Source organism: Tiliqua scincoides, chromosome 6, assembly GCF_035046505.1.
Source record: "Tiliqua scincoides isolate rTilSci1 chromosome 6, rTilSci1.hap2, whole genome shotgun sequence".
NCBI lineage: Eukaryota > Metazoa > Chordata > Lepidosauria > Squamata > Scincidae > Tiliqua > Tiliqua scincoides.
In genome coordinates, this window is record NC_089826.1 from 87,673,338 (window position 1) to 87,744,390 (window position 71,053).

General features: G+C 45.1%; 3 protein-coding genes and 1 long non-coding RNA gene across 5 annotated transcripts in view; 2 read left to right on the top strand and 2 right to left on the bottom strand.

Moving 5' to 3' along the window:
* The window catches only part of LOC136655753 (potassium voltage-gated channel subfamily KQT member 1-like), a 288,896-nt gene extending 281,098 nt beyond the window's left edge, over nt 1-7,798 (bottom strand). For both annotated transcript variants that reach the window (XM_066632372.1, XM_066632373.1), the window contains exons 1-2: nt 7,751-7,798; nt 5,520-6,085 (exon numbers count right to left, since the gene is read on the bottom strand). In XM_066632372.1, coding sequence (XP_066488469.1) covers nt 5,520-5,926 — 407 coding nt within the window. In that variant the 5' untranslated portion in view covers nt 5,927-6,085; nt 7,751-7,798. The remainder of the gene's footprint in view (nt 1-5,519; nt 6,086-7,750) is intronic.
* The window catches only part of LOC136655754 (uncharacterized), a 23,734-nt gene extending 7,503 nt beyond the window's left edge, over nt 1-16,231 (top strand). Inside the window, exons 2-4 of the long non-coding RNA XR_010794667.1 lie at nt 8,126-8,382; nt 13,019-13,175; nt 14,253-16,231. This is a non-coding gene — a long non-coding RNA (uncharacterized lncRNA). The remainder of the gene's footprint in view (nt 1-8,125; nt 8,383-13,018; nt 13,176-14,252) is intronic.
* Nucleotides 16,232-22,566: 6,335 nt separating this feature from the next.
* Nucleotides 22,567-45,554, top strand: MRPS35 (mitochondrial ribosomal protein S35). Its single transcript, XM_066632421.1, has 8 exons — nt 22,567-22,747; nt 24,750-24,802; nt 25,496-25,663; nt 31,796-31,856; nt 33,674-33,813; nt 36,083-36,192; nt 37,488-37,557; nt 45,137-45,554. The coding sequence occupies exons 1-8, from the start codon at nt 22,615-22,617 to the stop codon at nt 45,410-45,412; spliced, it is 1,011 nt and encodes a 336-aa protein (XP_066488518.1). The 5' UTR covers nt 22,567-22,614; the 3' UTR covers nt 45,413-45,554.
* A 1,849-nt stretch (nt 45,555-47,403) lies between these two features.
* MANSC4 (MANSC domain containing 4) lies at nt 47,404-60,660 on the bottom strand. Its single transcript, XM_066632951.1, has 3 exons — nt 60,450-60,660; nt 50,336-50,458; nt 47,404-48,098 (listed from the first exon to the last, which is right to left on the bottom strand). Exons 1-3 carry the CDS (start codon nt 60,658-60,660, stop codon nt 47,404-47,406), a joined length of 1,029 nt encoding a protein of 342 aa, XP_066489048.1.
* Nucleotides 60,661-71,053: the final 10,393 nt, after the last annotated feature.

Here is a 71,053-nt window from a genome sequence, read left to right on the forward strand (position 1 = left end):
AAAGGAAGCTGGACTAGATGGGCCTATGGCCTGATCCAGTGGGGCTGTTCTTATGTTCAGGTGCCTGAGGGGAAACATGATTGAAACATACAAAATTATGCAGGAGATGGATAGAGTTGATAGATTTTTTCCCCTCTCACACAACACCAGAACCAGGGGACATCCGTTAAAATCGAATGTTGGGAGAGTTAAGACAGACAAAAGAAGATATTTCTTTACCCAGTGTGTAGTCTGTGGAACTCCTTGCCACAGGATGTAGTGTTGGCACCTGACCTAGTCACTTTTAAAAGGGGATTGGACAGATTTCTAAAAGAAAAGTCTGTCATAGATTACAAGCAGTGATGGGTATGTGCCACCTCCAGGTGTTAGAAGTAGGCTGTCTCTGAGTGCCAGATGCACGTGAGTGGCAACAACGCCCTTGAGCATTTGTGGTGGGTACAACATCAGGCCAGGGAGACCTAGCCCAGGCCATGTGCTTCTCATCTGAATTGTGAGCTCCCTGTCAGAGGTATATGTATCAGTGGGGGTGCTGTGACTGGCTGCAGAACAAGCCTGAATCCTGTGTACTTTATCCTGGAGGAGACGAGGAGGGCAGTGTAATTTGGTCCTCCATTGAGTTCAATGGGAGAGTTCTAACGCCACTTCTGTTGCTCGTATAATGGGAACAACAAAGGAAAGGAACATTACATGCAAAAAAGGGAGTACTTTGCACAAACAGGTTGGTCTCACCACACACATAAAAAGAGCACAAACAGGGAGCACAAAACAGGGAGTACAGTCGCCACACACAAGAGCTCCAGTACAGCTCCCCACAGTTGAGAAGGTCAGCAGCTTAAGCATAAGAACAGCCCCACTGGATCAGGCCATAGGCCCATCTAGTCCAGCTTCCTGTATCTCACAGCGGCCCACCAAATGCCCCAGGGAGCACACCAGATAACAAGAGACCTCATCCTGGTGCCCTCCCTTGCATCTGGCATTCTGACATAGCCCATTTCTAGAATCAGGAGGTTGCGCATACACATCATGGCTTGTACCCCATAATGGATTTTTCCTCCAGAAACTTGTCCAATCCCCTTTTAAAGGCGTCTAGGCTAGACGCCAGCACCACATCCTGTGGCAAGGAGTTCCACAGATCGACCACACGCTGAGTAAAGAAATATTTTCTTTTGTCTGTCCTAACCCGCCCAACACTCAATTTTAGTGGATGTCCCCTGGTTCTGGTGTTATGTGAGAACGTAAAGAGCATCTCCCTATCCACTCTGTCCATCCCCTGCATAATTTTGTATGTCTCAATCATGTCCCCCCTCAGGCGTCTCTTTTCTAGGCTGAAGAGGCCCAAACGCCGTAGCCTTTCCTCATAAGGAAGGTGCCCCAGCCCCGTAATAATCTTGGTCGCTCTCTTTTGCACCTTTTCCATTTCCACTATGTCTTCTCAGTCGCCTCAGTCAATTCACCAACAGGGGCACTGGAGGAGCACTAAGACGGCAACTTAATCTCGCCCTCAGTCACTTCCCCACAGAGACCTGCTGAGCAGTGGTGTAGCTACAGGGCAGTGCAATAAGTACAGTAGGTGCCATAATGCGCCATGTAAGCAGCCGTTCCTATGCACTGTCAGAGCCATTCCAGACTGTTTGGTTCAAAAAGCACCTGCACATTGCCATTGCTGCCTAGAATGGCTCTGATGGTGGGTGGGAGGGGCTGCTTATAAGGTGCACTGGGGCGCCTGCAGTACTAACCGCACTGCCCACCTGTAGCTACCCCAGTGGCATAGCTAATGATCACGTAGTCCGGTGCCAACCTCAAAATGTTGCCCCGGAAGTGATGTCACAACCAGAAGTGACATCACACGCAGACTTTTTAAAGGTGGAAATTGGGAGGAACCCACCTCCGCCCCCCAGCAGCTCACCACCCACTTGCTCTGCTGCCTCCCCCCAGTCAGTGGAATAGCTAAGGCATCTATCTGCAACCTGGGGTCAAAGAACATTTTGTAGCCCACCTGCATGACAAAATCAAATTCAATCAAGTAAATAAATAAATAAAAAAGTTATTAGTTCCATGCTGTATCATAGTAACATCTCACTGGCACTCAGAACAAACAGTGTCATAGGCCAGTTCGGAGATAAGCAAATCTACTTTTTGTTCCACAAGTCAGTTTGTTTTCATTTTCTGGTTAATTGGCCATAACTTTTGAGAGATATTCCAGTGCCGTTTCTTTCATTGCACTCTGCATTAAACTACCTTTCCAATTATATATAACATGATGGTATTATTCATTCATATCAAGATTTTCACAATTTTCATAACAGGCAGTTAGGTGACACATGAAGGTACACACAGCGTGAGGATAAAGCCACAGTGAACCCCACACCTGATGCTCTGCTGTCTGTCATACAAAAGTCCAAGTCACAGGAGGTCACATGTGGTGAAAAGGCTGGCAATCTCCCTTTCAGAATCCCCTTGGTCACCATCGCTTTCCACCAGCCACGGAATCCCCAAGTGCCTCAGTACAAAAAGGGAGAGAGGGTTTCAGTCATCGTAGCCCTTTCCAGCAACCTTGGTTCTCTCCTCCTCAGGGGCATCCCACCACTGGCCATTTCACATCCAGGGCACCTTTCCCTCACTGTCCATCAGAGGCGTTACTAGAGTAGAGCCTGAAGGGCACCTGCCCAGGCACCACACCAAGGGCGAACAATTATTTTTCTCTACCAGCACCTTCTACTCTGTGACTTCCAGGTTCTACAGAGAAGGAGGCGGCACTGGCAGCGGCCACTTCACAATCTAGCTGCTGTCCCCATTCCTTCTCCTCTGGAGGCTCCCAGTTGAATGGGGCACGCCTTCAAGGAGGACGCCTATATGAGAGGGAACGGGGTGGGCTGCAGCCAGACCACTAAGTGGGCGCATCCAGTGCCACCTTCTTCTCCAGGCAAACCAGGAAGTGACATCATGATGTCACAAGACAACGTGACATCATTGCCGCAAGTGCTGGGGCCATTAGTTATTCCTCTGTTTGTCCATGAAGAGCCTGGCATCCTGTGCACAATCCTGAGTGCAAGCCTCAGGCCACCCTCTCCATTCTAGTGTACGTAGCTGGGCTTGTGGGCCGACAGCTAGAGAAAGGTCACCTTGCTACACCTCCTGCCTCCAGGAACCTTTCTGAGGCTCAGGGGAGCCCTAATATGCAATGTAGTGAAACGAAGAAAACACTTGTTCATATTTACCTACATTTAACATCAGCATCCAGTCAAGGCACTTGTGTTAATAAGAAAATGTAGGCAACACCCAGTATCTGTGAGGATCCGTTCCTGCTAGTACTACAGATACCTGAAACTGTGGATAGCAAACCCTACTCAAATCCCCCCATTGCACTCATGACTCACCTCTCTTCATATGTAAACACTTTGCAAAAGCGAGATTTTTCTTCCTTTCCCTTTGGAACAGAAGCAGACAGTGAGCACTTACCTGCTAGAGGACTTCCTGTTAGCATTCTCCTGTAGCGTTTCTCTAGCAGCAACAGTCTAGGTTCTCACTGCTTGCTTCCAAAGAGAAAGGAATTAAAGTATCAATTTGGGGGGAAATTGAGAACTGCGGATAAGTGAAACCGCAGGCGTGGGATCCGTGGATACCAGGGCATGCCTGTATTTACTTATTAACACAGCTACCTTGCCTAGATGTTGATGCAGAAATGTACAGTAAATATTTAAAAAAAGGTACATTCTCAGTTTCACTACATTGCACACTAGGGTGGAACCATTAACTAAAAAAACATAGAGCTGCCTTGCATGGAACCAAACCATTAGCCCAAGACTGTATACTCCAATTGTCAGCAAGCCTCCAAGTTCTGCAGTGCAGAGGTCTTTCCAAATCCTGTTAACTGAAGATGGGTCTGAACCACTTTAGTGATCCTCAATTCCTACTATTACCCTGCGCAGCAGATCATCTTGGAAGCTAAGCAGGGTCAGGTCTGGTTAGTACTTGGATGGGAGACCGCCTGGGAATCCTGGGTGCTGTAGGCTTATACCATAGTCTTTCGAGACTGAAGGTTGCCAACCAATTCCTACTAATATGTTTAAGTGGAAAGGTAACTGTTCCAGTGCATGGGTATGTAATGCCAAAACAGGGAGAACTGCAACTCCTACAAAATTATGTATTAAGAATATTTATATACTGCTTTTCAACAGGGGTAGTTCACAAAGCAGCTTACATAGTGAAATAGGTCAATAAATCTTTCCCTGTCCCCCAAGGACTCACACAGAAGAGACACCAGAAACAGCCACTGGAAAAGGTGTCATGCTGGGGTGAAGAGGGACAGTTGCTCTTCCCCGCTAAATAGAAGAGGAGCACCATTTAAAAAGGTGCCTCTTTGCCCAGTTAGTAGGAGTTGCTTTTGAAGAGTTAAAAGCAAACAAAGCCTTTAGCACAATACAAAACATCCCATCTTTGATATAGCAAGATGCTAGCAAGTATAAAGAAAAGGGGTTATTGCAATGCAGGTACTCAGGTGGACCTGTAACAATACTTAGCATTTAGCAGTAACTCTACTACTTCTGGAGTAGAAAAACTTTATGCACATTCTCTGACTATTCCTTAAAATAGTCCTATTCAGTCAGTATTATCACTGAAATAGAGATGGGGGTGTGGTGGGTGGCACGTTTGAGACTGAAAGAATGATGGCCTTCCTAACTTAATACATTCGTATCTGATTTGGCCTAGAGTCATTCTAGGTCACAGTCATGCTGGTAGCCACTACATTTTACTAGCTCTCACCAGATTAAAGAAATCTCTAGCAATACCTCGCACTTTTGTCTGGGTAGAGACAAGAGCATGAATGAAAGTCAAAAATGGATGAATGTCAAAGCAGAGCCTTACTTAGCTTGCACATTTATTTCAGCCAATGAAAAGCATAAATTAACTAAAAAAAACTCGTGCAAATGCATATGAAACCCAAACAAACAGAAATTTAAAAAAATAACATAAGAATGTCAGTGAATGTCATGGAAGGTTGAATGAAATAAGATAAAAGAGAAAAGCATAGGGACATAATTCAAAATGCAGTTATCATTGAAAGCGGTTGAAAGCGCAAAGCAATGAAAGTCAAGTGGATGAAAGTCAATTTATGCCTGTACTGAGTTCTAGAGCAGTTACCAACATTATGCCTAAAGCCAAATTTAAAGGGATTTTGAGGAATCATCCTCAGAGTAAACATTTTAGGGAACTCCAAAGTTTAGACTAGATTTTCAAACATGTAGGGCAATGGGGTCATACATCCATGGTGTGTTCTAGTGTAGTCGTCTTAATCAAGTCATGTTCATAAGCAAACAATTTGCAAGTCAAGGTCAGTCACTAACCAACCTGGCAACAGCTCAATCCTATGCAGGACTACTTAGAAGTAAGCCCCACTGTGCTCAACAGGGCCTATGTCCAGGGAAGTGTGCACAGGATTGTAGCCTCAGTAAAGATTTAAAATAAGGCTAAAGATAATCATCAAATGCCAAAAATCTTATGAAAAGGTGGGTACTTACACTGTAAAATGGTAAATGAAACACTTCCATCCACTAGGCCGTTCCAGAAAATTGTACACATCTCCTTGCATACTAGTTTTGGTTAAGTATGGCCCGTAAAAGCATTTAGGAGCATAGGCGCGCCGTACCTCGTTCCCTGCCAAAGAGTCGCTGATTATCTGGAAAGTGGAATCCAGTGCATTTTCCTCTTCAGAATTTGGGGAAATCCTTGATCCATTAGTCACCAAAGAATCAGGATCCAGTGCTACCGAAGAGTACTGCATACTGCTCAAGTTTGTCCGCACTTCCAACAAGGTCTCTGACTTCCTGTGTCCATTTGAGTTCCCCACCTGGGGTTCGGAACACTGACCTCTGCTGCAGAGGTTATACATAGGATGGCCACCCGTTTCGCCATTACTGTAAGACATCCTGCCACAAAGCAGGGGTATTGCTCACCTTGATCAATATTTTAAATCATAAAAGGTATTGTGTATCCTTCCTGCCTGTTGAGCTCTCCAGCCACAAGGTAGAAAATGGAGCATTATCATGGAACTCCTCTACAACACCTGTCACCTGCCACCTGGATCCTGAAATTAAATCACATGAACATATTTAGGTAATGGAAATCTCTAGTAATCGACAACAGGAGGGAAAAGGAGACAAAGGCTTTGAAGGGGGCGAACAATTAAAGTTGAATAACTACTAACTGTGCAATAAAGCAAAGCCAAGGACATGAATTGAATACATTAGCCCATAAAGAGGACCTCTCATACCTCACACTTAAGGTTTTAAAACATATACCCAGTGAGCTATTATCTCTGACAACCACATTATTTCTTTAACATTTCTATCTGTGCTTCACACATTACATTACTTAGGTGTGCATCTAAACATTGTACATCTATAAATATATTGGAATGGGGTAAACGCATATCAGAGAACTGATATCAGCTACTGCTCGTTGATGACAGTACAATGTGTGGTTGACCTGGGTTTGCTGCCAAGTAATGTGTGAAATGGCTCTGAGGTTAAAGAGCACGTCAAACCAGGTGGCTTTTAACTTCATGTTATGAGCTCGATAGCCCTCCAGCAGCCATTCAGATTCACCATTTATAGTCGCAAAAACAAGCTGGCAAGTCCGAGAGAAGGCAGAAAAGAAACAAAATGCTTTGAGTCTGATTGCCATCCCTTAATTATCACAAGGTTATACTCTGAAGTGGAAATAATTGTATACAGTAGTTTTGGCATTTTGTAATTTTTCCTTTCTAGAAATTATGTGAGTTGGTGATTTTCCTTTACTCAATTATACATGTTTTTAAAACCTCAGTGGTTAAGCTTCTAATGCATTGCAATCTCTAATTATGACATTTAATCGGTAAAATTTTACTATCAGCCCCAGTGAAATTAGGAAGGCTCCACATATCTAATACAAACAGGGACTTTTAATCTTGAACAATTCAATGAAAGATTAGGTACATGTTAAATATTAATACATTCACTGCCTCTGCATTCGGTCTGTATTATTTTTTTTAAAACTTTGAGAAATAACTTTTATTGCTTAACCCATTTCTGCCGAGCCCACAGGTGTACACATTTGGTCCCTGTTGCGTAAATGCAACGCTGGGTAGAAATGACTTAAGAAAATTACAGATTCAGGTCAAGTTATGCTTTAGATTTATTACCAAAAGACTCAAACATTTCACATCAAAACAGAAGGAAACATTTATCAGTGCTGAAATTGCCATCCAATTAGTTTTATCACAGTTGGTTTTGAGAGCCCTCCAAATATATACCATATGATTTCTTTTAGCATGACAGGATAATTTTAAGACTGGATTTCATACTTAAATCTCTTGTCAATACATGCCTATCCCCAAAATCTTTATCAATGAGAATAAATTGCTACTTTGAGCAGCTCTACACTATAATATCCTATTACTACTAACTTCTAGTATATTACCCAAGTCCCAGCTGTATTGCGTATGCATCAACTGCTTACTGATAAACCATGGCATTTAACTGTTATGCCCACAAGTTTAAGAATTCATCTTGAATTCATTCTCATTATAAGGCAGCAAACGGCAGCAAAGACTTGCTCAAATGCTTAAGAATATCCAAACTGGCCAGAACACCCAGGGAACTATCTGACAAAAAGCACTGGATCTTTGCACAGAAAAGCAACGGCTAATACACCCTGATTTAATGCACACACAGAAGACAAAGCCTCAAACCATCTGGAAAGCAGCACATACCCTCTCCTGTTGCATGTTGCTTTTTGCCTGGTCTTCGCTGTTTCCTCTGCTCCATATGGCAGTATCAAAGGATAGGTGTAGCAAGAGAGTTGTCAGGCCCTGCCTCCTGGCCCACCAAGTCCCACCCATAACCATCCAGAAGACTTCCCCTGCATCTCTCCAGTTAGTTTTCTTTTGGCAGAAAAGCTGCAGGGCATCATTTTGATGTTGCTGGTCATTTTGTTGTCTGGCAAACCTGGCTTTCACCTTTCTCTGCTGCTTTTAATAATTGCTTCTGCTAGGTGCATTTTCCCACCTCTTCCTCCTTCCCCTCTCCTTGGACCTCAAATTCAGAACAAATGGATTAAACACGACTCTTTTTTCTTCTACATTCAGACTTTGCACAGGGAAAAGCCAGTTTACCTCATCTAAATAAATCTTGACCAGGACAACATTCAAAAACCCATGAAGATTTACTGAGACACAGGGCGGACAGTTTCAACAAGCTTTGTGCCTTAAGTGCATCAACTGGACATCAAAACAGCTGCTACCCTGGAGGTTTCTTTTTGAGGGAAAAGCATCCAGAATATTCAAGGGTATGATAATTCCTCAGCACCATTTGTGCTACCAGCTGTCATTGCCTGCTAGCAAGGGTAAGTAAAAAATCCTTTTTTTAAAATTTCTCAATTAAAGAAAACAAATTTATAGGACAACCAAGTACTCTTCTCTCGAGCTTCCTCAATTTCCTTGCTGCCCCCAAAATATGAACAGTCCTGTGTTTTTAGAAAATACGCTCTTCTTTCCTGTAGGAGAGGTTTTACCCAGGGCTTACCCAGCAATGGTGCCACAGGTTGCCAAGCCTTGCCAACATACAAATTTATACTGATTTAGGCATCAAGTGATGCCTGTTGTATTATTTATTTATTTCTATAACCCTTCAGTATCAGGATAAACTCAGGATGGCAACAAGGATAAAAGAAATCAAAAGCAGCAAAGATCACAGAAATTATTTAAAAGTACTGTAGCAGTCCCATAGAACCAAGAGTAAATAGTAAAACACATCCAGTATAATTAAATTATTATCAAAGCTCAAGTAAAAGTGGGTACCAAAGGGGTTAGGTTTATCTCTCTTGGGAGGCCATTCCACAATCTGTGTGCCACCACCAATAAGGCCCTGTTCCTCTTACTTACCTGCCACACATTTAGCAGTGGGTGTGAACAAACAAGTATATCAGATATACAGCAAATTTCCCAGAAGGGTTGTATGAGAAAGAGCAATTCCCACGATACTCTGGTTCCACTGGTTGCCAGTTTGTTTCCAGATTTGGTTCAAGGCTCTGGCTTTAAAGGTCAAAGCCACTACGGGCGCAGTCCTCACCCCTTATGTCAGTGCTTTCCAGCACTGCCATAAGGGTAATGCAGCTCGGAGAGAAGGGAACAAACATTCCCTTCCTTTGAGGAGGCCTCTGTGAGTGACACCCAACTGTGGGATGCATCACACGTCCCATTGGCCCCGCTATGCCAGTGCTGGAAAGCACTGACATCAGGGGTTAGGATTGCGCCCTACCTTGAACTGAGTCTGGAACCAAATGGGCAACCAGTGAAAAGGACAAAAGACTGGAATAATATGACTTTCCTACCCACAAAAGTTTTTTTCAAATTTAAAATTTTGCTGTTGTTCAGCTACAAAGTGTTCTCGCTTTAATTAGATAATGAGTATTTCAATATTTGCTCCACTGCAATGCTGTCACTAAGTGCAGAAGATCTATAAAAGGCATGAATGGTAGACACTCACTTATATGACAGAAAATAAAGGAGTGCACCTGTCATTTCTGGCCCTATTGTCCAGCTTTTGCCTCTCCCCCAATAATGCTCTCTGGAAAACATGGATGTCCTGGAAAATCTTTAGCTGACTTATATCAACTGGGATCTGATTTAACACATTCGTTTTAACTTCTTTTTAGATCAAGGGTCTCCAAATCTCAGCCCGGGGGCCAGATGTGGCCCATGACAAGCCTCTATCTGGCCCGCAGCAAGCCTCTGGTCCTCAATTGAATGTGACCAAAGCTGTGTTCCAGTTGCGTCTGGAGGGTGTTCCGAGGGCCAGGGTCGCCATGCACCTCACCTCAGAATGCCTTCTAAAGGTCTAAAAACAACGCTTCCTGGTTTTCCTGAAAAACTAGAAGTGATGTTTTTGGGCTGTCTGAAGGCCTTAGGCTTTCTGATGTATTTATTTAAATTTTATATTTAAAATTTATTTTTCTGGCCCTCGACACCATGCCAGATATTTGATGTGGCCATCTGGCCTAAAAGTTTAGAGACCCCTGTTTTAGATTGAAAAAAAGTATGCCACATTAATTTGATAAGCTGTATAGATGTTCTTCAAGGTCTTCCCAATAGCCAGAGGTAATTAAAAATTTGATTGCTTTTTTAAAAATTAGCACATGTGACTTAAATAGAATAATAAAGCCAAGCTTTATTTGGAAGGTTTTTATGAGAAAACTTTTATTTTAATATTTTAAGAGAGGGCAACTCAATCGCCTATTTTGTGGTTGAAAAGCAGTATAATAATAATAATAATAATAATAATAATAATAATAATAATAATAATAATGGCATACACTTCCTCATACTGAGCAAATTTTAAGGAAAAAATGAAAGGGGAAAGGGAAATCAATGCACTGATATTTTTATTGGTTCTTCTTTTATTGGTTTTTTATTTTTTATTTATTTATTGGTTTATTATTTTTATTGGTTCTTAAGTTTTTCTTCTATTCATAGTTTTTCTTCTATTCATAGACTGCCAGGAGATGTGCTAACGACTACTGGCTCCAGCTCTGTTCCGAGATACAGATAGCAGCTGACACGGGCAACATCAAGGGGATGTATGATGGTATCAAGCAGGCCCTAGGTCCAACACAGAAGAAAATTGCCCCTCTGAAGTCTGCCACAGGCGAGGTCATCCAGGATCGGGCGCAGCAGATGGAACGCTGGGTGCAGCACTACTCTGAGCTATATTCCAGAGAAAATGTAGTCACCGAAGAAGCACTGAACAACATTGAGTGCCTGCCTGTGCTGGAAGAGCTTGACAGTGAACCAACCCTAGAAGAACTTCACGTGGCCCTGGACTCCCTTGCCTTTGGCAAGGCACCTGGAAAAGACAGCATCCCTGCTGAAGTCCTAAAATGCTGCAAAGAGATCATCGTCACTGAGCTGCATGAAACCCTCTGTCTGTGCTGGAGAGAAGGTGGAGTACCTCAAGACATGAGGGATGCAAACATCATCACGCTGTACAAGAACAAAGGTGACAGGGGTGACTGCAACAACTACCGCGGCATCTCTCTCCTTAGCGTTGTAGGAAAGCTGTTTGCCCGAGTTGTACTAAAGAGGCTCCAGGTACTTGCAGAGAGCGTCTATCCAGAATCGCAGTGTGGATTCTGAGCCAACAGGTCCACCACTGATATGGTATTCTCCCTTAGACAACTGCAGGAGAAATGCAGGGAACAACGACAGCCACTCTTTATAGCCTTCATAGATCTCACAAAGGCTTTCGACCTGGTCAGCAGAGACGGCCTCTTCAAGATTCTCCCCAAGATTGGATGTCCACCCAGGCTCCTCAGCATCATCAGATCTTTCCACAAGGACATGAAGGGCACTGTTGTCTTCGATGGCTCCACATCAGACCCTTTTGACATCCGAAGCGGAGTGAAGCAGGGCTGTGTTCTTGCACCAACCTTGTTTGGGATTTTCTTCGCTGTCCTGCTGAAGCAGGCCTTTGGAACTGCAACAGAAGGCATCTATCTCCGGACCAGATCAGACGGAAAGCTCTTCAACCTCTCCAGACTGAGAGCAAAATCCAAAGTCCAGCTGAAATGTCTGCGTGACTTCCTCTTTGCCGACGATGCAGCTGTCACTACCCACTCTGCCAAAGATCTCCAGCAGCTCATGGATCGTTTTAGCAAGGCCTGCCAAGATTTTGGACTGACAATCAGCCTGCAGAAAACACAGGTCATGGTTCAGGATGTGGACTCACCTCCCTGCATTACAATCTCTGAGCATGAACTGGAGGTTGTCCATGACTTTGTGTACCTTGGCTCAACGATCTCCGACACTCATTCTCTCGATACCGAGCTAAACAAGCGCATCGGTAAAGCAGCTACCACGTTTTCCAGACTCACAAAGAGAGTCTGGTCCAACAAGAAGCTGACGGAACATACCAAGATCCAGGTCTACAGAGCTTGCGTCCTGAGTACACTTCTGTACTGCAGCGAGTCATGGACTCTTCGCTCACAACAGGAGAGGAAACTGAACGCTTTCCACATGCGCTGCCTCCGACGCATCCTCGGCATCACCTGGCAGGACAAAGTTCCAAACAACACAGTCCTGGAACGTGCTGGAATCCCTAGCATGTATGCACTGCTGAAACAGAGACGCCTGCGTTGGCTTGGTCATGTCGTGAGAATGGATGATGGCCGGATCCCAAAGGATCTCCTCTATGGAGAACTCGTGCAAGGAAAGCGCCCTACAGGCAGACCACAGCTGCGATACAAGGACATCTGCAAGAGGGATCTGAAGGCCTTAGGGATGGACCTCAACAAGTGGGAAACCCTGGCCTCTGAGCGGCCCGCTTGGAGGCAGGCTGTGCAGCATGGCCTTTCCCAGTTTGAAGAGACACTTTGCCAACAGTCTGAGGCTAAGAGGCAAAGAAGGAAGGCCCATAGTCAGGGAGACAGACCAGGGACAGACTGCACTTGCTCCCGGTGTGGAAGGGATTGTCACTCCCGGATTGGCCTTTTCAGCCACACTAGACGCTGTGCCAGAACCACCATTCAGAGCGCGATACCATAGTCTTTCGAGAGTGAAGGTTGCCAATACAGATTTCAATATTTTCACCTTCATGGGTTCATTTACCATGGATACTTTAGTTGCATATTTATTTATTTTATTTAAACAGGTATTTATATACCACCTTTCTTTGGTCGTCAGAATTCTCCTCAGACTTTAATCCAAGGCGGTTTACATAGGCAGGCAGTTCTAAACCCCCGTAGGGATTTTTACAATTGAATAGTTCTAGTCTTTCATAGAACTCCTCCTTCCAGCTAGATTCCTTCCCGGTCTGGCCTCTCTCTGGCCCTTGCCTTGCTCACACCATTACAAAGGTAACTCATAAATGGAAAAAGGTAAAAGAGATCTTTAAAAAATGCAGAACTGTTCCTCCTAAGATCCTGGGCAGTTCCATAAAGGTGTGCCTTTATGTTGCTTGTTCAGTGCACCTCTTTCCTTTGGCAGAACAAAATGGTGACATCAAGTCCTCTCTGTCCACCTGCCTGAGACTTCAACAGCTGTGATTGTTTCTATATCTGCCCCCACCCCATTCCAGCCAGTACAAATCCATCTCAAGTGACTGCTGTTCCATGGACCCCTGTCTCCAGGCAGAGTGTTTGGGGTAAGAAGCCCTTCTATCCATCTCCTGGAACTGTCCTTGGCATTTAGTACTGAACAGCGTTGGAGCTTCTTGTAAACTTCTATGATTTCAATATGCCATGAGACATTGTGATGAAATTGAAAAATGACCAAATTGCTCTTGAAAATCCAAGATTATCCATCATATATACTGTGCAATACTCTATCAGTATTTCTCAATCTGTGAGTCAGGACCCACTAGGTGGATCGCAAACCAATTTCAGGTGGGTCCCCATTTGTTTCAATATTTTATTTTTAGTATATTAGACGATGCTACCCCGGTAGGTGACTGCATATGGGGAAGTGTTACAGACCTGTACTTTTAACAAGCTACTATGTATATCCTTTTAACAATGATAGTCAATGGGACTTACTCCTGGATAAGTGTGGGTAGGATTGCAGCCTAGGATTGGCAAAAATTTTCCTGCTTGATGATGTAACTTCCAGTGATGTCATCACTTCTGGTGGGTCCTGACAGATTCTCATTCTAAAAAGTGGGTCCCAGTGCTAAATGTGTGAGAACCACTGCTCTATTTCATTATTAATATATATTATCCAGATGCATATATTAATGTTATAGCTACCCAATCACTTCTGAGTGAGATGATCACTTTTGCAAGAGAAGGCAATTCATATCTTTATTTAAAACTTCTATTTTGGGCACCTACTATCTTATTAATATATTTGACTTGATTGGAATGGAGGCAACAAATCTTTCCAAGTAGGACATAACACTCTGCCTATTAGAGAACAACAAATGAATTTTTTTCCTGGGGAAAACAAACAATGGATAGTGCAACACATGGTGGATAATATCCTCCACTTCCTCTTGGCCGTAAATATGCAAGTATAAATTTATAGGTGTTTAATAGTACAATCCATTGCCGAAATTGTGCCATTGCTGCTGCATCAGTGTAAGGTCTGTTGCAGCTATTTTCAACTGGTGTGCTGGTGGCACACTGGTGTGCTTGGAAGAGGTTTCCAGGTATGCTGCAGGAGTTTGGAGCACAGCAGTCAAAAATTGCTGAAAAACTCTCCTGTTCTGCAATTCTGTTTCTAGGGCAACTGTCTGTCAGCAAGCCGGCAGAGGAGAGGGAGACATTGCAGCAAGTGCCCTCTTCTCCGGAGAGAACCTGGAAGTGACATCACGTGCCATCATGATGGGTGCTGGGGAAGTGTGTTATGCCTCTGCAGTGAAAGTGCTGCAGACCTTTAACCTTGGTGGTACAGAGGCCCCGCTTCCCTTCCCTGCAGAATTCTACCACATGCACAAGATACAACATGCCAGATGCAAGGACCTCACAGCACCTTCAACTGTGTTAACCATTGTGGTGCAGTGGCCCTGCAGGGTTCCATCTTGCCCGCCCCCAAGTTTTTTAATACAGGGAGGGGCCCAATATTTGTGGATCCCGTATCCACGGATTCACTTATCCGCAGATCAGCTCTGGGGACCCCAACAGCGCGTGCACCCCGCATACCCCTTCTAGAGGAAAGGGGAGCTCCACTCCCTGGAAGACTTCCCTGGGTCTCCCAATGCCTTATTAGGCATTAAAAACACTTCTATGTGAAACCTGAAGTCATGTTTTTTAACCTTCAGAGCTCAGTCTGAGCTTGACAGAGGCTGGGGGCACACGGCCTCTGCTGAGCTCAGAAGCCCCTTGGGAGGCGAGGGGACCAGAGCTCCCCTTGCCTCCGGAGAGGGGTGACCCTTCAGGACTGCGGGGATGGGTGTTTGACCATATTTGCGGTTTCAGCTATCTGTGGGGGCAGGTTTCCAGATCAAAACCCCCCAGTTAAGAGGACATGCCTGTATTTGCAGACATCTCTCCTTTAATTTTTAAAATGATTTCTAGCCTAACAAAAACCTCATCTCAAATTTCTACTTCTCTAATGAATTCTTAATATTAATAAATTTAAATATATAAATATAAATAGATTTCTCTTAATGGGATATATGATATATGCCCATCAACTGTGATAAAAGGGTATTTCCTCCCCTCCCCCAATGGAGCACATGGTGTATCAAGACTATATAGAGCTATGTGTATTCTGCAGTAAAGAAAAAATTACATGTTTGCTCCAAATTTGAACTCTATAAATTACGTAAATTGAAAAATCTGTACCGTCCTTTAATTTTGCACAATGTATTCTAGTTTTGCTAACTATGGAGAGAAGGAAAGAGCTACGGAGTCCTGAAGTCCCATAGCCTACCAACACAAATTTTTTGGCAGCCTGCCCTTTGGAGATCCAGTTATTATTACCCACGAACATTCAAACAAACCTTCATAAACTTAGGGCCCAATCTTACTATGTTTTGGTGGCACTGTGGTGTCAAAATGGCCGCTGCTGTATGCTGCAGGACCACAGAAGCACCCAGACATCTCCTTGGGGTAAGGGAACTGATGTTCCTTACCCCGTGTAGAGTGCTGGCGACTTCAATGGGTCTACTTGGAGCAGAACGAGCTATTCTGCTGGCGGAGAACCAAAGAGACCCATGTCAAGCTCCAAGGATCAGGATGGGGATAGGATTCTGGGTTTGAACCACCATCTCTGGTGCTGCCCCAGTGTAGGATCGGGCTGCCCAGGACTAGGACTTGATTATAGCCCTTCAATTCTGGCTGAAGTTCTTAGGAAACTGAATTCACATGCTGAACTCTCAAAGCATTGCCCTGGATATCTAGTCTACTTTCAAAGCTTTCTGAAGAATTTCCAAATCTCAGGAACTCAGGCTCTGCCCAGTTGAATCACCCTTGTGGTCACCAGGGCTGTACTTTATACTTGATCATAAGTTAATCCTGTGAGTATTTTTGTTTTGTTGCATTCTTTGCTATGACCATTACCTGCCTATACTCCAAACGGGACAGGTTGGTAATTTAAAACTAAGCCTACGAGTAAAGTTATTTTTATCAATGTAATAAATTACTAAATCCATATTTCATCATTCCATCAATATAAATGACTGGAAAGAATGAATAAGTTGCTGTATTGAAGTCACTGTACACTTGTAATACTCCACGTTCCCCATTGAGCTAAATAAAAGAAGGCAAGAATTACTGCTTGCAATATTAGGCCTGTTCTTATTGAAAGGGTATCAGATGGCAGCAGAAAGCTTTCAAATAATGAGACAATATAAATTCTTGTACACTGAGCTTCAGCTGTTACTTGATGCCTCGCTCCAATTATATTAAGTGTCCCAGCATTGTTTTAATGGGTTTGTTTCAATCATTAGCAATGCACTGCAAAAGCATCCCTACCCCCTCCACTGAAAACCAAGGGGTCACAAAACAGTATTAAGAGTTATGCCGTTATAAGCATAATCGACGGGACTGATCAAAGTGAAATGATGGCTTCAGCAGACATATTGTGAAAGACCGTTCTACTATTCAAAAGGGTTGAAAGGAAAAAAGCTATAACTGATTTATGGGTCAATTTAAGGATCAAACTCTGTATGTTCACCTCACATTGCAATTTGATTTGTCACCCATTTAAAAGAATCTTAAAATCTAGTCAAATTAATTAAAATTCCCACAGTATACCTGTAGATCACTCACAACATACAGCAGCACACTGGTTAAAAACCTTTGCTATACACAATGCCTTTCCCTCACTACTGTCATAAGAACATAAGAATAGCCCCACTGGATCAGGCCATAGGCTGATAGAGGTCTTAACATAGGCTGGAGGATGTCTTAACAACAGAGGTTAACTCTTTCTCCTGTGCAATTTTCCTGATTTAAAATGCACTCACCCATCTCATGCTGCTATTTACCTCATGGGGAAGTCTGTGCAATTATTCACGTGTTCCTTGTAAACATAAGAACAGCCCCACTGGATCAGGCCATAGGCCCATCTAGTCCAGCTTCCTGTATCTCACAGCGGCCCACCAAATGCCCCAGGGAGCACGCCAGATAACAAGAGACCTCATCCTGGTGCCCTCCCTTGCATCTGGCATTCTGACATAGCCCATTTCCAAAATGAGGAGGCTGCACATACACATCATGGCTTGTACCCCATAATGGATTTTTCCTCCAGAAACTTGTCCAATCCCCTTTTAAAGGCATCCAGGCCTGATGCCATCACCACATACTGTGGCAAGGAGTTCCACAGACCAACCACACGCTGAGTAAAGAAATATTTTCTTTTGTCTGTTCTAACTCTCCCAACACTCAATTTTAGTGGATGTCCCCTGGTTCTGATGTTATGTGAGAGTGTAAAGAGCATCTCCCTATCCACTCTGTCCATCCCCTGCATAATTTTGTATGTCTCAATCATGTCCCCCCTCAGGCATCTCTTTTCTAGTTTGAAGAGGCCCAAACGCCGTAGCTTTTCCTCATAAGGAAGGTGCCCCAGCCCTGTAATCATCTTAGTCGCTCTCTTTTGCACCTTTTCCATTTCCACTATGTCTTTTTTTGAGATGTGGCAACACAACACTCCAGGTGTGGCCTTACCATAGATTTGTACAACAGCATTATAATATTAGCCGTTTTGTTCTCAATACTTTTTCTAATGATCCCAAGCATAGAATTGGTCTTCTTTACTGCTGCCGCACATTGGGTTGACACTTTCATCGACCTGTCCACCACCACCCCAAGATCTCTCTCCTGATCTGTCACAGACAGCGCAGAACCCATCAGCCTATATGTGAAGTTTTGATTTTTTGCCCCAAAGTGCGTGACTTTACACTTACTGACATTGAAGCGCATCTGCCATTTTGCTGCCCATTCTGCCAGTCTGGAGAGATCCTTCTGGAGCTCCTCACAATCACTTCCCAAACACTCAGAGTGAAGGAACAAGATTATTAAGATTATTTCTAGGATAGATAGCAGAGCTTGCAGGTGGGCCTAACACCAGCCCCTTTCTTCTCCAAAACTGAAGCACTGCTCACAATTCCTTTTGGGGACTTTAGAGAATGCAGTCTTATAATAGGACACGGTACTCCCCTTCCATCCCTGTACCTGACTGCAGCCACTCCCCCTCATTATTGGCTTTCAGAGCACTCACCTGGAAACCTTCCACCCTGGCTTCTGCAGCTAAAACAGTCACTTCGGTTGCTTCTGCACCTGCCTTCTTCTCTAACTACCATAATTCATGCACTTTCTATGGAGAATTCAGAAAACATTGTCAAATTATTGCATTCTTGTGTTTTCTGTGCATCATCCCATGATTTCTCAGATCTGATTCAGAGGAGAGGGGAAGGATAAAATGCAATTGCAGCATCAGTCTTACTTTATTTCAGTGTATAAAAAGAACAAGAATACAAAAATCCAGGAATTCAGGTCTACCCTACTAAAACTAAGAGCCCCACCCTGTCCAACTTCCCAGCACCAGTGCAACTACAATGCAGCCCAGAGGTAAGGGAGCAAACATTCCTTTAACTTGAGGAGGCTTCCATGACTGTCCCTCCACAGCAGGATGCAGCTCATGTCCCAATGGCACATCTACATCAGTGATGGAAAGATGGATAGGATTGGACTCTAAAAGAGGTTATTATGATCACTAATCCCCCAGCCACTGAACCAAAGAAAGTACTAAAACAGCCAGGGCCTGCAAACCGAAAACATTTAATTAACAAAGACTATTGCTGAATGAGTAAACTTATAGAAGGATTTTGACCACAGGCAAGGGTATTGCGGGGTAATATGATAGTATATAAAGTGTTGGATGGATTTTGTTTTAGTTCTTTCTCCAGCCAATGGCAGAAAAGCAGCATTGCAGTAGAACTGTATCACTCTAGTGCAGTGCTGTGCAACAAGCTAATCATATCATACTCTTTAAATCCATCTTCAACCTGTACCTCATCCTGGGACTTAAAGAAGTCACCTTGATGCACTACACTGCAGTTGGACAGTGCCTGCATGAGTCCGTTGGTCAGGGTGATCTTCCCACCATTGGTAATCCCGCCAATGCCAATGACTTGCATGATGAGGATGAGGATGGTGGTGAAGCAAGAGCTGGAGGTGGCGGAGGCTGGACTCACAGCAAGTTCCTTAAGGGGGGAGGAGGGAGGCATGAGCATCAGCTGACCAGGGATGCCATGGTCTCTAGGGAATAGTGGCAAGAGAGAGACCCATCTGCGCCGGGGCAAAGTGCTGAAGCGAAAGAGAGGGCTGCACTGTTTTACAAGCAATGCCTCTCAGTATGGCAGGTGATACTTGCTGGACCTATGGCACTGCCCCACTGGAAATGACTGGTGCAGTGGTATACTATTGGTACACAAGATGTGGTAATGTAGCCGCCTTCCTTTTCCAGAGAGATATGGTTTGAGGAAGGAGAACACAAAGCAGCAACTGTGGGCTAAGCTGCCTACTCCTGTACACAGCTACCATCTCAGGTGACAGTGGTCATCTGTCACAAAGAATGGCTGAAAACCCTACTAAAGCATGAATGCCATTGATTAGCTCAGGAATGGCCAGCCTTTCAACTTCAGGACTCCTGAACCCTGAACAATTGTGCAGCAGAGGGAATTTCCACAGGTGCAGCTGGTCAGATGACATGCTGAACCTGCTGAAACTCCCTTTTCTACACAATTGTTAAAGGTCCAGGAAACCCAACGCTGAAAAGTTGAATCACCCATCCTTACAGGATGCTGCAGTAAGGGTGGTTTAGGTAACCTGATGCAAAATACTCTCTCTTTCAAAAAGATATGCAGGCTACAATCCTAGGCACATTTACCTAGAACAGGGGTCTCCAAACCCCAGGCGGGGGAGGGCCCAGATGTAGCCCGTGGCAAGCCTCTATCCGGCCTGCAGCCAGCCTCTGAATCCCTGAGAGCCTCTGACCCAGTTGACCAAACACAACCAGAGTTGTGCTTGTGGGGTGGGGGAATGGGGGTCCATTTAAGTGTGTGCTTTATTTCTTGGGCTGTGTTCGTTCTTGAAGAAGTCCTTGACATGTGAGCCCACTCATTTATTCATTCATCTATGTTCCATCTCTAATGTATTTATTTAAATTTTATATTTAATTTTTTTTCAGCTCTCAACACTGTACCCAATATTTGATGAGGCCTTTGGCCAAAAAGTTTAGAGACCCCTAACCTAGAAGAATGCTGAGGCTGCTGAGAGCTGGCATTGAGCCTAGTGCAAGATGCCTGATTGAGCCCCCCTTCCTAAGTTTTCCTATAAACCAGATGGTACAACTTTTTAAAAACAAGTTTTTAACCAACAGTTTTAACTTAGCATGAGCAAGTAAATGAAAACATATATCAGAATGAGATAATTTCCTTACTTTGAGTAGAGCTACAGAATTTTTCTTCTATTTCAGCAAAGTCCTCATTTACTTTATCTTCTTCTAATAATGCAGGATATTCAAGGTCTGGCTTTCACTATGTCCCTCATTACCATGTGATAATTTTAGAAACAAACCCCAGGTGAAATAAATTTGCCTGGACTTTTTTTTTTATTCCTGCCCCCTCTCTTTTCTTTTCTCTTCTGTGCTCCAACATTATTTATACTCCATGCTGTTAAATTCACCTTTGAACAATGCCAAAACACATGCATATTTGATCCCAGGCCATGTGTTCTGGACACACTAAACTAGGGGAAAGATAGATAAGATAAACTAAACCAGGCTAACTGTTGGGGCCTGGGAATTCTGTGTGAAGTACAGGTTGGGTTCCGTTCCAAGCACTCACATGGATGGCAAAAACACACTATAGCAAATCAATTTAAAAAACAAAGTTTCTTTGCTCAGGTTCTTTAAAAACAGCCTTGCTGACCTTTGCAATGTAAGATAAGAGTCATTAAGAAGACAATCCATCAATCAGTCATCAGCTTCACTCAGCCCCTCCCTTCACCAATGCAAAGTGATCACCTTTCTCTGCTCAGGGGGAAGAGAGGGGTTGCCTGGAGAGAGAAGGACTGATGGATTGTCAACCAGCTGCCCCCCCCTCTCATTAAGGAGACTATTGTTAAAGGACTGTTCAGTTTTTTAAACTGATTTTAAAGGGATGCATTTTCCCCTTCTCCAGGGATCAGCACATTCCTTCTCATTTGCAGGGGCCATTCGTGTTGAATCAAATCCGTGTATAAATAGGCTGGACCTCTACTACTGGAGCCCAATAGGTCTGGTCTGAAGACCTACTTGGTTTCATTTTCCTATGTTTTAACTGTACTGATACATGATTGCGCTTATGGAGAAGAGCTGGGCTGCATCAACATTAAGATCCCCTTTGGGGCAGGAAACCATTTTTTTCTCCTAATTCTTTAACCATGAAAACTGTTCTGTGGGCTTTTTTGCTGGAAAGCAGCATATAAATATTTTTATTAAAATATACTACATTGTGTGTGTGTGTAAGCTCCAGTGTGTAGTGTTTAATGTTGGTAATCAGGGAAGATCTGTGTTCAAAATTCCTGCTTGGCCATGATACTCCCAGGGCTAACTAATCACATCTTCTCTCAGCCCTGTTCACATTAAAGAGTCTAAGGGCCCAGTCCTATGCAACTTTCCAGCACCAGTGCAGCTGCAATGCAGCCCTGAGATAAGGGAACAAAAGTTCTCTTATCTTGAGGAGCCCTCTGAGACTGTCTCCCCACCACAGAAAACTGGATAGGATTGGGCCCTGAGGCTGCAATTATCCTATGTGCACTTTTGTGAGAGTAAATCCCACTTCCAAGAGGCTAACTTCTGAGTAGCCATGCCTAGGATAGGGCCACCCGACTCAAGGCTGGAAGCAGAGCAGCAAGGTGAGAACAAGTGCATGCAGGAGGCTGCAGGAAGAAGAGCCTTCCTGGCAGGTGAATCAGCCGCAGCCCCGCAGGGAGACCGAATATATTCCAGGTTCTTTCCATGAACTCTCCTTCAGCTCCATTAAAAATCCCCCAGAAAATTTCCTCCCCGCCTTTGTATTGGGCACCAGCAGAAGTCTGCAGGTGATGCTTCTGCAAGGAGCCCTCCTGCTGCCTCCCCTTCCAGAGTCCTGGCTGATGACTGCAAAGGCAGCCAGGCACCTGCCAGAACCAGGCACTTCTCCAGTGCTCTCTAAAACTAAGGCTGCCAGCCTAAGCACACTTTCCTGGGAGTAAGCCCCACTGGACACAATGGGGCTTACTTCTGAGTAGACCTGCATGGGAGTGGGCTCTAAGGCTGGCAGCCTAAGCACACTTTCCTGGGAGTAAGCCCCATTGCACTCAGTGGGGCTTGCTTCTGAGTAGACCTGCATGAGCTTTGACCTTGAGCAGAGCCTGGTGCACTGCCCAGGACACTGGCCCTCAGAGCTAGGAGCGGGCGGGGACGAGAGACCAACTACTAAATCCGTGTCGTTAATCCTCCCGCCCGCGCAGCCAAATCGCAGCAGCCTCCGAAGAGAACCCAGTTGGTGAGTTCTCCACTGAGCATGCGCCAGACATGCAGCGGCTGCTCCTCTCCGCGTCGCCCCCCGCTTTCGAGGCGACGTGTTGACGTTATCGGCGTGCGCCGCCGCGACCATGGCAGCTGCAGGAAAGGCGGCTCGCGGGAGCGGGACTGCACTCGGCGCGTGGCTGCCGGCCTGGCTCTCCCGGCGGAGCGCAGCGTCTCACTCGGCCGGCCTGAGGGCGGGTGGCGGCCGCAGCCCGGCAGGTAGGACGGCGGCCGCCTGTCCGCCCCTTCCCGCGGGGGAGCCCTGGGGGGGCCTACTCCAGTGGCAGCGCGTTCCGCAGGCTCCAGGGCGCCTGAATGGGTCTGAGGGGCTCTGACAGCGCCTGTCTGGCGGGTCTCAGCGGGACCGACTAGCCGCAGGGCTCCTTCCTCCTCTGGGGGCTGAGGGTGGTGCACTTACTCCCACTTCCTTCTGGCTTCACAACACCCCTGCAAGGTAGGCGAGGCTGAGAGAGGGACTGGCCCAGAGTCGCCTTACAACTACCCTGCAAGGTAGGCGAGGCTGAGAGAAACTGGCCCAGGGTCGCCTCACAACAACCCTGCAAGGTAGGTGAGGTTGAGAGTGTGACTGGCCCAAGGTCGCTTCACAACAACCCTGTGAGGTAGGTGAGACTGAGAGAAAGCGTGACTGGCCCAAGGTCCTCCCACAATAACCCTACAAGGTAGGCGCGGCGGAGAGCTAGTGTGACTGGCCCAAGGTCACCCAGTTTGCTTCAAGGATGAGTGAGAACTTGAACTGGTGTCTTCCAGGTCCTGAGTCAGACTCCTGAGCCATGACACTGGGGTGGCCAACCTTTCAACTTTAGGGCTCCTGGACCTTTAACAATTATGCAGGTTCATCAGTTGCAGCTTGATCCATGAAACTACAAGCTGCACCTGCTCAAATTCCCCCTTCTGCACAATTCTTAAAGGTCCAGGAGCCTTAAAGTTGTAAGGTTGGCCATGCCTGCGCTACCCCATCCTAAGCTCTTGCTTGTCTCACAGGGGAACAGGTCCTATTCAGTGCTGTGGGATTTACCCTTATAGGTCTGCTGAAAATCCTGAGTTTTCTTTCCTTCATTTCCTTTGACTGTGCCTTGTAGGTTTCAGTGGGACTGACTAGCAGCTGTTCATAGGTTTGTAACTGCAGAGCCAGAGCTCAGTGTTCCTTAGTTTGTTCAGTTGCTCTCATTCTTACACCAGTGGTGTAGCTGGAGGGGGGGTGCAGCGCTCAGGCTGGCAGGGAGCCTCAGCGAGGTGGGCAAGCGGCCCCTCCCTTTGGAGCCATTCCCGGCAGGGGGAGCTGTACAGCTCCGTTTTGCTCCCCCTGCCGGGAATGGCTCCGAAAGGAGGGACCGCTTGCCCACCTCACTGAGGCTCCCTGCCAGCCTGAGTGCTCTGCCCCCCTCCAGCTACACCACTGTCTTACACCTTCCTTCCTTCCTGAGTCTAAGCATTTGGCAGGTGGTAATAGGAATCATAGAAAATGTTGCCTGGTTGTCTGTTTGGTGCCAGCAGGTTGAGATTCATCAGGAGGTGGGTTGGTTTAGTTTAGTTTCTGAAACTTCTTCCTCCTGCCAAGCATTCTGGAGCCACCTCTTCCTACGTATCAGGGCAAAGGCTTTTTGGAAAGCACAGCCTTTTATCTGTTGATTCCTGCCTGCCTGGGATGTGGAGTGTTCTGCAAAGGCAGATCCACTCAGTGCTCAGGACCAGGGAAGTGGTTCTCGTGTTGGTGCTCAAAACGTTTTGGATTTTGGAGTGTTTTGGATTAGGGATGCACAAACTGTACTGTACTTATTTGAAGGGGATTTATCTGAATTTTGAGGACAAATTTTGAAGTTGAGTCTTGGCATAGATGAGGCACATTTTAGATATTATCTAAATTACCATATCCGTATTATGACGTTAAGAAGAAGCAAACCTAGGTAGGAATCCCTCTGCCAGTCCCTGTACTATCTTTTTCTGTATGTGATTCCCTGTAGGTGACTGTAACTACCAATACCGATTATTCCAGAAGACTACCAGATTGACATGTTGAATATGATAGACTGCGTCTGCCTACTTGTAATTTCATTCTGTGCCTCAGGCTACTGATAGATTTAACAATTAGCTAATGGGTTTAGAATTTATTTCACTTCTATGCATCTGGTGTACTAAAACTTGCACATGAGCAGCAGTGTTAAATAAGGGAATGCACACTAAATGTGCTTTTACATTTCAGGTGCATTGGTACGAGGAGGAAGGTCATCACAAAATGCAAGACCCCGAAGAGAGGTAAGAAGCACAAGGTACATTGCTTGTCAGGTCTGGTTCTGCTTGAGGATGTCCGCACTGTCAGTTGTGCCACATAACCATATTTGTTTTTCCAGTGAAATCCCACTGTAAGTAAGCAGGTGTTCCTTGTGCTGAAATGTGCAACCACCATCTGTTTCCAACCTGCTTCAACTGCCATGTCTCCCTGTGAGCTGTAGCATCCTGTTCCTGTCTAAACCCCCACCAGAGCCACAAAGTAGCTCTTTGGGCCAAGTTGTCACATTCCTTGAGTTTGAAAGGACAACAGAATATTTTTCAAACATTCAGTGGAGAAATGAAAGTTAGCAAGGCTAGCATAATGAACCTTACCAGGTACAAAGCTACCCAATGGGAAATCCAATACGTTTCTAGGACAATAGAAAAAATATTACTGCTTTTTTGTGCATATGAAATGCATTTATTCTTTTTCCTCGTGGCAATTTACTTTGTCTTTTGGGATATTATGCACCAAGTGGCCAGTGACATTTATCCTAAAAGGGCAAAGTGCTTGGGCTACTAACACTTGAAATTTATGCAAACAAAGCACTCCTGAGATAAGAAATTACCCCCAAGAAAAAAAGGTTGAAGACATCCCATGAAAAATGTTTTTCACATAAATGTACAGGTCTGTTATATACTTTATTAAAGTTTTATTTCTTTGACAACTTTCATTAGCCTGGAATTCCCAGAACTGAAAAGATGGAAGTTGACCAGGACTGGACCAGTGTTTACCCAGCTGCAGCTGCCTTTAAACCTTCCGCTGTGCCTCTCCCTGTTCGGATGGGCTACCCCGTGAAGAGAGGTGCCCCTCCTGTTAAAGAAGGCAATTTAGAACTCTTAAAGGTAAGGCTCCCTCCTGCTAGTTCAAAGGTGTGGCTGTTGGCAGGATTTTATTCAGCAGAGCTGTGATAGCACCAGAGTATTATGCCTGTCTGCACAGGCTCCTTATCTGTTGTTTTTTAAGACTTTGGTCCCAAAACTTTGATGCCTTTTGGGAGAACAAATGAATAATGCAGTAGGTCTGCTATCCTAAATACACTTTTCTGGGAGTAAACTCCATTGAACTCAATAAAGCATGCTTCTGAGTAGACATGCATAGGATTGTGTTGTAAATTGTATATATAGAATGTCCTTTTTCTGTACTCTCTTAAGATTACAGCAGCAGTTCTCAAACTCTGTGTCCATGGCCCACCAATGGGTTACGACCCAAGAGGTGGCATGGTGCAAGCTGCACCAGGTGATGTGCACAAGGGGGGTGACAACACTACTGGCCAAAACTTTTTAAATCTTGGCTTTTTCAAATAATGCCATCATACTATATATCTTCCAATGTGCAATTTCATGCAGAATGCATTGAAACCACGTTGAAATATATCCACAATCAAATTAGGTTAATATGCCTTTAAATAACCAAAAGAAAAAAAAAATTCAAGCCTCTTGCTGAGAAACCGAAACCAGCAGTGTCCAGGCTTAAATAAAGGCTTTTTGCTGGGAAAATGAAGGTAGACTTTATTTCCTTCGTTGAAGATTACTTATTTATTTCTCTTTGGTACATACCATTAAAAAATATATAATCTTGTACTTACTCCAGCAGGGGAAATACCAATTCACCTATTCCCCCCCCCCCCCCCCCCCGGTGGCTAATGGCCAGCTTGAATAATCTTGAATTATCTCCTCCTCCTCCAGACTTCTTACTTACAGTTCTCAGTAAAACTTTTTAATGAGCCAAGTTCATTCACTCTTAGTAGCTTTTTTCGCTGCAATGTTGTTGTATCTAGGCCGTGGGAGGACGGGTTTTCAGCTCTCCGAGCTTCTCAAAGATGTCGCCCGGGATAGATATGCTTCAGCACAGAGCAAAACAGAGAGAAATCCTTGAAATTGCCTGTTTCTAAGGAACCCCCCCGTTCAAGCTCTCAGCTCTTCGTACCGTCTTCCTGGCACCGAAGCGTGCCTTAGTTGTTTAGGCACATGAAAACATATCTATTTCGCAGTCTCTTCGGGAACCCCCAAAGTTCACTGCAACTTCGCTGGAAGTTAGCTCCGCCCCCCTAATTTGATTGTGGATTTGATTGATTTTTTTTTTTGATATAAAAATTTGGAAAGTAGCCCTGGATACAAAATTAGAAAGTAGCCCTGCAGGAAGTGGCTTGAGTTGGTGTTGATAAAAATGGCTTTTGAAAGTCTAAAAGATGATCATGAAAGCCAGGCCTTGTTGGTGGACTTTCTGATGGATTTTAGAAGAGAAATGGAGCAACAAGTCAGAGAACTCTCTGAACAAATTGGGCAAATAAGTTCCTCCCTTATATAAACAATAGAGAAGAAACAGATTATAAACAATAGAGAAGAAAAAAGAATGGATCAGATGTCAGGTGAAGTTAAAGAAGTGGAGTATTTTGAAATGGGACACGAGATGGAAGAAGCAATTGTTATAATAACTGGGAATCTTAAGGAAGAAAAAAGACGAAATGTTCAGAGAGCAAGCTGTCTCAAGAAGAGGAAGAATTTATGGATTGAATTCAAGAGTAACAGAATGAAAAAGAAGAAAGAAAAACAGAGGGGAGGACTTAAGAAGAAAAAGAAGAAGTGGAAGAACCAGTAGGAGGACTAAGAGGGAACACCAATAAGATAGAATACAAAGTAAACAATAAGAAGGGCGAAATGGTTGAATAATAAATAGAATTTTTTTTAAAAATATATTAAATTAAAATAGATGTAAATAAAAATTTGAAATATAAATATTGTGGAAATTAAGTGGTATTAAGATAAATATTTTATTAATTAGATTAAACTAAAGTGGATGAAAAGGGAATTTGGAATATAAGTATTGTGAAAATTAAAGTGGTAAATATATGAAATAGATGGAACTGTAATTTTGGAATATAAGTATTGTGTAAAATATAGTGGTATTAAGACAAATAAAAGGGTTATTTTATAAAAAAGAAGGTAAATAAAATAAATTATAGATGTTAATTTATTTTGGAGAAAATATTAAACCTGTATTTTGGGTTAATAAATATGTGGTGGATAAGCAAAGTATAATATTATTGTAATTGGAGATATTTGTTTTTAGATGTGATATTAGAAATTAAGAATCAGATAAGAGATTGTATTTTAGAGGTTAGTTTAGTGGTAAGAAGAGTCTATAACTAAAATTTTGAAGCCTTTTTTGATTGGATAGTTATGGAAAATGATGTATAACATGTTATAAGAGATATTGAAGGAGGTAATATCATGGTAATCGGAGACTTCTTTTTTAGATGTCATATTAGAAATTAAGAATCAGATAAGAAAGATTTTATTTTAGAGACTAGTTTAGTGGTAAGAAGAGTGCATAAGGAAAAGTTTGAAGTGTTTTTTTTTATGATGGGATAGATAAGGTTAGAGGAAAAATATGGAATGTTAAAGTATTAACCAGTTGGGTTAAAGAATATGATAATTTTTGTATTGATTATTAATTTCATTTGGATTAATGTTTGTTGTAATCGATGGCCACCACCCTCGTGTGTAACCTATGTAGTCCTAGCCCTAAGTCTATCCAATTTTCCTTACCTGTATCTGTAATAAATAAATAAAGCATTATATATATATATATATATATATATATATATATATATAAAGAAACCACGTTGAAATATATCTATTATATCAAACCAAAAAATAGCCAAAAAGCGAGCAGGGATGGGGTGATGTCCCGCCCGCTGCATGGGAGGAGGTCCATCATAGAGCTACTGTGCTGGCTTCCCACACTGGGCGATGCAAATCCTAGTGACACCATTGGACCCAATTTTTGGTGGTTCGCGAAACCGACAGCAGATTCAGTTGTGTGCATCAAGGGTTGAACAAGCTGCTACTTGGGGAGAGGGGAAGCATTGCTGTCGAATCACCATTATAGCCACAGAGATTTGAGTGGCTGGTAAAGTGAAATTTTTTTAAGGTGTGTCCCAATGCTGAAAAGTTTGGGAACTACTATTACAGCAAATGTGGTATAAGGATTTTACTGTCTTGGGGAACTGGTGATGTAACCATTCCTTGTAAGGGAGGTGCTGCAGCGCACTGTTCATTTTGGTCACTCTCTTCTGCACTTTTTCCATTTCCATGATGTCCTTTTTGAGATCTGGCTATCAGAAGTGGATGCAGTACTCCATGTGTGGCCTTATCACTGATTTGTACATGTTGGCAACCTTCAGTCTCGAAAGACTCTGGTATCGCGCTCTGAAAGGTGGTTCTGGAACAGCGTCTAGTGTGGCTGAAAAGGCCGATTCGGGAGTGACAATCCCTTCCACACTGGGAGCAGGTGCAGTCTGTCCCTGGTCTGTCTCCATGGCTATGGGCCTTCCTTCTTTGCCTCAGACTGTTGGCCAAGTGTCTCTTCAAACTGGGAAAGGCCATGCTGCACAGCCTGCCTCCAAGTGGGCCGCTCAGAGGCCAGGGTTTCCCACTTGTTGAGGTCCATCCCTAAGGCCTTCAGATCCCTCTTGCAGATGTCCTTGTATCGCAGCTGTGGTCTACCTGTAGGGCACTTTCCTTGCATGAGTTCTCCATAGAGGAGATCCTTTGGGATCCGGCCATCATCCATTCTCACGACATGACTGAGCCAATACAGGCGTCTCTGTTTCAGCAGTGCATACATGCTAGGGATTCCAGCATGTTCCAGGACTGTGTTGTTTGGAACTTTGTCCTGCCAGGTGATGCCGAGGATGCGTCGGAGGCAGCGCATGTGGAAAGCGTTCAGTTTCCTCTTCTGTTGTGAGCGAAGAGGCCATGACTCGCTGCAGTACTGAAGTGTACTCAGGACACAAGCTCTGTAGACCTGGATCTTATTATGTTCCGTCAGCTTCTTGTTGGACCAGACTCTCTTTGTGAGTCTGGAAAACGTGGTAGCTGCTTTACCGATGCGTTAGTTTAGCTCGGTATCGAGAGAAAGAGTGTCGGAGATCGTTGAGCCGAGGCACACAAAGTCATGGACAACTTCCAGTTCATGTGCAGAGATTGTAATGCAGGGAGGTGATTTGTACAATGGCATTATAATATTAGATGTTTTATTCTCAGTACCTTTTTTTAATGATTCCAAGTGTAGAATTGGCCTTCTTCACCGCCACTGCACACCATCGCCTGCAGGCTGGATCTGGTGCCTGGACGAGTCCTTCCCCATCACACACAGCAGTTACTGTTCCTCGTGGCTGCCCTTTACCTTGCAAACCAATCTCATCAGAAAGTTGCACACGAGATGACTCTGTGCCCTGATTTCAGGGTGGGAGCAGCTGCCCACAGCAACTTTCTGATGAGATCAACTTGCAAGATAAGCAGCAGCTGTGCAGGTCAGTAAGCGCCGCACACAACAGGGAAGGCTTTTTGGTGACGCAGTGGTCCCATGGTTTGGAGACCGCTGTTCTAGGCAATTAGCTGGAATGCAAGTCGCTTCTACTTGAATTGGAATAAAAAATAGGTAGCAAAAAATGAACATCTTTGGACAGTAATGTTTGGACTGTTAGATGATTTCAAGCAGAATGTAGTTACTAACCAACAAAGATGCTGTTTAAATCTCTTCTCCTTGAGTAGGTATTTAAAGGGGTGCTTTTGTTGCTTGAGAGATTGCTTGTTTCTTAGTTCTTCAACACACATTTGTGTCAAAGGAAAATCTTGTGTGCAAGGTGGCTGTTCGTGTGTTCGATTTTGGGTCAAATGATACATAGCATTTGTTTTCAGGCATTGCATGACTTATGTTGATTCTGAAGTGGGGGGCGAGCAAAGCACATTTTTTTCCGCCTGCGTCTGGTAAGGATACTGAACCTTGGGATGCAGGTAGATGCGTCATTGAGGAATGCAGCTGGCAGAAAATGGCTATGTAAATGAATACTTGCAGATAAGGAAAACTTTTTCCGTATGATATGGTTTTAACTGCAGTTAACATCAAGTTTCAGAACACGTACAGCTTCTCCCATTACAGTCCTCAAAATAATGCAGCCCGGCTTCTTCTGATTTCTGAAACGCACCAGGACTCATTTCGTGACAAACCACACTTTGCAGTAACAATAAATTAGAACCTCAGTCAACTATGTTCTAGAGCTACTTGTTGGGTTTTATTTTCCATCAATTTTGTGTCTGTCTCTAAATGCAGTGGCTTCCAGAAATGGGGTAGAAACTGTTAACTATTGTTTAGGGTGCAATCCTAACCCCTTATGTCAGTGCTTTCCAGCACTGGCATAGTGGGGCTGATGGGACATGTACTGCATCCTGCAGTTGGGTGTCACTCACGGAGGCCTCCTCAAAGGAAGGGAATGTTTGTTCCGTTACCTTGGAGCTGCATTGCCCTTATGTCAGTGCTGGAAAGTGTGTGTGTGTGTGTGTGTGTGTGTGTGTGTTTAACAATGATAGTCAATGGGACTTAGTCCTGGGTAAGTGTCGGTAGGATTACAGCCTAGGATTGTTAAAATTTTTCCTGCTTGATGATGTCACTTCAAGTCATGACATCACTTTTGGTGGGTCATGACAGATTCTCATTTTAAAAAGTGGGTCTGAAAGCATGAGAACCACTGCCTTAGATGATTTCTAAGAAACTGGGGATCCAGTCCTAATCAATTTCCCAGGGCCAGTGCAGCCCTGAGGTAATAGAACAAACATTTCCTTACCTTGAGGAGTCCTCCATGACTACCCGCTCCACTGCAGGATGCCGTGCACACCCTGTTGACAAGGCTACATTGGTGCTGGAAAGTTGGATAGAATTGAGCCTTGGGTTGTGTTCTGTCCCCATGCATGCACTTCCAAATATAATGCAGTCAAAAGCAGGTCAGCATTAAAAAATAAAGCCAAATGACCATTAGAGCCTGCTAGAGTCAAGGCTTTATGGCGCATAGGCGGGCACAAAACATTTTCTGCTGGCTATGAAATGTTGCTTTGTAAGTAATGGATGTATCTTCTGTCATTGTGTGGGATATTTTACTATGTATATGAGCTAATACAATTCAACTCTTTCAGATTCCCAATTTCTTGCATCTGACACCAGTTGCAATTCGGAAGCACTGCGCTGCCATGAAAGGTGAGTGCCCGTTGGGGTGTTTAGTGTTTAGGTAGCAGGTGATAGAAAAGCCTCTAACCTGAGGCTCTGCAGAATGAGCAGAGAGTAGACAATACTGGGTGAGTTGGACTAGTGATCCAGAATAAGGTAGCGTCATATCATACATAATTCATAGAAGTATAGACACCTCTGAAGTGGAAAAGCTATGGACAGCACAATCCTACGCCCCCCCCCCCGAGCTGACACAAATCTTTTGTGCCAGCTCCTGAGTGTTGTACAGATGCCGTAAAGCACATTCACAACGACAAGGTCTGGCTCAGTGCCGGACCTGAGTCTGGAAGAGAAAAGTCTGTGCCAGCTGGGGCAGGCCAGTGCAGGGGTGGGAGAGCTTACTGGAAGGGTATAATGGGGGGGGGAGGGCAGAACACTGTATGGATTGGGTCCGGGAGCAGGGTGGGACAGGCTGCACTAGTGCAGGCTGGATCCTAACTCTCATCCTTGGCCCAACCAGCGTTATACAGGCTGCTCAGGTTTGCACCTGTGAAATCAAAGGCGCAGATCCGAATAGCCCCATGGGGCTGGCTGGCACGCAACACGGGTTAAGGGGAATAAAATCCCCTTTCTCCAAGCTGCACCCCTGCCCACCCCTACACTGCACTGCATACAGCGCAGGCCAGTCAGCTTGCGTGTTCCAGCGCAAGTTAGGATTGTGCCGTTAATCCTCTTCGAACTTCCTCTAGAGTTCTTCTAGAGAACTAGGTCCATTCTGCCACCACCCACCTGGATTTTTGAAGGCTCCTGGGGACTACCATATTCATGCAGGGCTTTGGAGGGTGAGCGAGTATGATACTGTTGCTGGCTGGAAATTAACGTATTGTTCTTTTTCTTGCCTCTGATTTGTTACTGGCTGCTGTATGTTGACTTTTTATTGTGTAGTGCAGTTGCCTGGTCCACTTGCCAGGTCACCACTAACGATTTGGAATTTTCAACGGCAAGTGGTAGTGATAAGGCTTTTTAAAAACAAAAAAAAACAAACAAACAACCTTTTTTGAAGCTTTCAGTAGGAATGGTTTAAAAAAAATAATTACAAAGGTGGTATATTGTTTTATACTTTGCTTTGTGAACCCCAAGACAAAAAGTTGTCTAGAAGTTTTAAAAATAAATGAGTGAATAAAAAGGTTCAGCAAGCACTTAGCGCTCTAGCAATTGTAGTGAAGCCTTAAAAGGCTAATGGAGACAGCGCAAGTCAAGTGGTGAACATAAGAAGCATCAGAACCAATAGGGACTACCCACTTCGTGTGTTGGAACAGAGTTTATGGGCCTCCTGTCATGTGAACCTGCAACAGTATGGAAACTTCCCCCTCGTGGAATAAACGTGCACTTCTAGGCTACATATCAGTGATACAACACAGTGGGTCTTTTCAGTGTGATCAGCAGCTAGGGGTGAGTATGTCAGTAACATGGTTAAGACTTCGATAATTGGCCCTACTCATAGGGTTGTTTCATTCGTACGCAGCCATGTGGAATTGCACTATGGGAAGGTACTGAACCACCACTGAAGGAGGTCTGGAACTTGTTCTGCATTGGTAGAAGTGCCGTGGCAACCATGCAGTTGTTGGGTATGCAGCTCTTTCTACCAATCAGTAGCTCAGCCAATCTCATAAAAGGGTTTTTGGAGTTGTCCATCCTCCAGTGAAAACTGAGTCCCAGATCTAACACATGCAAAAACAACAGCTTGTTGAGCGATATTCTTGTTGTAAGAATTGCAGTGTTGTCTGTTAGCTTTCTGTGAGTAGCAGTTGCACTTGCAAAAACAATTCCTGTGTTCTTGTTCCAAGACTTCTGCACAGAGTGGCCCATGGCTCTTGACAGCGACCAGAAATGTCTGCACCACTTTCCCCTTGAAATTGACACAGTAGACTATGTTTCAGCAGGCCCGTCTGTTCGCAATCCAAAAGCACGAGTGGTGACCTTAAGAGTAAGTAAACTACACAAGGAGTGTGATTTATAAACTGGCTTCCTCAAATGAGTTCAGTTGCTATTTGATCCCTTGGCAGGGAAACGGGAGTGGAACTCGCTGGTGCTAAAAGATTTGTAGGATAGAAGATGCTGGCATTGATGGAGCAACCAGCTTCAGATGTTAAGACCTACCTATTGCAAATCGAGTAACTTCTTGGCAAGCACTGCCAAGTCTTAAATGCCATTTGCTTTGAGGGGCATAAGATGAACTTAGGTAGCAGTTGAGTATAACTGGATTCATTTGTTCATATCTACTTGAATGTCATTCTAAAAATCTTAGTGCAAGTGTTCTAGTAAAAACATGGAGCAAAAAATGAGACAGCTGTTACAAGGGATTTCTGCTCCTTGTTAGAGCCATAGATTTGTCAGCCTAATCTATTGTGAATAATTACCTGTTGTAGAACTGTTGTGATGCTTTTCAGCATACATCTGCTCGCCCACCCACCCACCCACCAGATCCTACCCAAGCAACTTAGTCTGCAGTTTGACAGTGGGGAAAGATCAGTGGCAGGGAGGGATGGAAGAAGCAAAGGTTAATGACTTTCGGAAGCCTGGAGTTTTTTGCAAAGGGTCATGGATTGCATTTATATAGCGTCTTCTGACTGTTCAAAGCACCTTATTGCATTCTCAGCAGTCCTTTGCAATGCCCAACACTTTGCAAAAAAAAAACCCCACCTAAAGTAGCTTACTTATTGATCTCTGAGAAAGTGCAGATTGAAATAATGCCCTGCAATATTGTCCCAATGTTTTGCCAGTACATACCTTAATACAGATGTGTCTAAATGTGCAGTCCACACACCATCTTTTTTAGATGGGTCCTGTGAAACAGTGTGTAAGGTGGCCTGCGTGTTGATTATTAAAAGCTGAAACAGCCAGCCATATGGCCTTTCTTGGCACTAATGATCAGATCAGACATGATTGATAATCCTGTCTTGTGGTGGTTTCCTGTTAATCCCCTGACAACATAATCTGCTGGCAAGATTGGGGCAGAGAGACATTTGTGGGTGACAAGCAGATGGCATTGCGGTTGTGCTGGGCAGGAATAACAGCTGAGTTCTTCCTGGGGTAGCAAATCTGTGTCTGGGCTCGCCTCCACAGACCACAGTTGGGGCTTGCATGAAGAAGTATAGCTCTGTAGGAAAAACACTCTCTGCATATTGAAGGCAGACAAGTTGGGGAAAGGAAGTCTAGTCTTTGCCCTGACGTGGTTTGTGCAGGGTTATCAAGGAGCATTCAGTTCCATGAGCCACCCACCCCAGCCGCAGTCTGAAATGGTGCAGCCCAGAATCTGAGACACAGTTGAACTGGGTGGGAGTTTCCCAACACTCAATTTTAGTGGATGTCCCCTGGTTCTGGTGTTACGTGAGAGTTTAAAGAGACTTGAAAGACGCTTCAATCCTCCTCTAGTATGAGGACGCTAGTATAGAAAGAGGACGCTTCAATCTTCCTCTAGTATGTTCAGATCTTAAAAACCTTTGTCCTCTTGAATATGGTGCCTGAGAAACAAGGCTGGCCCAAGACCTCATTGTACCTGAGGCAGTAGGCCAAATGCTATTCCTCCTTGCCTGGTGATATGCCAGCTTCTGCTTCTCCATCACTCAAATTTCAACTAATGTGCTGCAAAAGGTCCACAAGTGTGCCACAGGAGTTTGGAGCTCAGCGGTTGAAAATCGCTGAAAAACTCTTCCCAGTTCTGTGGCTCTGTTTCTTGAGCAATTGTCTGTAGTGATAAATTGTCTGTCCCTCTTCCTCCGTTGTTGGAATCTGGAAGTGATATCACAGGCAAAGTCCATAAAGGTCCATGTGCCGTCAGAAGAAAAAAGTTGAAATCGCTGCTCCATCACACTGCTTTTCCCTCCCCCACTCTTTTGCTCTGTCCCCTGCTTCCTTTTCTAATCTGAGGAGGACCACCAGTAGAGGCAAACTGGTGGACAGAAGTGGGCATCCCTCACCAAATCTGCTACCTAAGGTGACAGCTTCAGATTACCTTATGGGTGGGCTGGTCCTGCTGAGGAAGTTTGTTTTCTGTGGAGTCTTATGATATGAGTATACCTAATGTTCTGTACTTTTTGTTCTAAGGCAAGAATTCTTTGACTGTCTTTCATAGAACTCCTTTTAATTTCTGTGCTAGGAATTGAACTTGCTGTCAAACGCACTATGAGACAGATTTAACATCAGGTGAAAATCTTGCACATTGATGTTTTGCTTCCTTGTTTTTCCTTCCCCAGGTTAAACTTTCAAGTCTCAACTTGGATGACCATGCAAAGAAGAAGCTCATTAAACTTGTAGGAGATAGGTACTGCAAGGGCACAGATACCCTTACCATTACAACAGACAGGTATCGTAACATGAGAAAATTGTCTAATGTCAGCCCTATGTAAGGTAGTCAAGACCTTCACTGCAAATTTCCATTTCTGTCTGACTGAAATTCTTCTTGGATGTGCAAACAACTGAGCAGTATTACAAAGATGTGCTTGCTTCTCTGTTGGGCTCTGAACTGGCAGAGACTGTCTTGGTCAGCCATCATTTTATCATTGTCTTGGTATAAAATGCTAATAAATGAAGATAATTGAAGTAGAGTCATGTTCCAAGATTTTTGGAAGCCTGTTGTGAAGTGTGCTAAAATACCCAAGCTATTCCTCCAATTATTTTGATTCTGCTGAATAATAGTACAAGAGTCCCTCCTCCATATCCACACGGGATATGTTCCAGGGCCCCCGTGGATACAGAAATTGGGGATAAGAGGGAACCTATCTCCGTCTCCCATGCCCATAATCAATCAATTCAATTTTAGCAACCTTTAATGGCATAGCAAAAAAGAAAAAACTACAACATACATACAACATACATAATTCCATGCCCATAATAATAATAATAATAATAATAATAATAGTAACTAGGTATTTATATACCTCCTTTCTGGTCATCGGATTACTCCTCTGACTTTATTCAAGGCGGTTTACATAGGCAGGCATTTCTAAATCCCTCAAGGGGATTTTTACAATCATGGAGGTTCTCTCTTTCAAGAACCAACCACATTTCAGAATGGCTCTTCCTGGTTTGGTCTCACTTCTGGCCTCCATTTCTTCCACGCAGGCTGACAAGCAGCTCCATCTCTCACATGGAGGGCAGCCAAGATGCTTCTTGCTCACACCAAGAGCAGGTGGAATCACTCAGCTGGGCTTGTCAGCTGCTTCAAGGTCTCGCCATTCTCAGCCGATCAGGGAGCTGCGGGTGTCCTCGAACTGGCAACCTTCTGATGTTATCTTCCGGCTAACGGAGGCTCTACCCTCTAGACCAGACCTCCTGCCCATTACTCATGCCCACTACCTTTGTTTATCCTCTGTGGCATCAAGCAAGCTTGTCCCTTCCTGCTTCCTGTTAACGTTCTGCCTGTGTCCCTCTAGCTTTTAGGCTGTCTGCTTGCCTTTCTATAAGCTTGCCTACTTATAGCATTCTTGCTTGAAGCCACTGGTGAGAAGAAAAATGAAGGTGATTTCTGGGGGGGGGGGCGGCTGCTGAGAACAGTGGATAACTGAATCTGCAGATATGGGGGGACACCTGTACTTAGAATTTCACGCTGGTAAATATAAAGTATACCAGTGAAGTATAAAGGCTTTTCTTTCCTTTCAGGTGTCCTTTAAGAAGGCAAAACTATGACTATGCAGTATATCTTCTGACAGTTTTATTCCATGAATCATGGGTAAGTATCATAGCATGACAGTTGTGACAGCAAGATTACATTGTATTGCTCACAAATCACATGTCTCCGTATGTTTGCGCTGACAGTGGAGCTCCATTGCCATAGCTTACCAGGAAGGCTATCTGAGTGCCAGGTTTTGCTACCTATAATGGGAAATGCAGTATTTCAGTTGGGGGGGGGGAATGGAACAGGACAGGACTTATTCTTTGATGAATATAGCATTATAAATGTGCATGGTGCTTTACGTAGTACAGAGGTCCCCAAACCAGGCAGCCTGGCAAATGCACAGGGGTGCCACAATGCACTTGCCACCTGGCAGTGAGCAGCTAACATGATAATGAAGAGTGCAGAGGCTCAGTGAGCAGAACTCTGTGTGTGAGGTTTTTGCTGCTGTGATAATCCCACCCGCCAGCCCTGAGCCTCTTACCACCTTTTTAAGAGTCATGTCAGGTGCTTGCAACTCAAAAGTGATTGGCAGTGATGTCATTGCTACTTCTGAATGGCAAGCTCTGTGCCTTCAGCACAGTGGGTGTTGCAACAGATGTATGTTTGGGGACCACTGGCATACAGTGGAAAGATAGCTCCTTGCCCCAAGGGGTTTAAAATCTAGCTATTGACAAAAGGGAGACAACAGGGAGGGAAGGAAAAACAAGGCAAATATTTGCAATTGTTACTTAGCCTAGTAGGCAAGGAGGACTAAGATGTGCTGAAAGCTTTTCTGAAAATGTAGCTTTCTAGAAGGAAATTTGAAGGAAGGAAATGAGCCCTTATCCTGCAGCTATTCCTGAAGACAGTTTCCATCATAAAGGGCAGAGGAAGAACAGATTTGTTCAAGGGAGCAAGAAGCCTCTGGACAGTTGCAGGTGGTGAAGCTGGGAGTGCGAAGGGCACGGAAAGTGGTGTAGCCATATAAGAGGTTGGGAGGGATGAGGCCATGGAGGGGCTTTGAAAGGGAAGGTAAAGAACATGCGCTGGATCCAGGCACAGTTTGTGAAAAGGTGGAAAGAAAGGCTGGATGTGGTTGGTGTAGCAAGCGAGATGAATGACCTGGGTATCAAATTGTTGGGTGGAGGTGAGAGAACCGTAGTGAGCATGTAGGGGTCCAGCAAGGAGGAGGCTGTTGTAGTCAAGGGCAGAGGTGGCCAGGCGATGAACTAGTGCATTTGCCAAAGGGACAGGCGGGAAAGGCTGAATTCTGGCAAGATTGTACTGGGAGAAGCAACATGATTGGAGTCAGACTGAATCGGAAGAACAAAGGAGTGAATGGTGAAGCCAGGACTGTGGGCCTCTTCCACAGGGTGGGTGGTGGCCTTGTTGAGGGTGGCCTGCCATAGCTGTGTGTGTACCTGAAAGGAGAAAACCCAGTTCAGTTCCAGATTTGTAGACTACTTGTCCTCATTAACCCCAGTGGAAGCCTTACTGTGTTTCAGGACTTGTTTGTTCCGCTGCTTCTGTAGTGGTTCTGCTAACCCCTGCTAACTGGTTAAGACGCGCTTCTTCAAGTGGGTGCTCCTCTTTTATTTAGCAGGGGGAGAGTAACTGGCCCACCTCACCCCAGCACTGTCTGTTCTAGGGGCTGTCTGCTGGTGTTGCATCTTTTTAGATTGTGACCCCTTTTGGGACAGGGAGCCATTAGATATTTGATTTTCTCTGTAAACCGCTTTGTGAACTTCTTGTTGAAAAGCGGTATATAAATACTGTTGTTGTTGTTCTGCTCTAGAGTGTGTTGGATGGAATCTTTCCTATTTGGGCATTTATTATGTCTGAGTACAAAACAAACTCTGACAGATAACCCATGTTAATACATCTGATATCCAGTATCTCACACTCTTACTTAGTCTTGCAAGTCGTTTCTGAGGCAGTCATGTTAAGGTCTCCTGTTTCACCGCTTGTGTACTGTCCTTCCTCCAAGGAGGCAGACACAGTTTTATGTATTTTCTATACTTGCAGTAAATCTGTAAGACACCTTAATTTCATGCAGCATCTCAGGGTGCAGTCCTATACACATGGGAGTAAGTCCTACTGGGATAACTAGGACTTGGTGGCATAGCTGGAGGGAGGCTGAGCACTCAGCCTGGCAGGGAGGTGGGCAAGCAGCCCCTTCCTTTGGAGCAGGGGGGCCAAAACAGAGCCATACGGAGCCATTCTTGCGCACGGCATTCTATGACATTCACCTCTTGTGATGTCACTTCCGGGAGACTTGTCTGGGTTATGCAGTTCTGTTTCTTGGGCAGGATGTCTGAGTAACAAATTGTCTGCCTGGCACACACAAGAGGGACAGACAATTTGTTACTACAGACAGTTGCCCTAGAAACAGAGTCACAAAACCTGGAGGTTTTTCAGCTATTGCATCATTTTTCAAATGTTCAACTTGTAGAGAACTCTGTCTACACTTTCTCTGTGCTGGAACCAATCCCTGCATGTTGCCAGATTCTGGGGCATGTTCTGAGGTGCAGACTTGAGGCAAAAGTTCTTCATAAAGGCTCTTCTTTTGATAGTGAGTTTGATGAATTGCCTAGCTAAAACTTTTGGTCTCAGTTCAGGAGGGCCAATTTTTCTTGCATGTCCACAGTGTAAGTGTTAATATATAAACAGTTGTCCCCCCAAGCACCTCTTTTCAAGTCTGAAGAGGCCCAAACACTGCAGCCTTTCCCCATAAGGAGTTGCCCCAGCCCCAGTAATCATCTTAGGGCGCAATCCTAACCCCTTATGTCAGTGCGTTCCAGCACTGGGTACCTGTGCCAGTGGGACATGTGCAGCATCTTGCATTTGGGTGTCACTCCCGGAGGCCTCCTCAAAGTAAGGGAATGTTTGCTCCCTTACCTCAGAGCTGCATTGCCCTTACGTCAGTGCTGGAAAGCACTGACATAAGGGGTTAGGATTGCGCCTTTAGTTGCTTAAACCCCAGGATGTTTAGGAACGAGATGGATCTGGTCTAACATGAGGAGTTGGAATTTCCTGCTAAATGATACAGAAGCCCTGCCTTAACTTTCTCCTTTTTTTTGGGGGGGGGGGGTTATTTTAATATCCAGAACATTTATGTACAGTACTGCTTTTTAACAAAAACAGTTTACGCAGTGGGAAAATAAAACTTTCTGTCCCCAAAGGGCTTGCAGTCTTTAAAAAGCAAAACAGAAAACCAGATACGGATATGGGCAAGCAACCTCTGGAAAGATGCTGTACTGGGCTAGATAAGGAACTGCTAAATATAAGGGAGCCACTTAAAAGGTCTCTCTACTCGGTTGTGGATTTCAATAAAGTGAACTTTCCATACTGTTATCTCCTTTTCTGTGATCATTCAGATGCCAAGTCTGAGCAAACTGGAAGCTCTCGTACGTAGCAGCTCCAGATGATCACATCAGTCCTTGGCTCTAGCGTTACTCAGTGATGGAAGCCTCAGCCATATGATCTTGCTAGTGTGAGTGCTTGGTGTGTATTGAATACACACAAGTCTCATGCCCTTTTATTACCTTTCAACTTCCACATCAATACTTAATAGCCTCATCAGTTGTAATTGTCTTTGATTTCAATTAAAAATGTATGGCTGGCTGCGTCACATGGGAGTTTCCCCCCCTTTTTTCACATTCAGAATGGTCCCTCAGATGAGAACCAGTTTTAATATATTTGGTAATTCCCAGCAAGTATGTAGTCTTACTGGCTGTGAAATGTAAACAGGAGGGATGAAACTACCTTCCGGTAAGAGCTCCAGGAGTCTCAGCTTGGCAGCTGAACTGACTTCAGCGGCGCAGTTGGAGAGCCTGTGTGTGTTGAGGTCAAGCAAGATGAGACACAGGGCAATCTGTGATTCGGCCTCTTTCAGACCTTTTGGAACTTAAAAGCAGCCATGGGGGGGGGGGGCAGGAGGTGGATGCAGATGGGGTCTGGGCCATCCAGGGGTGCTAAGGGATGAGGAGTTGACCCCTTCCTCCTATCCTGTTTTCCCAGAGTGAGTACATTTCCCATGTGGGAAAATGAACAAGGTATCTGACATGTGCCTGAGTGTTCTGCATGAGGCAAATCACAGTGGTGGAGGGCATTTTTTAGGTGAAGAAAGTGGTGTTACAGTGCATACACCCACAACTCTGCTGCTTTGGGTTTTTGTTTTTTTGTTTTTTTTGTTTTTGGTCTTTTTAAAGATTTGCAGAATTCTTGCTTGTTGCTCCTATGGCGAGTTTCAGGAGGCAACTCTTATGCTCTTATGGAGGGCAATAAACCTGTGCCCTGCTGATGCCACTGAATACAGTGGGTGAGGTCTCATTGGTTGGATTGATCCACAGTATGTCTTGGTGAATTATTTTTTGGTGTGGCGAAGCCGTCAGTCATCTGAACTCCTGTCTGCAGTTTGAAGTGGCACAGTCAGGGCACAGTTTTGCTCCCTCAATGCCCTAGCCGATCTTCAGAAAGTTGAGCAGATCAAATGAAGAAACTCCACTCCTGACACCTCGAGCCCTTGAAAGAAAAATGCTAAACCATACAGTACTTTACATGCATTATCCCAGTAATTCTTGCAGCAAAGCTTGAGTCATATCCCACTAGGACAGACTTGCAGTCTTGTCTGAGGCCACCATCACAGAGGCAAGATCATTCTGAGTGCTCAGTCCTAACCAATTTTCCAGTACTGCTGGAGCTGCAGTGCAGCCCTGAGGCAGCAAATGTTCCCTTGCCTTGAGGAGGCCTTCATGACTGCCCCCCATTTGCAGGATGCAGCGCATGTCCCATTGGTATGGCTGTGTCAGTGCTGGAAAGTTGGATAGGATTAGTCCCTAAGTCCATCCAGTGCCTTGTGCAGCACCCTGTGTTGGTTGCTGGAAACCAATATCTAGGTAAGCTTTAGTTTGATTTCTGATCTATTTTAGCATGGAGTGCTAATTGTGTGGAGGATATACGCTGCAGTTTCCCACCATGTCAGAATGGAAAATGCTGAAGACTTGCTGCCACCAAGTGGTGAAACATCAAGTTTTTCTCCCTGTTTACAGTTTATTGAATATTCACTTCTTGCTAATTGAAGATGGATTCTGCAGAGGTGCTCTTGAGTAGCCAGACCAGTGTTCCATCCACAAAGTAGAATAATCATGTGCTAGTAACTAGATGACTTATACATAAGTCCCATACTATATAATGGGAATGAGTCTAGGCACCTTTTTGGCTTGACAGGTAGAACTGCAAGCTTAAATTAGTAATCAGCTAAAGGCTTAGTACATAGTCTGCTGCTGGAACATTCATTACTTATAGGAGCCTTTAATCAGTGATATTGGAACTGAGGTCACCCTTGGCTCTTGGGACTGGTGTGTTCCTATACTAAGAAGCAAGACTAATAATGGTCAGTCCTTCTAGCTTGTTAAGTTGTAATTGAACGTGTAACAGTAGGAATTCTACATACATTTAATTTTAACTTGGATTCAACAGTTATCAATAAGAGATCATGTTCAGAAGCAATCACAGTTCTCATTTCATCATCTCTTCTAGGAAAGCCTTCTATAAATGTAGGCTCTTTACATTGTTGTGCAAGAGCAGAGATTTTTTATCAAACCTGTTTCACCATATTGTCTTGACTAGTGGTAGAGGTTGAATCTGTATTGTATTGGCAACCTTCAGTCTCGAAAGACTATGGTATCGCGCTCTGAAAGGTGGTTCTGGCACAGCGTCTAGTGTGGCTGAAAAGGCCAATCCGGGAGTGACAATCCCTTCCACACCGGGAGCAAGTGCAGTCTGTCCCTGGTCTGTCTCCCTGGCTATGGGCCTTCCTTCTTTGCCTCTTAGCCTCAGACTGTTGGCAAAGTGTCTCTTCAAACTGGGAAAGGCCATGCTGCACAGCCTGCCTCCAAGCGGGCCGCTCAGAGGCCAGGGTTTCCCACTTGTTGAGGTCCATCCCTAAGGCCTTCAGATCCCTCTTGCAGATGTCCTTGTATCGCAGCTGTGGTCTACCTGTAGGGCGCTTTCCTTGCACGAGTTCTCCATAGAGGAGATCCTTTGGGATCCGGCCATCATCCATTCTCACGACATGACCAAGCCAACGCAGGCGTCTCTGTTTCAGCAGTGAATGCATGCTAGGGATTCCAGCACGTTCCAGGACTGTGTTGTTTGGAACTTTGTCCTGCCAGGTGATGCCGAGGATGCGTCGGAGGCAGCGCATGTGGAAAGCGCTCAGTTTCCTCTCCTGTTGTGAGCGAAGAGTCCATGACTCGCTGCAGTACAGAAGTGTACTCAGGACGCAAGAGGTTGAATAGACACAAGAAAATTGCTATCCTTTACCCACTGTGTATTGAATATTGGGAACTCCTTGCCACAAAACATGGTGATGCACTTGCCCTTTAAAAGGACCAGACAGATTTATGGAGGAAAAATCTCCCCACAGGTTACAAGTCATGATGACTGTATCCAGTGTCTGGATTTTAGAGGTAGCCTATCTCTAAATGTTGGTTGTAAGGGAGTGGCAACAAGATACAGGCATTGTGTTGTCTGTGTGCTGTCAGAAGCATCTGGTGGGCCACTTTGAGATACAGGAAGCTAGACTAGATGGGTTCTTGGTCTGATCCAGCAGGGCTCTTCTTAATCTATCAGGAGGGGGGGGATGGGCTGTGCTGTGTTAACTTGATATCGGTGGCCAAACAGATTCCCTAGACAAGCTGCTTTTGATATTTTGGCCTTCGGGGAATACATAATCTGTCAACTGAGGGAACTACTAAGTCAGGCTGCCATGGAACCCCAGTGATCAAAATCAAAATGATCCTTGAGATGACTTGAACATGTGGCATGGCAAAAGGTTCAGCTAGTGTTTCAGTAAAAGTGCATGTCTGCAACTGTGCATTGAGCTGAAGTGAACTAAAGAAGCTTTCAGTGCTAAGACAGTTTTACAGGTGATTATTATAGAGCCCCCCTACACTACACCCAACCCCCAGCACAGTTGTAGAATTCAAGCTACTGGCTTGTTGAAAATGTGTTGAAAGGGTGGAGCGTTCTGCAAAACGATTGCCTGTTTCCAACCTCTGGGGACCAAGAGCTTGCCAAAAAGCACAATTAACCTTTGTCTCCCATCTCCTGATGCCAGTGGCTTTGCAGAGGCTTCTGAGGATCATCATCCGTTCATACAGAGCACCAACCAAACCTTTTGAGCTTTGCTGCCACTCTGTACGAAGTGAGCATGTTCGCTTGCCATGTGCCAGTGCACATTGCCATGTGCAACCGTGGGAGACCATTAGTTGTTGTGGGCAAGCTGTTAATCACGGAGCTTTGTCTAGTATTCCTAATTTCCTCATTGAGGAACTCCCAATAATGAACATTCAAGCAACACTAGGAGTCCCTAGAGCATGGTTCGAAAACCTGTGTCCTAGAACGTGGAAGTAATATGGTTGCATCTTCCCCTAGTCCAGTGGTTCCCAAACTGAGCCGTAGCTCCCCAAGGAGTTGTGGAATCCCCACAAAAAACCTGCCACCCTATACATTGTGTAGGATTGTAGCCTTAATGGGAAACTGTGGCCAATGGTCCGGTAGGTCAAGGGAGCCACCAGTCAAAAAGGTTTCAGAACCACTGCCCTAGACTCATGGTTGGTTTGCTGTTTCTTTGCAATCTTCCTTTCAGAAAACAGAACAGTGGGAAGAAGAAAAGACTGTTGCAGACATGGAGGAATACGTCTGGGAGAACAGTGCCTCTGAAAGCAATGCTTTGGACACGCTGTTTCGAATAAGATCAGCAGAAAAAACTAAAGAATCCAGCAGGGAGGAGCTTCTGGCGTCCAAGATAATGCAAGACTACCGAAAGTCCGTGGTTGTACTGAAAAACGAAGGAGAAACAGAGAAGAATCTTTGTGACTATAAAAACTCTGTCAAGAGACTGTTAAACCTGAATGCCTTGTAGTGAACAGGGCCCTTCTGCACACTGCTGCATAGGCACATACAAATCTGATGTACCTCATAACATTCATAGTGGTATCCAATTAAGCATCTGGAAATATTTCTACTATTCCCTCTGAATAAAATAGATGGTTCCAGGAAACAAACCAACTTGAGTTGGGTTGACCAGTTTTCTGTTCTCCATTCATTCAGTGTCCAAATGATCATTCATCAGGAAGTTTGTATTCACTGCAAACATTTTGCTGCATGGTTGAAAAACTTTCACAGTAGTTCAGCTTCTTCAGCTCTCCTTTAAACCAGCACGTTTTTAGTCCATAATTAGATAAATTGTATGATGTACACATACGATTTGTGTGTCAAATTTATCTGGATTTCAGCTGCTACATCTAAGAAGCCTTGCAGGAATTAGAGGACAGGTCCTATCATGGATTGAAAACTGGTTGAAGACCAGGAAACAGAGAGTGGGTGTCAATGGGCAATTTTCACAATGGAGAGAAGTGAAAAGCGGTGTGCCCCAAGGATCTGTCCTGGGACTGGTGCTTTTCAACCTCTTCATAAATGACCTGGAGACAGGGGTGAGCAGTGAGATGGAAAAGTTTGCAAACGACACCAAACTTTTCCAAGTGGTGAAGACCAGAAGTGTTTGTGAGGAGCTCCAGAAGGATCACTCCAGACTGGCAGAATTGGCAGCAAAATGGCAGATGCGTTTCAATGTAAGTAAGTGTAAGGTCATGCACATTGGGGCAAAAAATCAAAACTTCACATATAGGCTAATGGGTTCTGAGCTGTCTGTGACAGATCAGGAGAGAGATCGTGGGGTGGTGGTGGACAGGTTGATGAAAGTGTTGACCCAATGTGCGGCGGCAGTAAAGAAGGCCAATTCTATGCTTGGGATCATTAGGAAAGGTATTGAGAACAAAACGACTAATATTATAATGCCATTGTACAAATCTATGGTAAGGCCACACCTGGAGTATTATGTCCAGTTCTGGTTGCTGCATCTCAAAAAAGACATAGTGGAAATGGAAAAGGAGCAAAAGAGAGCGACTAAGATGATTACGGGGCTGGGGCATCTTCCTTATGAGGAAAGGCTACGGCGTTTGGGCCTCTTCAGCCTAGAAAAGAGATGCCTGAGGGGGGACATGACTGAGACATACAAAATTATGCAGGGGATGGACAGAGTGGATAGGGAGATGCTCTTTACACTCTCACATAACACCAGAACCAGGGGACATCCACTAAAATTGAGTTGGGAGAGTTAGAACAGACAAAGAAAATATTTCTTTACTCAGCGTGTGGTTGGTCTGTGGAACTCCTTGCCACAGGATGTGGTGATGGCGTCTGGCCTGGACGCCTTTAAAAGGGGATTGGACAAGTTTCTGGAGGAAAAATCCATTACGGGGTACAAGCCATGATGTGCTTGTGCAACCTCCTGATTTTAGAAATGGGCTATGTCAGAATATGTTAGATGCAAGGGAGGGCACCAGGATGAGGTCTCTTGTTATCTGGTGTGCTGCCTGGGGCATTTGGTGGGCCGCTGTGAGATACAGGAAGCTGGACTAGATGGGCCTGTGGCCTGATCCAGTGGGGCTGTTCTTATGACACACCTGCAGACCTTTGACAGCACACCAATGTGCCACGGCCCACCGATTGAAAATGGCTGATCTAATGAAACTGTTACTGCTGTCTGCCTTGGCTCATATTGTAGCATGAATATTGTATTTTGTATTATAGCGAGACAAAGGTAAGATCTTATTTAGGAAAGGTGTTTAAAAACCCTCTTGAAACTGAGAACACATAAACTGAAAAAAAACCTGATCTAGTTTAATGGCAAAAGTATTCCAAATCATCTGAAACAGCCTAAAATATTCTAAGCTACTTAATTTTTTTAAAGCAAACAGCCACCTTTTTCTTGCCTTACCCACTCTCAACACCATCTGCTCCATCTGGAATGTGAGCAGGTCAGCTCTTCATTCTATTTGGACTATATGCTGTTTAAAAGTTATTTCTAACCATACCATATCTTGGGAATGTTCTGGATGCTGACGCTCTTCTTTGTCTGGGCTTATAGTGGCCCCTCCTTTTTCGACAGCATCCTGTTGTAACCAGAGTGGCGCAACAACAAATCAAAATGAATGCAATACAAAACACCACTGGAAACAGCCACTCCCCCCTTCCCACCCCTCCCAAAACTGGTCTCTGGGCTCCATCATCTGAAGTGTGGTTCCTTCCGCTGTAGCCTTTGGTTTCATTCAGGTGTTGCTTGCTGCTGTTCAGATGGGCTGGGCTGGGCATGTGGGATAACATTGTGCTGGATGTGAGTGGAGAGGTAGCAGAGGCAGTTGCATTGTCTGGATTGGCTGTGGAACCCTTCTCTTCAGAAAGAACTTCCATCACTCTGGTAGGTGGAACTGTCAGTGGGGCAGATGTTGGTCCCCAAGATATGGATGCAATCCTGTCGGTGAAGCCACTTGCAGTACTAGGAGCACTGCTGTTGTCAACCAATTCATGGGTCATTGTAGTAGGTGAGGTTTCAGCTGGAAGGCATGTTGAACTGGTGTTTGCATCCTGACAGTTTTCTGCATTGGCAACCCTTGCACTTCCATGCCTTTCCCATTTATGAAACGAGGATCTGATACTCAGGTCTTTAAAAGACAACTTCTCAAAAATGAGAAGATCTGGATCAATCCCTGTGGAAGCACAAAGAACAAACTGAAATTCAGAGTGTGACCTGTATGTAACTTGGTACTTAAACAGGACAGCCTTCCCAATGGTGTGTGAGAACAGTCAAGTGAAAAATCGGCTTTCACCTGACTTAAGCTCTTACTGCATTAATTTTGAAAATTGGAAATCCCAACTTAACAAAACCCCCGCACATTGCTCAAACAACACAACAAAATACTTGCCTTTTAAAACCCTGTAGAAAGAGGCTGATTCAAGCTTCTTCGGGTAAGGAATTTTGAAGGTTAGGCACTACAATCAGATTTGGGCTTTCATGAGTTCTCACCAAGTGAATCTTCCACCTAAGTGGAACGTAGCCTGTCCCGTCTTTAGATCTCGCCAAACAGCAGGACAAAAGTGCTCCAAAGATATATAAAGCCGTATCATGGGGGAAGAGTGGAGCTTGGTTTCTGGCTGCACAGCCATGCAGGCTAGGAGAAGCAACAGTTCTCACCATCCTAGATTCTTCTGAACTTGCTCCCAGAACACGACCCAAGATTGCAGATGGGGTCTGACTAAAGCAAGATACAGTACGGCGGTGGCATTACTAATCAAGGTCTGGATTCTATACTTCTGTTGACATGACCTAAAAGCACATTGGTTTCTGCACCACCATATTACGCATGTGCTGTTGAAGCATGCCACCTCTTATTTGCTGAAGAAAGGTCATGTGGGAGTGAGGATGCCAACTGGGATGAGGGTGTGTAGAGATGAGGGGATTCAGTCATTCTCATATACTGCTTTTAAGTAAAAAACCATTCCCCTGATGGGGCAACTTGCTCCTGAAGTAGTGATCTTGGGGAAAAGAAATCACTGCTGCAACAGCAAATTCCACTTAAAGTGGAAGCAATTTTTGGCTTGAAACCCGTGTTCAAAGAAAGAGTTAACCCCCCTGTATATCCTGATCCTAATCAGGGTGTGTGTGTGTGTGTCCCCTGCGCAGCCTTTTTTCACCAACAGGCATTTCCAGTTGTAAGTATGCCTCCATTGCATGCGTTTACATGGACATTTAGTTTGGTTCCAATAGTGGAGAAGTGAATGTTGACAACTTTCAGTCTCGAAAGACTCTGGTATCGCGCTCTGAATGGTGGTTCTGGCACAGCGTCTAGTGTGGCTGAAAAGGCCGATTTGGGAGTGACAATCCCTTCCACACCGGGAGCAAGTGCAATCTGTCCCTGGTCCGTCTCCCTGGCTATGGGCCTTCCTTCTTTGCCTCTTTGCCTCAGTCTGTTGGCCAAGTGTCTCGTCAAACTGGGAAAGGCCATGCTGCACAGCCTGCCTCCAAGCGGGCCGCTCAGAGGCCAGGGTTTCCCACCTGTTGAGGTCCACTCCTAAGGCCTTCAGATCCCTCTTGCAGATGTCCTTGTATCGCAGCTGTGGTCTACCTGTAGGGCGCTTTCCTTGCACGAGTTCTCCATAGAGGAGATCCTTTGGGATCCGGCCATCATCCATTCTCACGACATGACCGAGCCAACGCGGGCATCTCTGTTTCAGCAGTGCATACAAGCTAGGAAAGCACCCCCTTCCCCGCCTCTGCTCTGCTCTATAAAAGCAGCTTCCAAAGTTTAGTTGATTAAAACAAAATGGTACCAGTTGTCCATCTTGTGGGCATAAGAACATAAGAACAGCCCCACTGGATCAGGCCATAGGCCCATCTAGTCCAGCTTCCTGTATCTCACAGCGGCCCACCAAATGGCCCAGGGAGCACACCTGATAACAAGAGACCTCCTCCTGGTGCCCTCCCTTGCCTCTGGCATTCTGACATAGCCCATTTCTAAAATCAGGAGGTTGTACATGCACATCATGGCTTGTACCCCGTAATGGATTTTTCCTCCAGAAACTTGTCCAATCCCCTTTTAAAGGCGTCCAGGCCAGACGCCATCACCACATCCTGTGGCAAAGAGTTCCACAGACCAACCACACGCTGAGTAAAGAAATATTTTCTTTTGTCTGTCCTAACTCTCCCAACACTCAATTTTAGTGGATGTCCCCTGGTTCTGGTGTTATGTGAGAGTGTAAAGAGCATCTCCCTATCCACTCTGTCCATCCCCTGCACAATTTTGTATGTCTCAATCATGTCCCCCCTCAGGCGTCTCTTTTCTAGTTTGAAGAGGCCCAAACGCCGTAGCCTTTCCTCGTAAGGAAGGTGCCCCAGCCCCGTAATCATCTTAGTGATACTGATACTGATGGCATACTGATGACTTACCTGGTGTGATGTTGTATAGCACAACATTGATTCTGGGCCTCACTATGCAGCTCTCCAATGCTGGACAATAAACATGCACACAGTTACTGGTTTCATAGTTGAATACAGCCAAGTTACAGGAAACTAGAAAAAAAAGGAATAAGAAAAGCTTTAAGTTGATTGAGTTAGTATCACGTCAAGAGTGCTGATCCTGCCTGGGCATGAATATGTCTCCCTTGCAACAGCCTGGGGGGAGCAGGAGCTTTTCTGCTCAGGTTGTCACTATTCATAATGCAATGGAAGAAAGAGTGTTTCAAAACTGTAGTCAGGGGTCTCCAAACATTTTGGCCAGAGGGTCGCATCAAATATCTGGCACAGTGTCAGGAAAAAAATTTAAATATACAATATATATATATATATTGCACCCGAGCACATATATATATATAGATGCACCCGAGCACAGCTCCAGAAATGTTCGGCCAAGTGGGCCAGAGGCTTTCAGGGGAAAAGAGACTGGCCGTGGGCCACAACTGGCCCCTGGGCTGGGGATTTGCAGACTCATGCTGTAGATTGAAAGGTACTGGTAAGAGATCAGTGAACAGGTGAGCTCATCTTATGACCAAAGATCTGAACTGACTTGTTCGCAAAATATAGAGCCTGATTTTGGCATTGAAAGGCCCAATCCTATCCCTCTCCCCCAGCAGCGTCACTAGTGTTGCACTAGCAGAGGTTCCTTTTTAGCAGTCACAAAGCTCTAGCAGCCTCTGCCAATGTGTGCTGCAAGCCTGCTGGCAGAGAGGTCAGAGTGGCTGGTGTGCTGATAGACCCAATGAGACCTGATGAAGCAGGAAAGCCCACACAGGGGCTGGAGGGAGGTGGGGAGGGCAGAATAGGAGGGAGGGCAGAATAGGGCAGTGATGGGGGTGGAGATGAAAGTGGAACAGGCATAAGAACATAAGAACAGCCCCACTGGATCAGGCCATAGGCCCATCTAGTCCAGCTTCCTGTATCTCACAGCGGCCCACCAAATGCCCCAGGGAGCACACCAGATAACAAGAGACCTGCAAGGCCTCCTGGGAATTGTAGTTAAGAACAGCCCCACTGGCTCAGGCCACAGGCCCATCTAGTCCAGCTTCCTGTATCTCACAGCGGCCCACCAAATGCCCCAGGGAGCACTCCAGATAACAAGAGACCTGCAAGGCTTCCTGGGAATTGTAGTTAAGAACATAAGAACAGCCCCACTGGATCAGGCCATAGGCCCATCTAGTCCAGCTTCCTGTATCTCACAGCGGCCCACCAAATGGCCCAGGGAGCACACCAGATAACAAGAGACCTCATCCTGGTGCCCTCCCTTGCATCTGGCATTCTGACATAACCCATTTCTAAAATCAGGAGGTTGCGCATACACATCAAGTCTTGTAGCCAGTAATGGACTTTTCCTCCAGAAATTTGTCCAATCCCCTTTTAAAGGCATCTAGGCCAGCTGCCATCACCACATCCCGTGGCAAGGAGTTCCACAGACCAACCACACGCTGAGTAAAGAAATATTTGTGATGAGGCTCCCTGCAAAACGTAGCACTTTGCACTGTACTGCAGCACACCGGTTGAACATTGCTGATTGAGACATTCTCAGGTGCCAGTGTTATTCTTGAGCATTAAGTGTGAAGTGCTGAACAAATCGCCTTGGCTGCCTGGGGGTTGGAGAACATTGTTCCAAACAGACGGAGTTCCAGCTCAACTCATTCCTTCTGCATTATACTTTCTGCTTTTACAGGACCACATAGCATTTTTATGGCCTCCTTCGCACCGCTCAACGTTGCTTGTTAGAAATCCCTCTTTTCAAGAATGTGAGAGTTGGCTATTAAAAAGGGCTTTGTAGAGCCAAATCATGGCAAATCTGCTCTCATTATGGGATCCAGAAGTTGAGGTTTAAAGTGGATTATGTTGTTGGACATCTTTAGGCAAATAACTTTATAGGGGTCTCAGAGGGAATATATTTTCTTGAAATTAGGACAAAAAGCATGTCATGTATTGGTGAATGAAAACACCTGCAGCCCATAAGAAATTGGAGGAGCTGTTGAAACAAGCACAACACAAACTTTTCACAACATTAAGAACATAAGAACAGCCCCGCTGGATCAGGCCATAGGCCCATCTAGTCCAGCTTCCTGTATCTCACAGCGGCCCACCAAATGCCCCAGGCAGCACACCAGATAACAAGAGACCTCATCCTGGTGCCCTCCCTTGCATCTGGCATAGCCATTTCTAAAATCAGGAGGTTGCGCATACACATCATGGCTTGTACCCCATAATGGATTTTTCCTCCAGAAACTTGTCCAATCCCCTTTTAAAGGCGTCTAGGCTAGATGCCAGCACCACATCCTGTGGCAAGGAGTTCCACAGACCGACCACACGCTGAGTAAAGAAACATTTTCTTTTGTCTGTCCTAACCCGCCCAACACTCAATTTTAGTGGATGTCCCCTGGTTCTGGTATTGTGTGAGAGAGTAAAGAGCATCTCCCTATCCACTCTGTCCATTCCCTGCATAATTTTGTATGTCTCAATCATGTCCCCCCTCAAGCGTCTCTTTTCTAGGCTGAAGAGGCCCAAACGCCCTAGCCTTTCCTCATAAGGAAGGTGCCCCAGCCCCGTAATCATCTTAGTCACTCTCTTTTGCACCTTTTCCAATTCCACTATGTCTTTTTTGAGATGCGGCGACCAGAACTGGACACAATACTCCAGATGTGGCCTTACCATAGATTTGTACAACGGCATTATAATACTAGCCGTTTTGTTCTCAATACCCTTCTTAATGATCCCAAGCATAGAATTGGCCTTCTTCACTGCCGCCGCACATTGGGTCGACACTTTCATCGACCTGTCCACCACCACCCCAAGATCTCTCTCCTGATCTGTCACAGACAGCTCAGAACCCATCAGCCTATATCTAAAGTTTTGATTTTTTGCCTCAATGTGCATGACTTTACACTTACTGACATTGAAGCGCATCTGCCATTTTGCTGCCCATTCTGCCAATCTGGAGAGATCCTTCTGGAGCTCCTCACAATCACTTCTGGTCTTTACCACTCGGAAAAGTTTGGTGTCGTCTGCAAACTTAGCCACTTCACTGCTCAACCCTGTCTCCAGGTCATTTATGAAGAGGTTGAAAAGCACCAGTCCCAGGACGGATCCTTGGGGCACACCGCTTTTCACCTCTCTCCATTGTGAAAATTGCCCATTGACACCCACTCTCTGCTTCCTGGCCTCCAACCAGTTCTCAATCCAGGAGAGGACCTGTCCTCTAATTCCCTGACTGTGGAGTTTTTTCAGTAGCCTTTGGTGAGGGACTGTGTCAAACGCCTTCTGAAAGTCCAGACATATAATGTCCACGGGTTCTCCCAAATCCACATGCCTGTTGACCTTTTCAAAGAATTCTATAAGGTTCGTGAGGCAAGACTTACCCTTACAGAAGCCATGCTGACTCTCCCTCAGCAAGGCCTGTTCGTCTATGTGTTTTGAGATCCTATCTTTGATGAGGCATTCCACCATCTTACCCGGTATGGATGTTAGGCTGACCGGCCTATAGTTTCCCGGGTCCCCCCTCTTTCCCTTTTTAAAAATAGGCGTGACATTTGCTATCCTCCAATCTTCTTGCACCATGGCCGTTTTGAGGGACAAGTTGCATACCTTAGTCAAGAGATCTGCAACTTCATTCTTCAATTCCTTAATAACCCTTGGGTGGATGTCATCAGGGCCCGGTGACTTATTGATCTTTAATTTATCAATGAGGTCTGAAACATCTTCTCTTTTAACCTCTATCTGACTTAACTCCTCAGTCAGGAGGGGCCGTTCGGGCAGCGGTATCTGCCCGAGGTCTTCTGCCGTGAAGACAGATGCAAAGAATTCATTTAATTTCTCTGCCATCTCTAAGTCTCCTTTTATCTCCCCTTTCCCTCCCTCACCATCCAGAGGGCCAACCGCTTCTCTGGTGGGTTTCCTGCTTCTAACATATTTGAAGAAGCTTTTATTATTCCCCTTAATGTTGCTGGCCATGCGTTCCTCATAGTCTCTCTTGGCCTCCCATATCACCTTCTTACATTTCTTTTGCCACAGTTTATGTTCCTTTTTATTCTCCTCATTAGGGCAAGACTTCCATTTACGGAAGGAAGCTTCCTTGCCCTTCACAGCCTCTCTAACTTGGCTGGTTAGCCATGCGGGCACCCTCCTGGATTTAGTGGAACCCTTCTTTCTTTGCGGTATACACCTCTGCTGGGCCTCTATTACTGTTGTTTTAAGCAGCCTCCATGCACTCTGGAGAGATTGGACTCTTTTTACCCTCCCTTTCAACCTCCTTCTAACCAGCCTCCTCATTTGAGGGAAGTCCGCCCGTCAGAAGTCAAGGGTTTTTGTTAGAGATTTGCCTGGTATTCCTCCCCCAACGTGCACGTCAAAAACGGATCGCAGCATGATCACTGTTCCCCAATGGCTCAGTAACATTTACATCTCTAACCAGGTCCTGCGTACTGCACAATATTAAATCCAGAGTCACCTGTCCTCTGGTGGGCTCCGTGATTAGCTGCTCATTTAGCATGTCATTTAGCATGTCAAGAAATCCGGTTTCCTTATCGTGACCAGAACACAAATTGACCCAGTCAATATGAGGATAATTGAAGTCCCCCATGATTACAACCCTGTCCCTCCTTGTCACCTCCCTGATCTGTTTCCTCATTTCAAGGTCCCCATCAGATTTCTGGTCTGGAGGACGATAGCACACCCCCAGTATTACATCGCTGCACAAGCCTGGTAATTTAACCCACAGAGATTCTACGGTGGAGTCGGACCCATCTTCAATCTCTACTTTGCTGGATTCTATCCCTTCCTTAACATAAAGGACCACCCCACCTCCAACACGCCCCTGGCTGTCCCTCCTGTAGAGTTTATAGCCCGGGATTGCGGTATCCCACTGATTCTCCGCATTCCACCAGGTTTCCGTTATGCCCACTATGTCAATGTTTTCCCTTGTCACCAGACATTCCAGTTCTCCCACCTTTGCTCGTAGACTTCGGGCATTCGCATAAAAGCATTTATACACGGAATGCCCCAGGATGGGCTGCTTATTTGCTCCTTTGTCCCCGCATCCTCTCATTGTGCCAAACCGTCTATCACATCCCATCACCCTACCTTTCCCAATTTCTTCTCCTACCCTGCCTTTGTCTTGTTGTTCTCTAACCTCCCCATCCTCATCCCACAGGGATGAGGAGTCCCGAACCGGATGCCCCTCGGCTCCTGTCGGCCTTCCCCCAGGGATCAGTTTAAAAGCTGCTCTGCCACCTTTTTAATGTTATGCGCCAGCAGTCTGGTTCCATTCTGGTTCAAATGGAGCCCGTCCCTCTTGTACAGGCCCCGCTTGTCCCAAAAAGTTCCCCAGTGCCTAACAAATCTAAACCTCCCTACGCCACCCTCTCATCCACGCATTGAGACCCCTGATCTCCGCCTGCCTAGCTGGCCCTGCGCGTGGAACAGGTAGCACTTCAGAGAACACTACCTTTGAGGTCCTGGCTTTCAGCTTCCTGCCTAAAAGCCTAAATTTGGCCTCCAGGACCTCCCAGCTACACTTGCCCACGTCGTTGGTGCCGACATGCACCACAGCCGCTACCTCTCCCCCAGCACTGTCTACTAGCCTGTCTAGACGAGAAGTGATGTCCGCAACCTTCGCACCAGGCAGGCAAGTCACCATGCGGTCCTCACATCCGTCGCAAACCCCCCTCTCTATGTTTCTAATAATCGAATCCCCCACTACAAGAAGCCCCCGACCCCCCTCCCGCCGAGGAGTATCCCGAGTGCGCTCGGATACGGGCCCATCCCCTGGAGAAGGGAACCCCCCCTAGGGGATTGTTTCCCTCCTCTCCAGGATGACATCCTCCAGTCCCAAGACTTCCCACCCGGGCAGCCGAGGAGCTGCATGCCTGAGGTTGGGACGAAGCCTGATCGTCCCCAGAAGTCTCCCCACGGTCCTCCTCTGGCTGCCTGCGCTTCTCCAGGTCGGCCACCAAGGCTTCAAGGGAGCGGACGCGTTCCCTGAGAGCCTGGAGCTCCTTGCACCGAGGACACACCCATGACTTATGCCCCAGAGGCATATAATCATACATGTGGCACTTGATGCAGAACACTGGATAGCCCCCACCCTGCTGCTGGCTGTCTGACTGCATAGCTTTTTTGTTGTTGTTGTTGTTTTATTTAGGGGTCCTTTTAAAAACCGTACACTGGATAGAAGCCCTTTTCTCAAGGGAAGAGGAAGGGCAGTGTATGGGGCCCTGGCCTCTTCGCCCTGCTGCTGAACTCGCCCAGATGCTAAACTCTTGTGCCTTACCTGGCACTTAGTTCCCGAGGCACTGGGTTCCCAGAGGCCACACGTGTCTGCAGAGAGCCTCACGCGATGGCCTGCCTAGCTTTATACTCCTGGCTGGCTCCTCCTCCCTTCCTGATTGAAAGGGGGCTGGCCTTCCCAGGTGAGTTTACAAAAGCTCTGGAAGGCAAACGGCTGCTGATGGGCGTGACCTACTCTGCAGGCTCCTGAATGGACTGCTTGGATTAGCCTAATGGGGCTCTTAATGGGTTGGGAATTGGCCCTTCCTAGGTTCTTTCCCTCCTAGTTCTGTTCTCTTGGGCTGGACTCAAGCTAGTTTTTATTTGGGTTTGTTTAATTATTTATTGCTCTCTAGATCCTGTGTCCCAATTTACTGACTTGTTTAGGTTATGTTCTAACTTAGATTAAGTTTAACCTGGGTTAACCTGGGCGCGGTTGGAGGGGGATCATGGAGGCATTGCAGACCATATCCCGAACCTGGCCAGATTCACCTTCATGGAGCAATGTGAACTTATGCCAGTGATCCAGCTGGACCAGGTCAGAGTTGCCCCAGAGCAGCTGCTGGGGCTTACCATGGGGCAAGGGGAGAAATGACCCCACGGAAATCTCCAGCAGACAAAAATCCCCCATGGGATACAGTGGTAGCTGTGCCAGCCCTGCTGCATTGCTGTGTGGGGATTTGGGTGGGACTGGTCTCCTATTTAAGAGTACATCAAAAAAATGCAATGTGTAAATGCATCACATAAATTTGGAAATATTTGCATTGTGCACACTCCCTTGCAGAGAAAGTGACACATAAGGAGTGACACATAAGGGGACCCTGAAGATACACACTGCAGTGTCCCACTGAACTTTTTGATCTGGCAGTTTAGCAGATGTGATTCAAAATTCACCATGTGGAGTAAATAAATGTGGTTGTTTGTAAAATCCAGATTTACAACCATCACCACAAATGATCTGGTAACCAACCAGATCAAATGAGACAGGCAGCAACCTTGCTTTTGTGTGTTCATACATCTGTCTGACAAATGTTAGTACATCTGTAGATCTACACTAAACCTAAAATGTTGTAATATGTCCGACTGAACTCCATATGCTGGCAACCTTGTCTAGCTGGCTATCTCGAAGCATCCCGAAAGTGAATGGTGTCATGTCAGTTTGATGCTTCACTAATGGATGAACTCACTCCATTAGCTCTGATTGCGATCAGTCCTTTTATCTGACCAGCTCATATCTTTGCTCCATGCCTGAACTGCAGCTGTAGAACACAGAACTGTTCTTTGTTTGAAAGCTGAAGACTAACAAACCATGGCTGGAGAAAAGGATGAGTAGACTTGGGAGACTTCTAAAAGTACAGCTAGCATGTTGGGCTGGGCAGATCCCAAATCCCACTGCTAAAAGAAAAAGGGAAAACCAAAGCAGAAACAAGCAAAGGCAAAGTCCATCAATAATGTACTGAATAATTCCCAATGTGTTTCAGATCTCTTTGTCAGGGGAAATGATGCGACAGTTAAATAGATAAAAAGCTGAAACTCCCCCTAGCGTTCTATTTGTGGAAGGAATTATTATCTTTGGAGATGCATGCTAAAATTATTTCATAAACTACAGAAGGGTCAAAACAAACTGTGCAAAGAATACAAGTAAATTAGACTATTTTACAATTTACAAAATATTTTACAATATTTTACAATTAAATTAGAATATTGAAACAAATTTGAAATATTTGAAAAATATGGAATAAATAGAGAAACATGGTGCTTAAGAAGTGGTATTGTGAGACCCCCGAAAAGCAACTGATATAACAGTCTTATAGCTCTGTTCAAGGTTCTCTTGCACTAACTCCTTATCCAGGATGGATCAGATGAAAACAGCTGCACACGAGTAAGAATGACTCATTGAGTCTTTTGCACTAGAAATCTTGATAGCTAATGCTGTGGCATCACTAAGGTTTGCATTCACCCCTTTGATGGACCTCCCCCCATACTGTGGGCAGGGCAAAGCCCTGGGAGGTGGGCTGGGTGATATACCATTACCCTTCTCCCATTTGTTTTTTGGCTATAGCTTTTGATAGAATGGAGATACTTCAGCACGGTTTGTTTCATTACATTCTGCAGGAAATTAAACATTGCTTTATATATAACATGATGGTAGTAATCAAAAATACCAAGATTTTAAAAATTTTGGCCAGTAGTGGCGTCACCCCTCTGTGCGTGCCACCTGGTGTGGCCTGCAACCCACACCCTCCGAGCAATGCTACTGAGCTAGTCGTAGCTCAGCAGCTCAAAAATAGGCAATTAGTAGCTATTACCAAAATAGGTAATTTGCTGGTAAGTAGCTATTACCAAATAGGTAATTTGAACCTCCATGTTTAGGGGCACTTGGTTTCTAAGCCCCAGGCACTGGACATAAACAATGTAGGATGCTTTCATCATTTGTTGGTGTGCTTTCTGAAGGCTTCTGGGTAGCCACCCCTGGAATAAGATGCTGTACTAGATGAACCCATGGTCTGATCCATCAGGAATCTTCTTATGACGTTCATAGATATAGGATAGACATTGATAACATCACGAATGGTATAGAAAGGTTATTTTCCCTCTCTTATAAGACTAGCACTCAGAAGCCCTATTCAGGGGTACATCTCTCCATGCTGATGAGTGTGTGGTTAGGGGGGCTACAAAATGTGCACGCAAGCCCTGCCCCCATGCCAATACACTTCGAGAACCCCTCCACCCACACACAACATTTATCTTTGTGACAAGTGCTTTATCTGGGGAGACAGCTTCCTCATCAGGAATGCTCAAATATCCCTAAGTGTAAGGAATACTACTAGAATTTTGTTTTTGGGATGCCTTTTTGTTCAAGATTGTAGGTAGGTCTTGACTCTTAACAGGCCCCAGTTCACACCTTCATGCTTCACACCTTCTGGGGGGGGGGGGGGAGGAAATAAGCCAGATTGCACAATATTAAGCCTTTTTTTGCCTTCCAAATGTATTTATAATTTCACGTTTTGGGTGGATTATTCCTGGAAAGGAAGAACAAAGTAGAGGTATGGAATTTGAACGCTCACAGTGTGAATTTTGGCTGATATTCCTGTGCCTTTCCATATGGGTTTGCATGGAAGGAATGTATGCTGCAAGGACCCTGTCTCTGTGCACAGGAGCATAGAGGTGTGTTGTAGTTCTCTGAGGGACTCCCAACTGTTTGGCCAGTTTCCCACATCAACAGTAACCCAGTAGTTGCTCCTTACTTTTTTCCCCAATGTATATGAATGACAATTCATGAATGACTTGAATGAAAATTGATGAATGAATGACATGACAATGACTGAATGACAATTTTTTCATTTACAAGGGAAAAAGTAAAGGAGTAGACTCAGTAACATATTTGGGTAAAGACTACGCTTGCTCAATGCCCCCTGGCATCCCCAGGAATTAATAATCAAGCCTCTTCCCTGCATAGACACATCCTGAAATCTGTTTCTAAGTCACTTTAGGATGTGACAGAACATTGGGAAGTGGAGTTTATATACTACATGCAAACCAGACCTGAGGATAGGGGGCAGGGTCTGGGCTTCTAGGGTGCCTGGGCCATGACAAAACTAACTATAGTACAAAACAAATTAAGTAAGGGGGGCCAAATCAGTCCTCTTGCCCCAGACCCAGTGCCAGCTCTGAGCTGCCTTGATGGAAAGCTCCAAAGTTAATATTTTGCTTTTCATATTAACTCCATTGATTCTGCATGGAGCAGAAGAAGAAATTGGGTCATTACCGTTCTTCATGAGGCAGCATGTCCGACTGCACTGCTGGGCTGTTGCTTCTGTGTACACTTTGAGGAGGTGGGCCCCTCTCTCCTTTGACTGCTCCAGGTCAACTGCAAGGCGGGGGAACCGTCGGATCCAGCAATTTTGGTAAAAGGTGGTGGGCGAGCAGAGGCAGTCGGATTGCCACACCCAGCCCAAAAGCAGAAACACTTCAGACATGGCCGTCAGCAGAAACATCTCAGTGGGATGAGCTCAGTAGAAGCCTCTTCCCCAAATCAGAAGCACTGTTCATTGAAGAGAACCTCTTCGGATGTATCAAGGCTGCCACACTAAACGTTCTTATCATCGCTTTTGTTTGTGATCCCTCAGGGTAAGGTCAGACTAGGCTGGAACATGCATGGCAACAGCTTTTAATCTCTGGATAGCAGCTTGTGGGAGAATGAAAAATACTCCAAAGTTCACCAGAAGTCATCTTCTTGGGCTTCAGCCAGCAGTTGAGTACTTCCAGCTGGATCCCATATTCTGGAGTTGGTTGTCTTTCGTGTAATTAGATTTGAAAGAATAGTAGTAAGTATAGAGGACAGCTTCAGTATTAATGACCGCACTAAAAATAAGACAGTTTGTTTTCTCTGTTGAAACAGCCTGATTTATTATGTTCAACTGTACGCATTTTCAGGGACATGCAGTGGATGGGGAGGCAGGTGAAGAGAGCCTTCCCACCAGAGTCCTTCAAAAACAGCCCCCATCACATGAGGTGCAGAAGCACTCACAACCCATGTGCAGAGCATGGGTGGAACTCATACGGTGGCGGCATTTCTCTAAGGACTCTTGTGGGGAGGCTCTGCCTCACCTGCCTCCCCATCCACCAAACATCCCTGCATATTTTGCATCTCCTTAATTAAAACTCAATTATTTGGATTGCCTTCCTAACCAAGCACTGCTGCTACCTGACATGACTTCAGCTGCACTTCGTTGTGTGATCTCAGGGTTGCCATTCTAAACACTCAACAGGGAAAACCCCATTCAGCTCAAGGAGGTTTTCTCCCCAGTAAGCATGAATAGAATCGGGTTGCCCTTGTCACTGAATCTACGGGACCTGAATGTGTGCCCAATGGCTGCCTTTGTGTGCACGCACAGGATTTCAGCCCTGCAGCATTTTCACACACAAGACTTAAATCAACCTTGAATTCCTCCAGAACCATTTATGATGACAGGAACAGAAAATACTTCTCATTACTAGGAGGACTATGAGTGAGGATCTGCAATAAATTATCAGTCTGCACCTTCAGCCCATAGCAGGAGTGCTTGCAGTGTTCAGAGATCACAGGAAATGAAAGACACCTTTCTTTCTACTGGCCCTTTCTTTTCAAACCCCCCCCCCCCCCGGCTATAACATGCTAAAGTGCTCACAGCTAGGACGTGCTACCAGCCTACATGAGCAACCAGCCCTGAGCAACCTATATAGAGGTGGGGGAAAGTTCTGAACAGTGGGAAAGAAAAAGGTGTCCTTTTTTCTTTCCTCCCTCCTGAAGACTATCCACAGAATGCACAGAGAAGAGTGTTTTATATCATAGCTAGAGGGGATGCAGAGCACTAAGTTTTGTAGGGAGACTCACTGCAGCATGCAAGAGGCCCCTCCCTCACCCCTCCAGAGCCAGGTGTACACCTCTGTTTTGCTCCCACCACCCAGAATGGCTTTGAAGGGAGGAGTATGTCTCAGTGAGGCTCCCTGCAAAATTTAGTGCTTTGCACCCCCTTCTAGCTATGCCACTGATCGTAGCGTGCATCCTTTAACCCTAATGCAAGGCTCATGCCTTTAACCATTCAGCACATTATGAAGTGTCAGGGGCAAAGAGAGCAATTTCTCCCCCATTTTTCCATGTTTCCCTGCCTTCAAATGGCACCCAATTTTGTAGAGGTAGGATTTCAGCGATAATGAAATAAAAACACATAATACTGCTTTATGTATCTCTCATTTTTGTAAAACAAACAAAGCAAAACAAATTCTTTCTTTGAAAAAAGAAAACCATTCTCTAACACTCCAGCATATTCTCTAACACCTCTACATGTGTATGGCTGCATCTGCTGACATTATACCATCTATATCACCTACCTAGTTCACTTTTAAAGCTATTCTAATTTATTTTTATAATTTATAAAAATGTGCCCTTGGAATAAAAACACATAACCGCTTTCTGCACTTCTAACTTTGGAAAACACTGGAATCTGTGAAAAAATATAACTGTTTTCACCCATCTCCATCTATAGGTTCTGGAAATGAGTCATAGATCTTTGTTGACCCCTTTTGAGGGTTATTTATTTTTTTTAATTTATATATACTTACAAATATACTTCTGCATACAAAAGAAGCCCACTCCACCCCACCCCATCCCCACACACACATACGGATCCCAGTATGCAGAAACCACTCTCTTATTTTTGAGGGGACCCATTTAACCTCTAAACAGATAGGCAACCAGACTACCCACAGTGGGTATAAAACAAGGTATTCTGATGTTGTTCATTGAGTGCCATCAGTGTAGCTTGTACTTTGACAGAGTTTTACAAATGGCAACAAAACCAGCCCCAGCTCCAAAGGAGTTTACCATCTCAAATTGGCAGTGAAGAAGACAACAAAGACAGGAGAGGAAGGTCAAGGTTAGCTAGGGTTGAATAGGAATAAATGCAGTAGCACTTACAATATTTACATTTGATAACAGCTGGGAATGAGGTGAAGAGGTTGAGGCTGAAATCTGTATCACTTTTACCTGGGAATAAGACCCCACTGCTCTCATGAAGGTTTACTTCTGAGTAAATTTGTCTAGGATTGTGCAGTACGTCAAGGCCTTGAGGACAGTCTTGAAGAATGAAAGAAGTGGCACTCTGGAAATCTTATGCCGAGAAATGCTCAAGTGTCGTGCAAATTTGCATTCTAACCAATTTTGCATTACAAAAAGATCTTGAACAAGATTTTCTTTGTGTGTGAAAATTAATCCTACAGATAATTATGTGCATTCATCAGATACTGTGTTAGCAAAAGCAGGGCTTTGATATCAGCATTCAATTTTAAATTTTCACTTTGAATTATCCAATGTTATTTGATTTCAAATTAAAATTAAACGATTGAATTATTTGTTTAATTTTAATTTTCATTACAGTGTGCAATGTGCATTATCAACTTAGCCACAAGTTCCTCAGATGGGTGATCATGCTTATCTCAATTACCTCTTATAAGAAGATTTGCAACCAGATTTCCGTGTACAGTAACAAAGCCTTGGCTCATAATTCTTCCAGTACCTCTGGCTTTTTCTCAAGCTGCAAAGAAAGAAAAGCTAGCTTTAACCAGTATCAATTCTCAATCTCGGGAATGTTTCTCAAAAGTATGAACTTGGATATTTTTCTGAAATTTATATTTTATACCCCAGTTCAGTTTGATTGCACGGGGGGCTAAAAAAGGGAAGAAGAAATGGGAAAAAGGAAAGGAGAAAACACACACCGCGATGGCAAAACTCACCAGAGGTTGAAACTCTGTCAATGGTCTTACTGTGACCGTGGCTGTTCCAACAGGGACAAACAGAGGAAAATTTTCTGATGGCAAAAAGACAGGCAGAATAATTAGGATTGCACTACAACATTTTTCATGTAAACCTGCACATAAGTGTACATTCTCAGATTTAAGGCTTACTTTAGTGCTGGTTCCAGGTTTCAAAAAAGCACCGACTCCAGAGCAGTAGGTATTCACTATCGCAGATATCTGTAGTGAATGGTGAAATTGCTCCCCTTGAATGCACTCCCTGCATTCAGGGATAATGGCAGAATTCCTCTCTCTGGAGATCTAGTGCCTTGTTATTAACCCCTTTCCTGCCAAGCAGCCAAAAATAGCTCAAAGTATGTCGACCTCTTAAAAAAAAAAGTCCATTTATTGAGATATAGTAATCAGAAGAGACTGCTCATAAATAATAATAACAGAAAGTGAAAAGAATCAAATTCCTCTTTCAGATCACAGCAGATAACTTGTACCTAGTACTTGTACCTATTGAAAGCAAGTTTTAGAATTCTGAAATAAATAGCTTCAGTTTCTGATAAAATTATCAAAATATCTATTTCCTTTCCTAATGCATCTAATTAATACAAGTTAACACATCCATCTTTAATATATAGTAGATTTTAGACATCCATTTTTTCAAGCAACAGTGTGCAAATGTCAAATGCACTTGGACTCTCCCTAAGATATTCAGAAAGTGTCAGTGTAGTCCCACTAATGGGGTTTAAGCTTGAAGACTTCAGTTCAAATTATCACTCAGCTACGGACTGACACCGCAATCCAAACCACTTTCTGAGCTGGTGCAGCTTTCCTGCACTGGCTCAGAGTGTTGCAAATGTGACATACAGAACTTTTATGACTAATGAGCCAGCAGGCCTGCCGGCACCACATCCAGAAGCAGCACCAGACAGAGCAGGTAGGCTCTCACTGGGTGGCTCAGGCGCATGGGGAAGGTAGTGGGGATGCAGGAAGGTGGCATACTTGGGCAGGGGAAGGCGGAACAGGGGGCAGATCAGGCCCTGAATGGGGTGGGATCAGCAGTGGCTTCCTCCACTATATCCTAACTCCCTTCCCAGCCCGCCCAGATTCCCAGATTTGGGCCAGCTAAATAGCTGGTATGGGTCCGAGAAGCCCCATAGGGGCAGGCTGGCGCTCAACATGGGGTAAATATCCCTTTCCCCAAGGAGACCTCCAGCAGCCTCCTAACTTGTACCGGATATAGCTCAGGCCAGGCAACCTGGCTGTGCCGGCACAGGTTAGGACTGGGTTGTCAGTAGTTCAGTTCAGACAGGAGAGGAAACCAGTTTCCCATGTTAAGAAAGAACCTCTGCAAGCCAAGGAATTCTGTGCTTTCCCCGTCCTCTCCTTCCATGTGTGAAGTAAACCACAGTTACAAGACAAGCCAAGATCTGAGATCACAGTTTGGGCCTGCTTTGTTTTCTTGATGACAACAGTCCTCTGAGTTTGTATGTAACAAAGTTCCATTCAGTTTTTCAGTTCAAAGCAAAGTAAAAATGCTTCCTCTTTGCCTCTTATACATGAAAGAAAAAGGGAAGGGCGTTACATTTGGTTCACAGGGATTCCTTCCCCTAGGAGGAAACTGTGGTTTCTGATTACATGTACATCAGCCAGGGTATCTAAATCTTTCCAATCTAATGGTGGCTGAACTCACAGGGGCATTGCAAATCAGAAAGAAGTGGGCATCTACCCAGAACAAAAGGCAGGGCAGGAGTTAAATCAGAAAAACTCCACATGACCACAGAATCAGACCTCCTCTTAGAGGTTGAGTAAAAGGGTACAGAATTTCCCCTACTGAAGCACAGGCAGTGGCATAACTAGAGGGGGTGCAAAGCACTAAGCTTTTGCAGCATATGCCTCCATTTTGCTCTCACTGCCCTAAATGGCTCCGAAGGGGAGGGGTCGCTTGTACACCGTGTTCAGCTCCCTTCAAAACTTAGTGCTTTGCACCCCCTCTAGCTATGCCACTGAGTACATGTTAGGTTCCAGAGGTCTGTTTGTAAGTTGTTCCTGACCCTAACATAACTTACTATCAGTATCGAACATGTAGAAAAGAAAAATGTATTTACAGCACACCTATACACCTGTCTTTTATACTGTGTGTTCTTACCTGGAAAAGCGAGCTAACAAGGCTTGCCAGGGCTGGCTGGAATAAGAGTGCTTGAGGATGTTGGGATTGGATGCTAACGCCATCTATGGACGTCAGGTGAAGCATACTTGTATCTTGAAAGCTGAGTATTTTTCAGTAGGGGGGCTTCTGTTAAGGCTCTGCAAGCCTCCAGAGGCCAAAAGGAAGCTGTTTTGATCTTCTATATCAGGGGTCGGCAATGTTCTTTAAAGGGGCTGGTCGTTCGGTGCTGGCATCATCACCAAATGTTCAGGTTGCCAAGCATCCTAAAGCGGTCCATATGGACTCGGCTTGGGGGAGTAAAGCATCCCACCTGAGAGTGGGAGATGCAGGCGACATAGAGGCATGTGCACTGGTGAAAGCAGGCGCTGCCCACCAATATGGTGCTTGGGGCAACCACCTCAGCCAACCTCACCAACAGGCCAGTTTCACACACTTACGCCCAGATCCTAACCAACTTTCCAGCACTGGCATAGCGGTGCCAATGGGACGTGTGCTGCATCCTGCAGTTGGGTGGCGCCCATGGAGGCCTCATCAGAGTAAGGGAACATTTGTTCCCTTACCTCAAAACTGCATTGCCCTTATGTTGGTGATGGAAAGTGAGTTAGGACTGTGCCCTTAGTGACTTTATAATGGCAGGGTGTCCAGGTGGCCTTAACGAGACTGTTTTCTTCTCATTTAAATACCAAAGAGTAATCCAGGTTTGTACAATTTGTACACATTCAGAAAGAACTAGGTATGAGTAAGTCTTCAGCAACAGATGGATGTTCACAGTGCACTCCAATAATTTTCGACTGGTCTGTCACGAAAAGTCCATGGATGTGCCCCAGGAGTTTGGAACACAGTGGTTGAAAATAGCTGAAAAACTCTTCCAAAAATTATTCTGGGCAACTGTCTGTAATAATGAATTGTCTGTCCCTCTTCTGTTGCTGACTCTGCCAGTGGAGAAACAGGAACAGAGAATTTGTTTCTGCAGACAGCTGTCCTAGAAACCAGAACCCAGAAAAGTCTCCCAAAAACCAGAAGTGACATCACAAGAGGTGAAGAAACCATAGAGAAGACCATAGAAGTCATGAGTGTGCCATGAGACGAAAAGTGCTGAAAATTGCTGGTCCCCTCTATTGGCAATGAGTTCAGGGCAAAAAAAAAAAAGTTGCTCTTCCCCCTATGCCTGAATAACTGATGAGGTTACTTACCTCAAGATGTGATGATGACCCCCTCCTTAGATGTCCTTAAAAAAGGCTAGACCAGCTGGACCATGTTTGTCCTCTGCCGTACCACTTTGTATCGTCCACCTATTCGAAGTACCACCAGAAGTAACTGGCGATGACATCATCACGTTACTTCTGGGTTGGAGGTCAGCTGTGACATGATCCACACTAGTAAAAGGCTCAGGGTGGATGGGAGGGCTTTTCTGAGTGCCCACCAAGCTGAGCCTCTTCCCATTTGTTGTGTCATGTCTCTGGTCTCTCTGCTGGTCAGCAGCACTCCAGAATTCCTATGAGTACCACCAAACACCACCTCGAGTACAACTGGTTGGGAAACACTGGGCTAGACCCATTTCCCCCAAGAAATAGGGGGCTACATTAGCAGCTGTTGGCCAGGACAGTGAAATCAAATGCTCAAGTGTAGTGGCAACCTGCTCCTGAACAGCAGATGTTGGCAATAAACAAGGAGGTGTACTAAGAGGGAGAGATTCCCTGAATACTTGCAAGTGAGTGAGAAACAGAATTCTGGACTGGGAGGATCACTGGTCTGTTCCATGACAGCAATTCTGATTATTAAGTTCCAGCCGTTGACTACAGCCCACTTCAGCAACACAATAACATAAAGCAGATATGGTGAAGAAATCCATACTCGGCAACAGAGCACCATTCTGTGCTTCGCAGAACAAAAAGCCCTCACAATCGCATGACTCCAAAGGAATGAGCCAGCACAGAGGGTTTTTTTTTTTGGTTTTTTTAATTCTGCCTGGCCATGGGGTTTAGACTGCTTGGGAGCTGCCTTTACCTGAAGCAGGGACAAAGAAATTCCAGTCTGGAGCCTTTTGCCTGCCACACTGAACGGATTGTGTGTCAGGGCTGCGATCTGAGAACACATGCTTCCTTTCTGTGCCTTGGTGATTGTGGGGCTTCTTGATCCATGGAGAATACCTCCCGTGAAAAGAAGCCGGCTTGGCTTTTGCCTCTGAGACATACCTGAGAACAAGCATCAACAAACCTTTTGAACATTAATGATGAGACACAAATAAGGAGCAAGGCGGAGGTAGGTCAAGGACTCCGTCACAAACAAGAACAGGTTTGGGGCTCCTTTCCTATCATTATGGAAATGCATTAAGATACAAAAGGCAGTTTAGCATGTTTTAGCAAAAAGCAAGTAAAATTGGCCTCTCAACTGACTGAAGGCTTATTTGACGAATCACCTGTCTTATGATCAATTTCTAGATTGAATTTTAATTGGCAAATTCCTGTGCTGAGTTTCTTCATATTTCACATGACTATGTGTTTCCCTCACTCTCTCTCTCTCTCTCTCTCTCCACTTCTGAAGAAGGGATACAGGGATCACACTGATGGTTTGGGACTTCAAATGAAAATTGGGACTTCAAATGAAACATACTATGTTTGAGTGTGATATTCCAACACCAAAGGAAGATGTATTGTATTATTGTTTCACAGTTTTTCTGCTCCCTTGGAAAACAAGTGTGTGGATCAAGCTAGTGTTTGAATGTGAAATATAGAATTGTGTGTATCCACTTTCATCCCAGCAACTCAACCTCAATATCATAACCTTATGACATCTTTCACACCTTTCCTTCACCCTTTGAAAAGGGGTGTAGCAGGTGAGGGAGTATTTGAAGTTGAAACGTAGAACTGTCCTGAAAATAGTGCCAAATTTAGAAGTGATAACAGAGAATGCAAAGAAGATAAATTAAATCAAAGGCGTCACTTCATCTAATTAAAATATTTGCATATTAAAGAAAATCCTCAGGAAGAGGACTTGGGGGCCATTTATCCCCTATCTTCCATTTCCTGTCTGAGGCTTCAAAGGGAAGATCTCTTCCCAGCCCTGCTCCTTTACTTGCCCTGCAGGCTTTCTCACCTATAAAGTTTTCCTGAAAGCTCCAAAGCTTCCACTCTGCAGGTGTGATGGTTGAGCAACATGTGGAACATCTAGTGACCCTGGAAACTCCACACAAAGCATAGGTGCCTTCCTAAGGCATTAAGGCTCAAATCCTTAAATATCCTTAAATGCCTTGTCCATATTTGGCAAGAAGACCAACAAGACGGCAGACTGGTTTGAAGCCCACTCTGAGGAGTTGACACCAGTCATTGAGGAAAAGAGGAGAGCTCAAGCAGCATACAAGGCCTGTCCCAGTGAGCGCAACCTGCAGGTCCTCCGAGCTGCTCGCAGCAAAGTCCAGCAGACTGCCAGGAGATGTGCTAACGACTACTGGCTCCAGCTCTGTTACGAGATACAGATAGCAGCTGACACGGGCAACATCAAGGGGATGTATGATGGTATCGACCTGGCCCTAGGTCCAACACAGAAGAAAACTGCCCCTCTGAAGTCTGCCGCAGGCGAGGTCATCCAGGATCGGGTGCAGCAGATGGAACGTTGGGTGCAGCACTACTCTGAGCTATATTCCAGAGAAAATGTAGTCACCGAAGAAGCGCTGAACAACATTGAGTGCCTGCCTGTGCTGGAGGAGCTTGACAGTGAACCAACCCTAGAAGAACTTCACGTGGCCCTGGACTCCCTTGCCTTTGGCAAGGCACCTGGAAAAGACAGCATCCCTGCTGAAGTCCTAAAGTGCTGCAAAGAGATCATCGTCACTGAGCTGCATGAAATCCTCTGTCTCTGCTGGAGAGAAGGTGGAGTACCTCAAGACATGCAAACATCATCACGCTGTACAAGAACAAAGGTGACAGGGGTGACTGCAACAACTACCGCGGCATCTCTCTCCTTAGTGTTGTAGGAATGTTGTTTCCCCGAGTTGCACTAAAGAGGCTCCAGGTACTTGCAGAGAGCATCTATCCAGAATCACAGTGTGGATTCCAAGCCAACAGGTCCACCACTGATATGGTATTCTCCCTTAGACAACTGCAGAAGAAATGCAGGGAACGACGACAGCCACTCTTTATAGCTTTCATAGATTTCACAAAGGCTTTCGACCTGGTCAGCAGAGATGGCCTCTTCAAGATTCTCCCCAAGATCGGATGTCCACCCAGGCTCCTCAGCATCATCAGATCCTTCCACAAGGACATGAAGGGCACTGTTGTCTTCGATGGCTCCACATCAGACCCCTTTGACGTCCGAAGCAGAGTGAAGCAGGGCTGTGTTCTTGCACCAACCTTGTTTGGGATTTTCTTCGCTGTCCTGCTGAAGCATGCCTTTGGAACTGCAACAGAAGGCATCTATCTCTGGACCAGATCAGATGGAAAGCTCTTCAACCTCTCCAGACTGAGAGCAAAGTCCAAAGTCCAGCTGAAATGTCTGCGTGACTTCCTCTTTGCCAACGATGCAGCTATCACTACCCACTCTGCCAAAGATCTCCAGCAGCTCATGGATCGTTTTAGCAAGGCCTGCCAAGATTTTGGACTGACAATCAGCCTGAAGAAAACACAGGTCATGGTTCAGGATGTAGACTCACCTCCCTGCATTACAATCTCTGTGCATGAACTGGAGATTGTCCATGACTTTGTGTACCTTGGCTCAACGATCTCCGACACTCTTTCTCTTGATACCGAGCTAAACAAGCACATCGGTAAAGCAGCTACCACGTTTTCCAGACTCACAAAGAGAGTCTGGTCCAACAAGAAGCTGACGGAACATACCAAGATCCAGGTCTATAGAGCTTGCGTCCTGAGTACGCTTCTGTACTGCAGCGAGTCATGGACTCTTCGCTCACAACAGGAGAGGAA

What these genes read in the sequence shown, in the direction of transcription:
- MRPS35 (XM_066632421.1), top strand. Translation starts at nt 22,615, where the DNA reads ATGGCAGCTGCAGGAAAGGCGGCTCGCGGGAGCGGGACTGCACTCGGC. An exon ending in TGGCGGCCGCAGCCCGGCAG is followed by an intron (nt 22,748 to 24,749) that starts GTAGGACGGCGG and finishes TTTACATTTCAG; the next exon opens with GTGCATTGGTACGAGGAGGA. An exon ending in CTTACCATTACAACAGACAG is followed by an intron (nt 36,193 to 37,487) that starts GTATCGTAACAT and finishes CTTTCCTTTCAG; the next exon opens with GTGTCCTTTAAGAAGGCAAA.
- MANSC4 (XM_066632951.1), bottom strand. Translation starts at nt 60,660, where the DNA reads ATGTCTGAAGTGTTTCTGCTTTTGGGCTGGGTGTGGCAATCCGACTGC. An exon ending in ATGCTGCCTCATGAAGAACG is followed by an intron (nt 50,459 to 60,449) that starts GTAATGACCCAA and finishes TTTTTTTTCTAG; the next exon opens with TTTCCTGTAACTTGGCTGTA. An exon ending in GCTATACAACATCACACCAG is followed by an intron (nt 48,099 to 50,335) that starts GTAAGTCATCAG and finishes GTGCTTCCACAG; the next exon opens with GGATTGATCCAGATCTTCTC.